The sequence below is a fragment of the Enhydra lutris genome, unplaced genomic scaffold (assembly GCF_002288905.1).
Source record: "Enhydra lutris kenyoni isolate GAN:26980312 unplaced genomic scaffold, ASM228890v2 scaffoldscaffold2, whole genome shotgun sequence".
In the NCBI taxonomy this organism is placed as follows: Eukaryota; Metazoa; Chordata; class Mammalia; order Carnivora; family Mustelidae; genus Enhydra; species Enhydra lutris.
In genome coordinates, this window is record NW_019154086.1 from 20,194,510 (window position 1) to 20,266,598 (window position 72,089).

Consider the following 72,089-nt stretch of genomic DNA (forward strand, 5'->3'; position numbering starts at 1 on the left):
TACAGAGTACATGCTCAGTAAACCTGCATAATGATTCAGAGCTCTTGCTTCCACACTCTTATGTTCTCCCAGCATTCATACAATTTGATTTGTGGAAACTACTGTATAGGAATATGTCTGTTTTTTTGAGGAAGCCGTTGTGTTTGGGAGCATTTTGTCACCTGGATTTTTTCAGATATTTCCTCACAACATTTTAAAAAGAGAGAGAGCGCTTTTGTATTAAGAACAATAGAAAACATAAAACCCATGCAACATCAATTCATTGAGAAAGCAACTGTGAAATCTGCACTCTTGTAATTCCATTAGCATTTAACATTCTAACAATAAAGATTTGACCAATCAGAATTCAACAACGTTCAGGTCACCCACAGGTCACACACACACGGATGTATTTGTAAAGCCAAATTTCAGAACTCAGACACTAAATGGTAGAAAGAGCTGTCAGGTTGTTAAGATCTTGGAATGGAACCTCCTGAATTTATATTCCATTTTTATCGCTGTGTTGTCCCTTAACCTACGTAACTCTCAGGTTCTCCATCTATAAATTGAGAATAGCAGATACCTCACAGGGTTATTGTGAAGGTCAAGTGAGAGAACTTATACAAAGTTTTGTGTATGTGTGTGTATATATATATGTATATATATGTATATATAAACACACACACATATATATTATAAATGTTAACCACTGTTAATATAGTCATAGGCAAAATGGATCAATGGAAAATATGAATTGCTTTTGATAAAGACTAAAGCTAAAATAATTAGGCCATAATTATCATTATCTATTAACAGAAGAGAAATCCTAAGATGAATGTCTAAATAATCAGATGTACAAAAGGCCACTGAAGGAAGACCAGCAAAGTGTAACCTCTTTGAATAAATTAGCCACAAATAAAGAGAGAATATGTCCCTTGGAAAGGAAATGGGGCAGCATGGAAATGCAGGAGATGGTATAGTGACGAGACTCCAAATCTCTCTGTACAGTGAAGTCCCTGAAGCTATTTTCGCTGAGGAACTTTTCCGAAAATCATCCACATTCCTTGGCTGTGGTGACTCTTCTCCCTGAGCCTTCCTTTTGATTAAAAAATGACCTTCCACATAGCATAACTTAATAAACTGATCTTCCTAGTCTACCACAAACCCAGGTACCATTTTAGTTACAAAAGTCAGTTTCTCAGAGTCCAGTCACCCCAGATAATTGTCAACAGTGGGTCCCCAGTACTGCCAGACAAGGTCTATCCAATAAATTTTCTCTCAGAAAACTTTGTCTTGCCAACTCCTCACATTTTGACTATATAGCACAGAACTAGTAACATAAAGCTGAAATCTCATTCCAGGTCTTCCAACCCTAAGTCCAATATTCTTTCCATTGCTGAAAGTGTAAGAAGGATCTTTCCTTCCTTAATCTTATTCAAAAATAGGGGTGCTCAGTCAGCTAAGCGTCTGCCTTCAGCTCAGGTCATGATCCCCGGATGGAACCCAATGTTGGGCTCCCTGCTCACTGGGGATTCTGCTTCTCCCTCTCCCTCTGTCATTCCCCCTGCCCGTGCTCTCTCTCTCTCTCTCTCTCTCTCTCTCTCTCAAATAAATAAAATCTTTTTAAAAAAATCTTATTCAAAAATATGTAAAGGAGAGCGTGAGAATGACGGTCACTGACCTAAACCCCACAAGTGTACTGAACAAAGACGACGGCCTGGTTAACTGTTCTTCTACCATTTCCACCTGAACATAGTCAGTCATATGGCCTGCGATTCAGTTAGAGCATGAATGCACATGCCTTTGGCAAGCGGGTTTGCTGACAATCCGCAAAAGCCGACACAGAAAGCAGAACTTGGGCCAAAGGAGTGAGCTTGCAGCGACTACTAGTGGTTGTCTTTTATCATTGTATGGTTGGTAAAAACATTTTCTGTGTAAAGTGGCCTATGACTTGCAGAGAAACATGACTAACAGCAACTTCCCACATTCCAATACGCAATCGTTAGCCCCAAATGCAGTATACACTTCTCTGTAAAAAGCTTTCCTCATAGGGACGCCTGGATGGCTTAGCTGGTAGAACATGCAACTCTTGATCTCGGGGTTGTAAGTTCAAGTCCCATGTTGAATGTAGAGATTACTTAAAATCTTAAAAAAAAAAAAAAAAAGTTTTCCTCACATATTAAGAAATATGCTTCTCTTTAGAAAACCAAACATGAAAACATAGGACATATACGATACCACTTAGGTGAGATTATTCATCTAAAAAGTAAATACTTCTAGTAAGACCCCCTTTAAAAGGATAATTCCTCTAGTTGTAAAACAAAATTTCAAAGACACACACGTTTTTAGAAATATTGTAGCACAAATTCATAGTGTAAACAAATGTCTCCAAACATAGACTTTAAATGAAATGCCTGCGAGTTTGGGGGTTTTGTCTATTTTGTTGATCACTGAAATCTGAGTGTGGCCCGGTACCTGGCAGACACAGAGGCACTCTGTCCATATCTCTTGAATGGAGCTGATTGAAATGTTCTCCCAAAAAAGGAGAGACTGCATTTGCAAGCCTCCAAGTTTCACTAGGATGCTGTCTTATTCTGTCCTGGCTGCCATAACGGAATACCATAGACTGGGTGGTTTATAGACAACAGAAACATTTCTCACAGTTCAGGAGGCTAGAAGTACAAGATCAAGGCACCAATCAGCAGATTCTGTCTGGTGAGAATCCTCTTCTTGGTTCATAAACGGCAGTCTTTTGACTGTGTCCTTAGATGATAGAAGGGTCAAGGGAGTTCTCTGGGGTCACTTTCATTAGGGCACTAATCCCATTTAGGCAGCCTACACTCTCATCACCTAATCACCCCTGAAAGATTAGGTTTAACCGGTGATTGCAGGAGGACACAAATATTTAGTCCATAGCAGCTGGGAATCTGAAGAAGAAGAAATCAGGAGGTAGGGATAGGAACTGGTGTGAGAGCAGGCAAGAGACAGAGTGAAGGCCCTTTGTGGTCTCAGTACCCACCTGCTGTGCTTGGTAAAGAAGAGCCTTCTCCAGTAAGGAACGTGTGCTGCTCAGGTCTCAAGCAGGACAATCTCTGATTACCTAGAGATCCTGGCTCAGTCAAGGTATCTTCATTAAGAGCAGAGCACTTTCACAAAGTACTTCCATCTAGAATTTCGACTTCAGCTACTGGGGGGGAAAAACTGCATTTTCAGGGTCCCATTTCTTGGCCCGCGTGATGCAATTAAAAGCCATTCCTGCAGAGGCCATTTTATTCCAGATTTCCCCTCCTTCCACTTAAAGATGAAGCAAAATAATGAAAGCCTGCATCTGGATTGTTAGGTTTGAGCCCTTTCCAGAATGTTTTCTCTCTTCTGCCTTCAAAGGGCTATTCATCTGCTTCTGTTTCAGAAGTTTCAGAACACACTGGACGATAGATCTCATTCAGCCTATAAGCTCATACGTCCTGAAGACCAGTAGCAGTCCATATTTTTAGTTCAAACTGGAGATCGCATTTTTCTGAAAGTAGAATTGTCATGAAGTATGTAAGTACTAAAAGGAAAATGAGACAATTGACTCGAAGTCCACACTATTAAATTCTCTTCGAGATTAAATTCTCTTCCATTTAGCCACCTAAGACATCAAAATACAGAGCAATTTGTCAAACTGTAAGTCTTGCACTGAAGAATGTATGAGTTACAGAATAATCAAAACTATCATGTATCCTCTTGTTATTCATTCAATACATGATATAAGATTATAAATTATGTTATCAACACTATACTGTTCCATAAAGAATTACTAGAAGAGAAGCCTCTGTCTCAATTGTACCAATTGTTTTCTTTCAATTTTTCATTGGTTTGTTACATAAAGTTTCTACTTTATGAATTATCCTGAATGAGAACATTCCTGGACACCAAGATCCAAGGGAGACATTAGAGCAGGTGGTTAAGAGCACTGGGTTGGAATCCTAGCTTCATCACTTACTAGTTACTTAACTAGTTGGGCAAGTTATTTAACCTTTCTGTTAAGTTATTCTGTTTAGTAACTAATATTCTATTTCTTGCTAGTAAAATGGTATTAAAAATAGTAATTATTTTACAATAACCATGATAATTACTATATGTAAAATCCTTGGATCAGTGCCTAACACATATAACCACTCAATTAATATTAGTTTTTATAAGTAGTTAATCAGTTTGTTTTAAACCTGTTTGAAACAACATAATCTTCATATAACAAAGCAGTGAAATTCAAAACATTTCATAATATGGTAGCAGATGAACAAGAATTTGAAAGGAAAGCAAACGGCATCTGTTCTCTAACTAAAGGAGAGAAGGCCTTTTTAACAGCCAAGATATTTCTAGCACTTTGCTCTTTTTGTCATTAAAATTTAACAACTAGATACAATTTCTTTTTAATTCTACCATTGGTAATATTTTTTGCAGAAATTAGCTTGGCCACTGGAGGGCTCTCATGGTCTCTCATTAATGCTATATAAAAGTGATACGATAAAAACAACACAAAGAATGAATGCTACAAAATACTAATAAAACATATGATATAGGGACACCTGGGTGGCTTCATCGTTTGAGCGTCTGCCTTTGGCCCAGGTCATGATGATCCCAGAGTCCTGGGATTGAGTCCCACATTGGGCTCCTTGCTCAGTGGGGAGCCTGCTTCTCCTTCTGCTTGCTGCTTCCCCTGCTCGTGCTCTGTCTCATTCTTTATCTCTGACAAATAAATAAATAAAATCTTTAGAAAAAATTTTTAAAATATGATACATCCTTTCACAAAAGTAATTCAGCAATATATAGCCAAAGGATTTAAATATGTATATTCTTTGTTCCAGCTTCTAAAGGTCTACCTAAGAAAATCATTAAGAAAGTATTCAATTCAATTTTTTTTAAAGATTTTATTTATTCATTTGAGAGAGAGAGAGAGAGAACATAAGCAGGTGGGGAGGATGAGAGGGCAGACAGAGAGGGACAGACAAGCACAATCCCAACAGAGCAGGGAGCCTCTTTAGGGACTGCATCCAGAAGACCCTGGGATCATTAACTGAGCCTAAGGCAGAGGCTTAACCTACTGAGCCATGCAGGCACCCCCAGTTTTTCAATTTACATTTCAATTAAGTGTTCAGTTAAGAAGCAAATATGTCGGGGTGCCTGGCTGATGCGGTCAGTAGCATGTGACTCTTGACTTGGGGGGTCATGAGTGCATGTCCTGTATTGAATGTAGAGCTTACTTTTTAAAAAAAAAAGTAAACATATTATAAAATATGAATTTCAAAATGCAAATCATTAAATTGCATTTAGAAATATCTGGAGGTTGGAGATTGGTTTTTAAATACATACAGATATATTTGGAAAATCAATGCTGAAATAACAAGCAGTTCCTTCAGGTAGTAAGATTGAGGGTTCCTTCCCTTGTGCTTGTTCTTTAGGCATTTTCCAATTTTCTGTAACGAGCATGAGTTGATTTTAAAATAAGGAAATAAATTTAATTTTTAAATTTAAAATGCTTTCAATATTTTTAAATATCCATTACCATAAGGATCTATAAAGAGTACTCATGTCCCTATACACTATGTGACCATCCTGATGATTATGTCACTACCTCGCTGACAGTCCTTTTCACTTTCGGAACACAGTCCAAACCCTTTAAGATGCAAGAGCACACACACCCTTTGTGAACAACCCTCTCAGCAACTTCTCCCTTCCTTTGTACAGCCCCCCACTCCAAGTAACAGCCATACTGGTTATAATGAACTTTCTGGCAGTTCCTCATAGAAAAATGCCACACTTTCTCATTCCCTGTGCTTTATACCTGCCCTTCACCCTGTAGGAAAGGACCTTCTCCATGCAGCTTTTTTCCAGTCACCCCACACTATTTAGCTCAAGAGCTTCCTATGACAGGACTTTATGTGCCTTTTCCTATGAAGTTCTGAGGTGTTCCCATAGCACCTTTTGTATGGTTATATCAAAACATAAATTACTAGCATTATACTGTTAAGATTCAAATTAAACTGTGTGACTTGTTCTTTCATAAAGTATAACATTGTATTCATTACTATCCGAATGTAGATCCTTCCACCTAGAAGGCTTCCCAACACAGCCACAGCTCTTCCTCCCCAAATTCCCATCTCTCAAAGTTCTGTTCAGGTATCATTTGAAACAGGAACACTCCTTACCTTTCAGGTTAGGCTAAGTGCACTCTTCATGTACCCCTAGCCCTCTGTATAGAATTTAGACATGCTGCTTTGAAATGATCCGTTCAAGTGTCTGGGAGTTCCTCCAAGGTAGAAGTTGTGCTTGACTCATGCTGATAGCTCCAGTATCTGTGTCAGGCCAGGGCAAACAGTAATCATTGCTATCTAAGCCAAACACTTCCCCTTAAAGCTTTCCAAATCAAAGTTTTAGCTATAATGTATACAACTCTGTGGTTTCAACCAAGATTATTTTGGTTATATGTATATTATATTATAGATATATTATTATATTATTGGTTATATGTATATTATATATATATTACCTATCCTGTGGTAAGAAACCTCTAAGACAACCTCCGGTGGTCCCTACCTCCCGGTATTCACTCTTGTGTAGTGCCATCCCACACTGTTCCATGGTGGGTCTGTATGAACAATAGCATAGGACAGAAGTCATATATCACTGCAAGATCAGGTTATAAAATGTCTGTGGCTAAATAGGACAGTGGTAAGCCAAACAATGAACCTGGACGCTCTAAGCTCTCATTCTCCCACAGAAACATTTAAAAAAAAAAAAAAAAAAAAAGCAACTGGCAGGATCAACTTTGTCAGTACTCTGGAAAATAGCAAAAGCTTTAAGCAACCAAGCAAGCACCCAATCAAAAAAAAAAAAAAAATCTTCTAAAATGATAAGAATGTTTGGGGATGTTTTGTTTGCCCTTTTTATCTCCTCTCCAGTGTAGAAGCAGTCTTGATCTTGAAGCACCAGCCCAGTTTCCAGATCCCTCCCTTGAACAAGAGGGAGCAGAGCAAACCTTATTTGAAAATCATCATGTACATCTGGGGTGCCTGGTGGCTCAGTTGGTTAAGTGTCTGTCTTCGACTCAGGTCATGATCCCAGGGTCCTGGGATCGAGTCCTGCATCAGGATCCCTGCTCAGCAATCTATTTCTTTCTCTCTCTCTGCCCCTCTGCCCACCTGTGCACTCTCTCTTTCTCAAAGAAATAAATAAAAATCTTTTAAAAATGAAAATCATTGTGTACATCTGCTCTGACTTGTCTGGGAATACTTGAACTACTGACGAAGTTTCTCAACTTCAATATGCCTGATTTGGAACTTAAGTGGAAAAAGCAGTGGGAATTGCTTATAAACAATGCAAAGGGGGACTACAAATTCACAGATGCCTGGCACAAGAGATAACAAGGTAGAAATGAACAACAGACTAAGTACAGAAGGAGAAGCTAGGATGAGATTCTTTGGGAAATTAGAACATTCAAAAGCAGCTGTGTGTGTGAAAGCCACACACGTGCCAGGCAAGGTACATGCCCAGAAAAGATCCAAGAAGGCCTTAAACTTTCATTTTGGGCTTACTTCTAGGATGAGAGCAATTATAGCTCTGTGTTGAAGGAGTGCTCCAACACAGAGTCAAACTGCAAAGACTGGGAGAAATGCTTATACTTCTTTGTTTGCTTTTGTTTCTCTTTTTATATTTTTTGTGAGTTTTTGTTGTTGTTTTGTCTGTTTAGCTCCTGACATTCAAGGAAATCTTTCAAAACATTAGCTGAACATGAACTAAAGGAACAGTTACTTCAGTGACCACACAGAATAAGGAATAGTCTGCAAAATAGTGTGGAAAAGTCAACCAAGAGATTTATATTTGGCAAAACTGTCCTTCCAAAATGAGGGAGAAATTAAGACATTCCCAAATAAACAAAAACAGGAAATTCATTGATACTAGACCTGTCCTACAAGAAATACTGGAAAGAATCCTTCAGATTGAAACAAAAGGACACTCAATGGCAACATGACGCTTTAAGAAATAAAGATCTCCAATAAAGGTGAATTCTTGGACAAATATAAAAGTCGGTATTATTGTAATTTTGGTTTGTGGTTACACCCTTAGTTCCACATGATTTAAAAAACAACTGCATTAAAAATAATAAATCTATGTTATTAAGCACACAATATATAAAGATGCAATTTGTAACATCAATAATAATAAAGCGGGGGGAATTTAGTGGCATAGGAGCAGAAGTTTTATATGCAATTGAAGTTCAGTTGGTATCAATTCAAAATTAGATTGTTGTAAGTTTAGGATGTTAAACATAAGCCTCATGGAAACCACAAAGAAAGTGTTTACAGAACATTTTCACAAACGAAAAGGAAAAGGGAATCCAAATATGTCATTACAAAAACCTCAACTAAAAACAAATTAAGGCAGTACTGGAGGTAATGAGGGACCAAAAAAGTAGCAAAATGGTGATAGTAAGACCTTTCTTTATCAGTAATTACTTTGAATATAAATGGATTAAACTCTAATTAAAAAACTGAGATTGGCAGAATGGATTTTTTTTTTTTAAGATCCAACTATATGCTGTGTACAACACACTTTAAAACTAAAAACACAAACAGATTGAAAGTGAAAGTTTGGGAAAAGATACAGGAATACCTCAGAGATATGTGGGCTCAATTCCAGATCACCCTGATGAAGCAAATATCACAATAAAGTGAGTCAAAAACGAATTTTTTGGTTTCCCAATGCATCTAAGACTTATGTTTACACTATACTATAGTCAATTAGGTGTGCAACTCCATTATGTCTGGAAAAAACAATGTAAATACTTTAATTAAAAACACTTCAGAGGTACCTGGGTGGCTCAGTCAGTTAAGCATCTGTCTTTGGCTCAGGTCATGATCCCAGAGTCCTAAGATTGAGCCCCTTGTTGAGCTCCCTGCTCAGCATGGAATCTACTTCTCCCTCTCCCTCTGCCCCTCCCCCTGCTAGTGCTCTCTCTCTCTCTCTCAAATAAATATATTTTTTTTAAAAACCCACTTCATTGCTAAAAATGCTAATTATAATCTGAGCTTTCAGTCATAATTACTGATCACGTCACTACAAGAAATATAATAATGAAAAAGTTTGAAATATTGCAAGAATTACCAAAATGTCACTCAGAGATGTAAAGTGATCAAATGTTAGAAAAATGGCACCAGTAGACTTGCTTGATGTAGGGTTTCCACAAACCTCCAATTTCTAAAAAACGCAGTATCTGTGAAATGCAATAAAGGTGCAGTAAAACAAGGTATGCCTGTAGTCTGTGCAAATAGTAACCAAAAGACAGCTGGGGTAAATGTGCTAATATCAGATGAAACAGACCTTAAATCAAAAACTGTTAAAAGAAACAAAGGATATTATATATTGATAAAAGGTACAGTTCATCAAGATGATATAAGAATTGTAAACATATACGCACCAAACAACAGTGTCCAAAATATATGAACCAAACATTGACAGAATTGAAGGGAGAAACAGTTCTACAATAATAGTTGGAGCCTTTAATACCCTGCTTTCAATCATGGATAGAACAACCAAACAGAAAATCAATAAGGAAATAGAGGAGTTGAACAACACAATGAATGAATTAGACCTTACAGATACATACAAAACATTCCACTCAATAACATCAAAGTACACATTCTTCTCATGTACATATGGAATTCCCCACGATAGAACATATGTTGAGCCACAAAATGAGTCTTAATAATTTTAAAAAGATGGACCTCATGCAAATTTTCTTTTCTAATCACAATGGAATGAAACCACAAATCAATAACAGAAGAAAAACAGGAAAATACACAAATTGGAAAATAACTCAACCTTAAACAACCAAGGAAGAGTGCCTGGATGGCTTATTTGGTTAAGTGACCAACTTTTGATTTTGGCTCAGGTCTGATCTCAGGGTTGTGAGATCAAGCCCCATGATGGACTCTACACTGAGCATATGGTCTGCTTAACATTCTGTCTCTCCCTCTCCCTCCCCTCCCCCTGCTCATGTTCTCTCTCTCTCTCTCTCTAAAAAAGCAAACGTACAAACAAGGAGTCAAGAAGAAATCACAAGGGAAATTAGAAAATACCTTGAAACAAATGGAAAAAAAGGAAAAAACACACAACACTACATACCAGAACTTACAGGATGCTAATTAAATTTCTATTCTAAGATAGAAATTTATAGCTGTAAAAACATCCATTAAACAGAAAGAAAGATCTAAAATCAATGACCAAACTATAAATCCTGAGGAACCAAAAAAAGAAGAGCAAATTAAATTCAAAGATAATAGAAGGAAATAACAAAGATTAGAGTGGAAATAAATAGAGAAGAGAAAATCAATAAAATCAAAGGTTGGTTCTTTGAAAAGATCAACAAATGAAAAACCTTTAGCTAGATTGACTAAGGAGAAAGACAACTCAAATTCCTAAAATCAGAAATGAAAATAGGGAACATTTCTACTTATTTTACAAAAATATAAAGGATTTTAAAAGAACACTATGAACAATTACATCCCATCAAAAAAGATAACTGGGGTGCTTGGGTGGCTCAGTCATTAAGCATCTGCCTTCAGCTCAAGTAATGATCCTGTGGTCCTGGGATTGAGTCCCATGTGGGGCTCCCTGCTCAGCAGGAAGACTGCTTTTCCCTCTCCCTCTGCCTGCTCTTCCCCCACTGCTTGTGCACTCCTCTCTCTCTCTCTCTCTCTCTCTCTCTCTCTCTGTCAAATAAATAAATCTTAAAAATCCAAAAGGAAAAGATCGTTTAAAAAAAAAAAACTAGATGAAAAGGACCAATTCCTAGAAACAAAATCTCCACAAAAAACAACTCATTTAGAAACAGTAGATTTGAATAAACTTATAACTAGTAAGGAGATTAAATCACTCATCAAAAAATTCCCAACAAAGAAAAATCCAGGGCTTCCCTGGTGAGTTCTACCAAACACTGAAAGAAGAGTTAAGACCAGTCTTTCTCAAACTCTTCCAAAAATTCAAAGCCCAGAGAACATTTCCTAACTCATTCTATGAAGCCAGGATTATCCTAACACCAGGACCAAAGACATTACAGAAAAAGAAAAAAAAAAAAAAAAAAGAAAGGAAGGAAGAAAGAAAGAAAGAACTCCAACCAATATCATTGACGAGTATTGATGCAAAAACCCACAATCTTAGCAAACTGAAAAAATACAAATGCATCAAATTAACATAGTGTACACCTTAAATTTACACATTGCATGTCAAGTATATGTCACTTACATAAATATATTCACTATGAGCAATGGGATTTATTCTTGGAATACAAAAGATAGTTCAACATACAAAAACCAAGCACTATAATACATCACAGTAATGGGTGGGAGGGAGCACATGATCATCTCTAGCACTGCAGAAAAACCATTTGACAAAATCCAACACCTTGTCATTATAAAAACACTTAATATCTTAGCTATAGAAGGAATTTCTTCAAGTACGCCATATCTGAAAAACCCACAACTAAAAAAAATAGGGAAAAAAAAATCCACAGCTGATATCACACACAATGGTGAAAGACTGAAACCTTTCCCTCTCAAATCAAGAACTAAACAAGGATTCCTGCTTTCACTACTTCTATTCAGCATAGTATTGGGGGTTCTAGTTAAAGCAGTGAGGCAAGAAAAAGAAATAAAGCCATCCAAATTAAAAAGGAAGAAGTAATTTGTAGATGATGTGATCTTACATGCAGAAAACCCTAAAAATTCCACACAGTATAGAATTGTTAGGGCTAATAAATAAATTCAGCCAAGTTCCAGGACACAAAACCCACAAAAATTAACTGCATTTTCTACACACTAGCAATGAACAATCTGAATGGAAATTAAGAAAAATCCCATTTACAATCATCAAAAGGAACCAAATATATAAGAATAAATCTGAGGGGAATTCTTGTACATGGAAAACTACAAAACATTGTTGAAATAAAGAAATATATATATATATATAATATATATATATATTATATATTATATATATATATATATATAAATGCAAAGCTATTCTATGGTCATGGACTGGAAGACCTAATATCATTAAAATGACAATACCATCCAAAGTGATCCAGACTTGGTGAAATCCCCATAAAAATTCCAATGGTGTTTTTTGTAAAAATAGAAAAACCCATCCTAAAATTCATACAGAATATCAGGGGACCCCAAATAGTCAAAACAATCCTGAGAAAGAATAAATATGGGAGACTCACACTTCCTCATTTCAAAACTTGCTACAAAACTACAGTAATCAAAACAGGGTGGTACAGGCATAAGGAGAGATACAAAGACCAATAGAATAAAACAGTCCAGAAAGAAACTTTCTTATATATGGTCAGTGATTTTGGACAAAGATGTCAAAACCATTCAACAGGAAGGACAGTTTTCAACAGATGATGCTGGGAACTGGATATTCATGCGCAAAAAAAAAAAGAAAAAGAAAAAGAAAGAACGAACTTAGAAATTGGACCTCTTACATCATGTACAAGAAAAAAAGAAAAAGAACTTAGAAATTGGACCTCTTACCTTAAATCATTTACAAAAGTAACTCAAAGTGGATCACAGGCCTAAATGTATGAGCTTTTTAAAAAATAGAAAATTCTTAGATGACAATAGAAAAGGAAAGCTTTATGACATTGGATTCGGCAATGATTTCTTGGATACCGAAAGCATTGACAACAAAAGAAAAAAAATAGGTAAATTGGACTTCGTCAAAATTTAAATGTTTTGTGCATCAAAGGACATTAAAAGTGAAAAGACCACCTACAGAATGGAAGGAAATATTTGTAAATCATTTATTTGATAAAAGATTAATATCCAGAATACATGAAGAGTTCCTCTTAGCTCAATGAAAACAAATGATCCAATTCAAAAATGGACAAAGGACCTAAGTAGACATTTCTCCGAAGATATACAAATGGCCAATAAACACATGAAAAAATGCTTAACATCTCAGCCATTAGGGAAATGCAAATCAAACCACAGTGAAATAACACTTCACAATCATTTGGATGGCTATTATTGATAAAATGGAAAATAACAAGTGTTGGTGGGGAGATGAAAAAATTAGAACCCTTGTGCATTACTGGTGGGAATGCAAAATAATGCAGCTGCTGGGAAAATGCTTGGTGGTTCCTCAAAAAGTTAAATGTAGAATTACCCAATGATCCAGCAATTCCACTTGTGGGTGTATACTCAAAAGGCTCAAAAGCAGGGACTTAATCAGATACTTGTAAGCCAATGTTCATAGCAGCATTACTCACAAGGTAAATGTGGAAATGACCCACATGTCCATCATCAGATGAATGCATAAACATGATATGCACATATATATAACACATATATATACAATAAAATATTCAGCCATAAAAGGGAATGAAATTCCAATACATGCTACAACACAGATGTATCTTGAAAATATTTCACTAAGTGAAGGAATAAAGGAAGTCAGACACAAAAGGACAAGTATTTTATGATTCCACTTATACCAGATACCTACAATAGGTAAATTCATAGAGATAGAACATAGAATAGAGGTATCAAGAGCTGGGAGTGGTGGGTAAAAGTTGTTTAACAGGTACAGAATTTCTGTCTGGGTTAACGAAAAAGTTTTGAATATAGTGGTGATGGTTGAACATTGTGAATGTAGCTAATTCCATTGAATTATTCTTAAAAATAATTTGCCTAAATTTTATGTATATTTTGCCATAAAAACATTGGGAGGATATAGTAATCAGATTCTAGGATGGCCCTCAATAATCCCTTCCTCCTGGTACTCCATAACCTTGGTAATACCCTCCAACTGCATATGGGCTGGACTTGTGACTCACTTAAGAGTCTCATTAACAGAAGAAACTGGCATCATTCTCTCTTTTGGATCATTCATTTGGGGGAAGCCATCTACCATATTGTGGGGAGCTCCATGGACAGGTCCATAGAGGAGGGAAGTGAGCAGCTGTCAACAGCCATGTCAATGAACTTGAAAGCAGATCTTCCAGCTGTCAAGCTTCCAAATGACTTCAGCCCTAAATAACATAGTAACTGCACACTTGTAAGAGCTCCTGAGCCATCACTCTCAGCTAACCTGCTTTTGGGTTTCTGACTGTCAGATACTGTTTGAGATATGTTATTTCAAGCAGCTATATTTGGAGTAATTTGTTACACTGTAATAAATAATAATACCAGACGTGGGAGTAAAGGAGTAAGGGAAAGAAGTGAAAGCAAGAGACTATATATCATGAAAGAAAATAATCACAAAATGCTGGTATGTTCTATACCTGAAATATTGCATAAAATTTCATAATTTATAATTTAAAAAAATTTCTCAAGTTAATCACTTAGTGTGTAATGACTAATAGATTTGAAGGAACAAAAGGAGAAAATGTCAATCTTAAGGGACAAGAAAGTTGAGCTCACACAGGATACTAAAAGGGCTTCAATCAGTTTTATCGGCATTAAAAGTTTTATTCTGAATTTAATCCACAATCTATACAAGTTATTTACAAGCCATGAATGGAAAACAGCACAAAATACAATTGAGGTATAAGCTGAGAGCACAGTATGTCATGTTTCAATAAATATAATTCAAAATTTGTAAACTAAGTGACCAGATAGATGAGTCTTGTTTTATAGTAAAACCATATAAAATATTTATTCCACGTGAGGTAGAGGACAGTTTTGTGTGTCATGTGATGCAACCAACCACAGCAATTTAAACCATAAAACTGTACATCATTGGCAAAATTTTAAATTGAATTGTGGTCAATGTAGTCAACAACTTGTTTCAACAGTTGCAGAACAATTTTACTTACTGCCTTCACAGGTTAGAAATTCAGAATTTAAGACTACTGTGTTGGCTTAAAATTATCAGGATAAGCAAATACTTCTAACAGGATGGTTAAAAGCAAGTATATTTTATTTCTCCCAAACTATAATTCCCCCAAAGTTGTCCTAGATTAAACAATTCTTTTAGCAGGACTTTTTTACTAGAACTACTTTAAGTATGCTGTGCTTTATTTTCAAGTGAGGTATCTATATTGAAGAAAAAAAATCTTATAAATTTCTTTTACATTCAACTAACTTAATATACTATTTTGTTTTCTGGGCTTAATTTTTAAATTTCAGTTTTTACATTTGATCACTTTCTAATTCAAAACCAGTAGCACTATATAAGACATTTAATTCTATTACTAAAGAAACAAGCTCCAGACTGCATTACAGGTTTAGAAGCCATCTAAAATGGAGATCTTCCAAAAACAAAATGAAATGAAACAAACAAACAAAAAACTGTCCTTTTAAACAAGATGTAATATAGAATACCCATATAAATTTCTTCCAGTAATGGAAATGCTTCAGTATCTTGTAATAGAAAATAATTTAAGCTGTTTATTCAATCCCACAATGTATAATACAGCAGTAATGTGTCCCTTATTGCTGACAGCTTCAGTAAAAATTAACAAGTAGTTCTAAGCACAGAAACAGATGTACAGTATGAGCACAACTTTTCATTACACTGATTTTTAATGTCCTGTCGTGCAGATTAAATGCATAGAGCAAATGAAAATGCGGATTTTCCCCAAGGCAATCAAACCTAAGTCACTGAGAAGAAAATTTTAGAAGCTGATCAAAAACCTTCAGCACCAGCTTGACAATTAATTTTAGGGAAAAACCTTGAACACATTTCATATTATTGGAGTTTCCTTATCATTCTACTTTCCTTCAAACAGAAGCCACAGATGTACAAATAAATTGGTTGTTTTGTCATGACTTCTAAAACCTACGGATGACCTGCGAATATCATTGTACTCGTCTATTTCACCTACTTTAGTAACTGGTTTTTAATTCAATATGTACAAATGATTTTATATCTCAACTGGTAATATATTAAATATGTTATAAAATTAGTTCAAGAAGCATAAAACATCCTGACTCTCATGGACACAGAAATTCAAGCAAAAGAATATGCTTTACAAAACCAAAGCGCAAGCCAAACTTGTGTTGTTGGTCAAATCCTTTCATAGTGTTACAAGCTGCAATTGTAATATCAGGCTGGTTTTAGAGCGTCTTCAAAGACAGCAGGTTTTACATTTACTACCTTTATAGATTTGGTACCTTTTACTCACAACAATTAAAGTACAGAAACTATCATCACCCATCACCCAGTAAGTAAGTTAATATTCTATCTTTTCTTCCTTCCTAAGATGCCCTAGCACTTCTGATAGGCCGTTCCTTTAATGCAGCTTTTTAAAGTAAATATTTTTATATTTTTTGTAAAAAGAATATTACAAAGTCTGAGGAAAAATCTGCTTACCTAATAAATTGGCACACAAAAACTAACACCAAAACAAACTTTAAGCTAGCAACCAACACACAAAATGAGCATGCAAAGAATAGAAGAATAAGTTTATATGGATATTTCAGCAGAGGCCACTTTTAAAGTATTACAAAATCTCTCTATTTTCAACCTATGTGGTGCAGTTTAACTTAAAATTACTTTTAACTAGAATAGGTAAAATATTTACAACTGTCTAAAAAGCTCTATTTTCAAGGAAGAAGACAGAAACCTATGGCACATCAATGTATCTTCTAGAAAATGAAGACTATACAATTTTATGTGACAAGTTTTCCTAATGCAAAGGACTAGAAAAAATATTTCTTTACTCAATTCTAACTTAAGAATTTATGATAATTTAAAGATGGTTAAGCACTGCTTAGAGTTTTAAAATAAACTATCTCAAAGATTAAGCAATGTATTTTAGAAGTTTGGGGTTGAAACTTAAGTAAGCTTGTCATTTACTAAGTAACATAAGCACAAAGATTTTTTAGTATATTAGAAAGATGAAATTATAGGGCTTGAGTTTGTCTCCCAAAAAGATTAACTGTGACACAACTAAAATGAACTTTATCATAAAATGTCTTTGTGATTTTTCTTTCTCCAGATCTAAATAAAAGGTATTAGGAGGGTTTATCATTTTTAACATTTGTTCCTCCTTGAGGAAACCAAGAATCAACAAATTAAATTGGAGGGTAATATAGTAAAATTTAAATGGAAAATAGAAAATACACATTTACATCACACTCTAGTAAAGAAACTATACTTTGAGAAGTACAAAAATTCTTTTAGGATATGTAAGTACCATTAAGCGAAATATGAAAATAATTGGCTAAATGATAACCTACTGATTTCTGAAGTTCTATACCAGTAGAGCATCTATGGTCTACACTGGGAATAGTATACAACCTTAACTCTAAGCTGATTTATTTTAAAAATAAACTTAGCTCTCAAGTAATTTCATACAGTACCCTACATGAGAACATAAACATTAAACTCCTGGAATAATAATGTCAATTAATGGTAGCTTCAGGAAACTTCCCTTAAAAAATGCATACTAAGAACTTTACCTAGTATCTTTTAAGCCAAGAATTAACGAATATGAAATTTGCCATTAAAGAATGACAGACTTTTCTGTGCAAAAAAAAAAGTGCAGAAGATTTGTCCCTCCCCCAAACTATGGAATTCCTTTGTCTTCTAAAAATTATCTAAAAACCTTTTAGTAGCAGAACTAAAAGTCCCTATATTAACCTACCATTCACTACCAGCTGACTGTAAATTCCTGATTTTGATATTAAGTAGTAACTGAAAATGGTCCATTCGTGCAAATATTGATAAGACTTAACATTTAAACATACAAAAATCCAAAATAAACTTCAAGGTGTTTAATATGTTACAATTTAAGGAAAAAAGAACCCATTAAGGAAAACAGATCCATTATATAAATTTCAGTAAGACCCATAACTACATATAAAAACTGTACAAGAGGATTATGGATTGTATACAAACTGACGTACATCAATGGTATCAGTTTTTCTCAAGAACATTGATATTTTCACACCTCTATTAACAACATAAACAAAAGTTCAAAAATCATTACATTTTATTCCCTCTTCTGAAGTTGCTACATAAAAAAAGTTCTAAATAAAACCACATGTAAACCAAAAAACAAATTACAACTGCTTCTTGTATTTAACAGCAGTGTTTAATAAAGTATGTTATCCTTCCTCATTACGCCTATGGGGTGTGCTATAACCTCATCAATGAAATTCCTCTTTTGACAAAATGTCTCTTAGGAGACATTAAAAAAAAAGAGAACTGGTGGAAATTCATTCTATAATATAAACAAAAGAAAAGCAGATTTTATGTATAATGATTATATCAATTTAGAAAGGAGACTGTGTTAATGAAAAACATGGAGATTCAATTCCTTCAGTAGCTCCATATATCTGAAATATGGAGCCACCATTATATGTAAAATTGAGTCTGAAATATGGGTAACAAAACTGACCGCAACTATCCATCACACAATGCAGCTTTTAAAAAGTATACAACTGCTAAATTTGCATTTGAAATATAGCAGATTATATAATAGTTCAAACCATATAGTACTGTTTCTAAGCTGGCTAAAAAAAAGAAGTACAAAGAAACATACATTGTCATTCATTTGGAAAATGTAAAAATTTATGTACTAATATATGATCTCTTCACTTTCTCTGATCTACAAATGGACAGGATGCCTAGTTATCTTCATGCAGACAAGTTATTCAGAATTCAATAAGCAAAGCAAATAAACAAAACTAAACCCTGTTGGGAATACATAGATGAATCTTTTTAAAGGTTTCTATTCTTTAGCAGTCTTAGATGATTTCAAAATTTGCAACTTTAGCTCTTTTATCATCATCTCTAACTTCTGTCTTGCCTCCCGTTCCTGTCGGAGTTCATCTTGGAGTTCTTGCCTATCAGCCTCAGCATGGTCCAATCTCTGTCTCAGTTCTGCCAACTGTGAGATTTAAAAGACTGTGTCAGTTTTCATTCAGTTTTGTTTTTCCATTTAATCTTCACATCATGGCAAAGACCTACTTTCAAATTACTTTTTAAAAAATGAACTACTTTTGTAAATTCATGCATATACAATCTCTTGAATATCTAATAATATTCATCCAGTTTTGACATAACATTGAATGGGGGGCGGGGAAGGGTCAAGAGAAATAACACCTAAAGCACTTTCATTATGCCCTACAGTTTAGTATACCTCTCAAACAGCCTGCTCGAGTTAAGGGTTATTTGTTCATCTTCCCCAAGTTGTGAGCTACTACTCATTTTTGCTCAAGTGCTTTTGAACATGAACAATTCATGTCTGTTAATTTATTGATTTGAAAGCCCATATACTACATTAAGGTAATTTAACATTTGACATTCAGAGAGCTAGAGATTAGCAATTTGGGCAACTAAAATACAGAAACCTAATGAAAGTTTAATAAAGCAATCAAATTCAAAAAATCATCTTGGGGGGCACCTGGGTGACTCTTAACCATCTGCCTTTGGCTCAGGTCATGATCCCAGGGTCCTGGGATTGAGCCCCACATCAGGCTCCCTGCTCAGCTGGGAACCTGCTTCTCCTCCTCCTTCTGCCTGCCACTTCCCCTGCTTGTGCTGTCAAATAAATAAATAAAATCTTCAAAAAAAAAAAAATCATGTTGGATGATACACCATAAACTTGTGTTGAACAGAATTTTATATATTTTGAAATCTTGCCCAGTGAACTGAGCTTGACAAAAAGTAATTTTAATAGAGAAGGTACAGCTTCAATCTCCACACTGAAAGGGCAACATTATACAAACTGAGTCATTCTTACCTGCGCTGCATATTCAGCCTCTTTGTCTTTTTCTAAATTTGAATCACAGGTACATTTTTGCTTCATTACCTGCTCTAATTTTTTCTCTAAGTCTTTCTGTTCAATATAAAATTCTTCCATTCTATGAGCATGTTCATTCTGCAAAGATTCAAGCTCTTTCTGCAAATTCTGCTGTTCTTCAGTGAGTTCCTTCATAGCTTTTGAACTACTCAACATTTCAACTTCCTGTAATATATAGAATCACAATACAATTTTTATTTTATTTCCATCATGCTAAAAATTTCAATACAGGAAAAAGGGGCAGAAATCATCTAAAATTCAGCTGTCACATCAGTTTTATATATAACTAATTATCTTGAAAAAACTATTTTCTCTAAAAATTTGAAAGAAAATTGCTTATGAGCATAGAACTCTAAATCTTTAACACAATTAAAACCTCTCTCTTCATTTTTCTTGAGAATATACAAAAGTATCTTTATAATAGACTATCACTTTAGTAATTTTACCATCTGAAGTTGTTGCTTCTTCTGCAAAATTGAGTTCAGTTTTTCCTGTTGTTTTACATAAGTTCTCATTACTTCTTCCATGATCTTTCCCTTATCATCCTCACAAATGATATCTTTGACAAGAAGTGGAGATGAAGCTGCAGTATCACGGTCTATTCCTGCCTTGCTTGTGTCTCTGATGAAACTGCAAGTGGTAGACTCCGGTTTCTTCTTACTTGTAGAATTATTGGAGATTGATGGATCTTTGAGAGGCAAAAATGAAGTAACAAAAAGTGAGCATCACTGTGAAAAAGTCACTAGAACCCACAAACAAAATGAAAAACAAAATTCCATTTACAAATGAAATAAAAAATAATGAAATAGTTAAAAATAAATTTAAGAAAAGTAGTATAAGACCTACTCAATAAACTACACAACACGACTGAAAAAAATTAAAGACCTAAATAAACAGAAAGGCACCCCATGTTCATGGATTGGAAGATTTAATATTGTTAAGATGGTGTCATGAATTGAATGTTAATGACCCCAAAATTCGTATGTTGAAATCCTAATGCCCCATATGATGGTGTTAGGAGGTGGGGCCTTTGGGAGATAATTAGGTCATAAGGATGGAGCCTCCATGATGGGATTTATATAACCCTTATAAAAGAGACTCCAGAGAGCTCTCCTGCCTTTTCCACCATGTGAGGACTTCCATTGTGTCTGAGGAGAACACAGACCTTTATAAACCAGGAAGCAGGACCCTACCAGACACCAGATCTGCTGGTGCCTTGATTTTGGACTTCCCAGCCTCCAGAACTGTAAAAAATAAATGTCTGTAGTATAAGCCACCCAGTCTAGGGTATTTTTGTTATAGCAGACTGAACACACTAAACCAATCTACTTTTTCAATGCAAGTCCTACTGAAATCCCAGCTGGCTTTGTGGCAGAAACTGACAAGCAGATGCAGAAATTCATAAGAAAATATAAGAAATCCAAAATAGCCAAAATAATCTTGAAAAAGAGTAATAAACTTTCAGGACTCACAATGCCCAATTTCAAAGCTTATCACAAAGCTACAGAAATCAAGGCAGTGTGTAGTACTGGCATAAACATTAAGTCCAGAAATAAACCCATATTTTTATGGGCAACCGGTATTTAACAAGGGCACCAAAACAACTCAATCAGGAGAGAATGGTCTTTTTAACAAATAGTGTTGGGACAACTGTAGTCACATACAAAGAGTGAGACTGAACCTCACACTGTATATAAAAATTAACTCAAAATGGATTGAAGAGACCTAAATGTAAGAACTACAACTGTTATATGTAAATCTATCTGACCTTGGTTTAGGCAAAGGTTTTTTAGACATAATACCTACATAAGCAACCAAAGAAAATATACTGGACTTCATCAGAATTTAAAACTTTTGTGCTCTGGGGTGCCTGGGTGGCTCAGTTGGTTAAGCATCTGGCTCTTCATTTTGACTCAGATCATGATCTCAGGGTTGTGAGACTGAGCCCCACCTCGGGCTCTGTGCTGAACATGAAGCCTACTTAAGATTCTCTCTACCCCTCCCTCTTCCCAGCCCACTCGTGCTCTCTCTGAAAAAAAAAAAAAAAAAAAAATAAGAAGAAGAAACAAATAAAGCTTTTGTGCTTCAAAAACATCAACAACAAAATGAAAATACAACTGGGTACCTGGGTAGCTCAGAGGGTTAAGCCTCTGCCTTCAGCTCAGGTCATGGTCTCAGGGTCCTGGGATGGAGCCCTCTGCTCATCAGGTTCTCTGCTCAGCAGGAAGCCTGATTTCCCCCTCCCTCTGCCTGCCTCTCTGCCTACTTGTTATCTCTGTCTCTGTGTCAAATAAATAAATAAATATCTTTTAAAAAATGAAAAGACAGCTGCTAGAATGGCAAATCATATATCTGATATGGGTCTACTATCCAGTATTAATATATAAAAAACAGTTATAACTCAATAGTAAAGAAGCAAAGGATCTACAAACAGGCAAAGGATCTGAACAGATCCAATAAAACACAGAAAGGTACTCAATATCATTAGTCATTGAAGAATTGCAAATCAAAACCATGAGATATCACTTTACAACCATTAGGATGGCTATAATCAAGAGAGACAATAACAAATGTTGACAAAGATTGCAGACTGGAACCCTCATCAGCTGCTGGTGGAAAGGAAAATGGTATAGCTGGTTTGAAAAAGTCTGACAATCCCTCAAGATATTAAACATGACCCAGTAATTTCACTCCTAAATATACATCCAAGAAAAATGAAAACAGGTCTATGTTAAAACATGTGCATAAGTGTTCATAGCAGCATTATTCATTACAGCCAAAAAGTAGACACAATTCGGGGCACTTAGCTGGCTCACTTAGTAAAGCATGTTATTCTTAATCTTGGGTTCATGAGTTCAAGCCCTACATTTGGCATGGAGCCTACTTTAAAAAAAAAAGTGAACACAATTCAATGTCCATGAGCTGATAAGTGGATAAACAAAATGTGGTATATTTATCTATAAAATAGCAGAATATTATTAAACCATATATAGAAAAAAAGTACTAAAATATGCTACAACATGGACTGAAAAAATATGCAAGTGAAAAGCCAGACAATAAAAGGTAGCATATTACATGATCTCTTTCATATGGTATGTCCACAATAGGCAAATATATAAAAACAAAAAATAAATAGAGGCTGGGGAAAGAGGAAAATAGAGTGTAACTTTTAATGGATCACAGGGGTTTGGGTGGTAGTGGGGGGGGGGGGGCGGAGGATGAAAATGTCCTGAAATTAAATAGCTGTGACTGTTGAGAATTTACTGAAAGTCACTAAATTGTACACCTTAAAAGGATACATTTTATGGTATATGAAATATGTCAACAATTTAAGTCGCTAGAATTTGGGAAATGAAATATAACACAAATATGACATAAGAGTACGTTACTAATTATTGTTTAACATATTTAAATCCAAAGAAAGCTGAACTTCAAAATTAAAGTACAAAAATCCCCCAAAGAATCTCTGTTATCTATGAAAACAGTTAAATGACTAATGGACACTTCAGCTACTCCAAGATAGCTGAAATAACTGTCACACTTGCCTAAGCTGGAAGCAAAGCTCTGCTGCTATGTAGAGGGTAAAATAGGCAGCATTTGTGCAGACATGTCTCCTTTGCTCCACAGTACTTTAAAAGGCACTGTAACTAGGCAGATTTTTTTTTTTTTTTAAGATGCCCAGCCAGCAGTCTGCTTTTTATACCATCTGCCAGGCTCCCACACCTATGAGTTTTCGATCTTTGCTTATCACATGGCTAAGTTTCCCTGAGTCCTATACCTAACTACTCTTACGTACTTCTTAGCATTATTTTTTAAGACTTTTATTCTTGGGCATCTGGGTCGCTCAGTCGTTGGGCATCTGCCTTTGGCTGGGGTCATGATCCCAGCAGCCTGGGATCAAGCCCTGTATCAGGGTCCCTGCTTAGTGGTTAGCCTGCTTCTCCCACTCCAGCTTCCCCGTGCTTGTATTCCCTCTCTCACCTATCTCTGTCATAAATAAATTAAATCTTTAAAAAAAAATTTTTTTTAAGATTTTTTTTTCTTTGAGTAATTTCTACATCAGCGTGGGGCTCAAACCCAGAGACCAAGAGTCACATGCTGTACTGACTGAGCCAGCCAGGCACCCCATTACATACTTCTTAGCATTATAAAATGGTTTCTCAGTTCAAAGCAAATTAGAAAGGGCCTTCTGAAAAAAACTAACAGCAAAAAAAGGGCAGGAAAGGGAAAAAACCAATCACGCAAAAACCACTTACAGGATGAAACCATGTAGACCACATATCTACAGCATTAGCATCTATAGCTATAACTGTTCTAAAAAAAGTATAGGAACTGAGGTTCTAAGTAGTCACTCAGAGTTTTGAAAGGTGCACTTTTTTTAAGATAAAAGCTTCAACTGTCTGGAACACTCGCTTAAATAGAAATCCTCTTTGAAAATGCTGAATGAGGGAACCTGGGTGGCTCAATTGGTTAAGGTTAAGCAGCTGACTTCCACTCAGGTCTTGATCCCAGCTCAGCTGGGAGCCTGTCCCTCCCTCTCCCACTTTGCCTGCTTGTGCTGTCTTTCTCTGTCAAATAAATAATACTGTTTTTAAAAGAAGGAAAGAGAGAGAGAAAAAAAAGAAAGAGAAACAAAGAAAGAAAAAATGCTGAATAAATGTGTTTATTAAGTATATGATTTAAAAAAAAAAAATTTCTGAATACTTACCTAAACGGCTACATAATTCTCTATTTGTTTTTAAATCCATTTTCTCCTGTTCCTCCAATGAGACATCTGGGTAAGAGGCCATTTTTTGATGTTTCCCACTACTATGAGGCTTCTCTGACTGTCTTGGTATAGATCTACTTGCCTCTGTCTTTGTGACCTCTTTAGACTGGGATACAGAAGAAGTAAGGGACACATTTGGAGCAACCACTTTATCGCACATGTATAAGTAGTAGCTACAAACAAAGAAAGGCAAAATAAGACATATATCACATTTGGGTAAAAAGCAAAATACATTAAATCTATTTCTATGGTTAAAAAATTTTATACTAAAACGGACAAAATAACTCAGAAAATAAGGATTGTAAGGGTAGGTATTGTGGGGAACACTGTGTATTGTATAAGGCTGATGAATCACAGGCCTGTACTCCCAAACAAATAATACATTATATGTTTATGATTTTAAAAAAAGAAAATTAGATCATAGAAAAGAATTCTTTAAAAATTCAGTACTTTAGACAGTAAGTGCAAAATTATGAATAATTTTTATTATATTGCAAAAATTTCTAAGCACTGAAGAGATACTCAGTGGCAACGAAAACTACAGTCTCATCTCCTTCCCTCAAAACCACCTGAGACTAAAAGCATGAAGCACTTTAGAGCTGTTTAATAGCCCTGAATAGGTAAGGCTTATGCTAAAAAGAAAACAGACCAACGCTACTTGAAAAACCATTTTCTTGCCTACCACCCGTGAAAGCAAGGAATCCTCGCTCTTTGTTATAGAGGCTAATTCAGTCCCATACTACAAGGCTATGGCCTGATTCACCATAGGCTCAATGAGAAGCTTCCGGGGCCCTTCTTATAGAGTACTGAATACCACCCAGCTACTGTTACCGGGCAGTCGGTCCTACTTGTTTCAAACCCCACACAGCAGTCTTCCCAAAATACATTAGTATTTCCTAATTTGATTAAAACAACAACAACAACAACAAAACTTCAATAGTGAGTTGCACAAAACTAAGACTAAAGGGATAACTACCAAATTTGCTCAAAGCTCACATAAATTGTTCAGCAGATTATCTGAGAGACGCAAGGAACAAATTTGAGCTAGATACTGAAGCACTATATTATTAGCTATAACCTGCATAACCTTTAGCCGAAGATGCAACCATTTAACTGATATACTACTTAATACCTTAAACTCTAAATGATCTCCTCTTATATCTTATTTTCTTTATCCAATAATCTATATTGTTCCTCTTTACTAATTATAAGAATTCTGAGGATTAAAAACTCTGTATTCTGCTAAGAACACTGACAGGTTTAATAATGCCCAAAGACTTACTTCAAACACAATAGGAATGGTAGAAACTGTGCAAATGTAAATAAGACTGAGATTCTTCATCACCATGTTTGAGGGGAATATATATCTACAGCACTAAAAATCTAAAAATCAATAAACAGTTTATCATCTAAGGTGCATTTTTATTAAAACTATGAAACTGGATTTTGAGGGATGTGGCTACTATAAAAGCTTCTAAGTTTCAAAAAATTTGAAAAACACCAAAATTGCATACCAAACTCCTGAAGAGTTGGTTTAACTCTTATAGGGAAGCAAGGAAATTAAAGGAAAACTTCCGGGGGTAGGGGGAGGGTGATTGGGTTGTGGACATTGGGGAGGGTATGCGCTATGGTGAGTGCTGTGAAGTGTGTAAAGCTGGCGATTCACAGACCTGTACCCCTGGAGCTAATAATACATTATATGTTAATTTAAAAAGATATATATATATATATATATATATATATGGAAAACTTCCAATTTTTACTTTAGGGCGAAAAGGAAATGACAAATTTCTAGAAAGAACATAAAAACATCAAGAAAAGGTTATCTCAAATATTCAATGCAATTTACAATTCATTTAACAAGCCTAAAACTAAAAAATGAATTCCCAGGAACTAGAACAGTACCTGACATATAGATGTTGAATAAATGAATGAACAAATGAATGAATGAACAAACAAATGAGCCAATACCCACTTACCTGGGGTGTAAAAATGAATGTGTCTGAGCAACATGCTCACCCTCCTGCTTTATAACAGGGTACCATGACTGTAATTCCATTCCTGATGGTGTATCTATCTGTAGAAAAATGCAGAAGGGACAAAACTCATTGAGGGAAGATGTGATGGTTAATTTTTTGTGTCAGCTTGACAGGGCCAGTACATGTCTCTGGAGAACCTTAATAAAAGGTACATTATTTGAGAGTCCTCTACTAACAAGGCAGCCTTCCCTTAAAGTACCAAATCCAGTCACTCAAAATTATGTGAATTATCCTATCACAGAAACAATTTCAGTATGCATATTAACATGGACTACCAAAAACGATTTCATAAAATTTCATACTAAGGAATCTATTTTTAAAATCCATTATAAGGGCATTTGGGTGGCTCAGTCAGTTAAGTGTCTGTGTTCAGCTCAGGTAATGATCCCAGGATGCTGGGATCAAGTCTGGCATCATCAGAGTCCAGTATCGTTGGGGCTCCCAGCTCAGCTCAGCAGGGAGTCTGCTTCTCCCTCTCCCTCTGCCCCTCCCTCCGCTTGTGCGCTTGCTCTCTCTCCCCAATTAATAAAAATCTTTTTAAAAAAAATTAAATAAATAAATAAATAAATAAATAATAAAATCCATTTTAAATAGTACCTTGCAAATGTACAGCATCGGTAAGTGCGGATTCTTCTTGCTGTGACAATCTGCTAGAATGTTCCCCTTCCCTACTGTACTTGTTAGTGGATTAGATAACATTCTATAGCAATAAATACTTTGCCAGGGGAGAGATGTCACTAAGATGGCAACACAGGTTGTTCTTGACTTCATACCCCTTCACAAGAGAAACAACATCTATTCAAGAACAAGATACCATGAAGAGAATTCTGTAACATGGGAGTGTGGAGTTGGTGAGGCTGAAGCACCCCATCGCACCTCAGAGACCAAGACAAACTGCATTACAAGGATGGATGTTAACTGAACCTACTGTGGTAATCACTTCACAATATATGTAAATCAAACTATCACGCTGTATGCCTTACACTCATACAGTGATTACGTTGATTATTTCTCAATAACACTGGAGGGGAAAACATGTGGACAGACAGATAAATAGGTAGATTTATAATAAAAGATGTATGGTGAAATGTTAAAAAAAAAAAAAAAGTAAGAAAGAAAAAACAAAAATTAGAAAGACAAGGGAACCTAGTCATAGCCTCACAGAATAACTTGAGTGGAGAAGACAGGGTACAACATCCAGAAAGACCAAGGCAAATCAAGTCTGCAGGTCAGAGAAAGCTGCCCAGAAAAAACTCTACAGATCTGAGGTGAAGGATCCACCTCAAGAATTCAGCATAGCACCTGAGCAGCACTCGCTCATGAGGAAACTCCTCAAAGCTGAGTCCTGCCTTTCTCTGGACAGCTGATATGGTCACTGATACAATGGAGGTAAAGAGCTATGGAGTCCAAAGGAGTAGCCATTTTATCCTAACATAGTAAACTCAAATGGCCATTATTCATTATTCACTCCACAGCTCTCTACCAACTTGGCTGAAACACTGATGGGACTGCATTGCACATTTTACCTTCCCTCCACACAGTCTCACCTCCACTCCCTTCCTTTAGCAGGCAAAAAACAACTCCCCAACAAACATCTTACACACCCAAAAAACCCCACAAAAAACACAAAACTTCACCAGGCTAAACTTGAAATTACTTTGCTTGCTAACACTTATTGGTAAAACACATTTCCTCATAAACTACACATGTGAATAAAGGAAAAGAAGAAAGTAACTGGCTACTTAATGAACATGTTAATGAACATCTGATAAGAACCTGTTAATAACCTGATAAGAACTTTATAAACCCTACTTACTTCTAACAATTACTCCTTCATTAAGTAGGTATCCTTAACTCCATTTTACAGATTAGTAAACTGAGGTTCAGAAACTGAAAAAGAAAAGAATAACCTGTGACTACAAACTTCTCCCTTATTTTGGTTTGTTTTATATGGCCTCTCCACTACCACCAACCACCAGCACCATTATGCACATGCACAGTATTTCAAATCACAGTAATTACCCTGTTATTTTGGGAAAAGAGTATCTTAAAGGGGGAACAAGACTCACATAGTAGAGGAGGGAGCTAAAAGGACATAAGGTTTGGGTGAGCAACAAAGACAGGAGGTTAATGGACAACCCCAATGGAGTAAGAGAGGATGGAATTGAGACTGAGATAAAGGAAAGATGAAACAAAAACGAAAGCTGGATATTCCTCTGAATGTCTCCAGTCCCTTCTGCAACTAGGTAAGATGTGAGAGAAATGACATCCTCATCCAATAATCCAAAAACACAGCACTCAGGGGACAGCCACTAAATACAAAGAGATTAGGAAAACTATTTTGTCTGATGTCCCAATATTCCAGTTCAGAACCAAGAAACTATATAAAATGGAAAAGAAACAAATCTCCAGATGCTAAGCAGTTATGATTAAAGCAAAATCAATTCATAAACTGTCCACCGTTTGACTGGGGAGATCCTTCTAATGGGGGAAAACAATTAGGATGAAGAAACTCAGGAGAAGCCTGATAACCCTTGGCCCCAATAAAATGGGTTGAAAATGAAAAGGAAACCACTTCTGGAGCAAACATTACATGTAATTTAATCAATCAGGAGATGATTTAAGACCAATGAAAAGCCAAAAATAAAAATATGATAACTTCAATTGGTGGTATATCAACATTTTGGTTAAGAATGAACAAGGAATCTGAAAAACTAACAAGACCACAAGATTAAGGAAAATGATGGTATTTTCAAAGGATTTAAACAGTTGATTATTCAGTGAGGGCCTCTAGGCTCTATACAGTTAAAAAAACAAACAAACTCAGGCGCCTGGGTGGCTCAGTTGGTTAATTGTCAGCCTTGGGCTCCGGTTGTGATGCCCCACTCCCACACCCCATACCCCCATTCCTGGGATCCTGCCCCACCCGCACTGGGCTTCCTGCTCAGTAGGGACTCTGCTTCTCCCACCTCTGCCCTTTCCCTAACCCCCCGCAACAAGCTCTCTCAAATAAATACAATCTTTAAAAAAAAAACAAAAAAAAAAAACCTCATAATCCAGATCAACTATTCTAAATAAGTTCAGAATCTGAGGCAAAATCAAATGCTTATTCAGAAAATAGGCCTATCACTTGTTCACACAGTTTCTCAACCTATAGCCCAGTTCTACAAGTAAATTAGAAAGGGTGGATGCCAGGCGACAGCTGATAGCCTAAAGAGAGGAGAATTACAAGATCCAAACACAAAACCTGATTCAAAAAGCAAGACAATCTGAGGGCTTTATCATAGGCCAGGGCAAGTAATTTAATATATCTCAATTGTCCCCTACCTTCATCACAACACAGTACAGTAACTGATGTTTAAGAAGTCTTGAGTTAACATGACATAGTTAAACTATAGTCTATATTTATATGAGATATAAATAGTACACTGTATACATGCACACCATAACTATATACCTACCACATAGACTGAAAACTAAGACATTTTAGAATGCATTAAAAAGGTTAAAGTTTGGGGTACCTGGGTGGCTCAGTGGGTTAAAACCTCTGCCTTCAGCTCAAGTCATGATCCTAGGGTCCTGGGATTGAGTCCCGCATCGGGCTCTCTGCTCAGCAGGAAGCCTGCTTCCCGTCCTGTCTCTGCCTGCCTCTCTGCCTACTAGTGGTCTCTTGTCTGACAAATAAATGAATAAAATCTTAAAAAAAAAAAAAAAAAAGGTTTAAGTTTTGTGGTTTTTTTAAGATTTTATTTATTTCGCACAGAGATACAGCACAAGTAGGCAGAGTAGCAGTCAGAGGGAGAAAGAGAAGCAGGCTCTCCACTGAGCAGGGAGCCTGAACTGAGCAAGGGGCCTGATATGGGGCTCAATCCCAAGACCTTGGGATCGTGACCTGAGCCGAAGGCAGACGCTTAACTGAGCCACCCAGGTGCCCCAAAGGTTAAAGTTTCAAAAAAACACGTCTATAAAGAGTAGCTTCCTCATCCAGAAAACTCACTTATGCAGAACATTTTTCACCACAACACTGTATAACCGGAGGTGTTTACAAGCATGGATAAGCTCACTCTAACAGATCAATGAAATAAAACATCAGCTTGAGTTAAATGAGAATTTCTTTTCTAGAAGTCATTTGTTAAACTCATTATTTAGAAAATAAAGCTCCACTTTAAATCACTTTTATATCCAAAATAATTCTAGATGTACTGCCCAAGATACCAACTGTTTCCAGAAATTTTAAATTCAAATTACTAAAATTCACTTATTTATTCAAACTTTTTTCGATTATAAGCTGGAATCCCCAATCTTCAAAATAGCAAGTTCTAAACTTCTTCACCCAAAGATCTTGACTTGAAATCTGACTCAGTATTTAAAAAAAAAAAAAAAAAAAAAAAAAAAAAACTGACTCAATTTTGATCACATTTCAAAACTCTACAGCTTGATTTGTGTAAGTTTTACTTTTATTCATGAGCCAAACTCAGCGTATCTTCTACTTCTCGGTCTTTAAACTTCAGATGTAAATAACGGCTAGCATTTTAAACATCCATCCCTCTCTAATTTCTGTCCTTTCTTTTCTAATCTCACCCTATCCTACTAACAAAATCAAAATCAAGAAATTCTAAAGAAACCTTCCTTAAAGATCACTTAGTGTAGTCCCCTAGTCAATGTCTGAATTCCCCATTCAAAATCCCTAACAAGAGGCTATCCAGCCTCTGCTTCGACTGCAGCTTGAGGTCAAGGACCAACTTCCTTACTTTTGTATTTTCAGTACCTAGCACCATGCCTGACATATAGTAGGAACTAATAAATATTTGCTGAATGAATTCTGAATGACAGCTTAGCTCATTAATTCCCAGAGTGGCCTTTTATCAGGTTACTCAGCTACCCTGAAACTGAGAAGACAGTTTCTTTCACACTCAATATCCTTCTACTCCATGAGGTACCAAAGAAGCCCAACCATCTCTGGGTTATATTTTTAGAATCAGATCTACAAATTAAATAATATAAATGATAGGGAAATGTACAACACTGACCATGATAAACTGTTGGGATTTAATTTTATCCAACATGTGGTAAGCCATAAACACATTTATAACAACTTATCCTAACTGTGTGTTAAAGACAATTAAGAAAAACACATATTATACAACAGAACATTCACAGGCATGCCAGATTTTCTCATCTATTCTGCATTTGTGTCAACATACAAATTAGGTCTTCAAAAAAAGAACAATATAATTAAATGGCACAGCAGTAATGCTAGCACTGATCAGGAATAAAAATTAGATACCAAGATACAAGCATCTATTCCCTCTTATCTTACCTTTAAATGTAGGAAAACTTTATTCACTTTGTATATTTAAACATTAAAATAGAATACATTACATTACTTGGCAAAGGAGAGAAATAGATCACTTAGTATCTTAAGTTGGAGTCTTAAACATTTTAAAATGCTTTTATTGCCCAACTTCCCCATCATTATCTATCACAAAATGAACAGATGGCATCCTTATCCAAAACACATAAGAAAATTTCCAGACACATTATTTCATTTTAAAGGTTCTTTCTCTAAGTCATAAAACAAATAATGTCTATGAAAGCAAATTTTAAACAATCCCAAAATGTATAGAAGAATTCATCTTAAATAAGTAAAAATCAGGAAATGTTTTATGAAAGTTTCTCTAAATTTCAACTGTGTTATGTACACATGAACCTTTGACAGACTTCCTAATAAAGAACAACTGTATTTTGGTAGTACAATGCTTATTAGTCTCACAATTACAAATAATTCAGAGAACTTGATTTCATTCACAAAAATAAATAAATAAATAAATATTTAGTTGCCACTTTCTAGACACAAAATAATCCCACCCACTCGGCACTATTCATATAGAAACCCAATTCATACTTAAATCAATCAATCAATCAATCAAAACCCTTTACAATTCCTAGACTTATCTCTGATAATAAGCTTTGCTTTTAGGTGGCACTCCAGTTTTTAATTACAGTATCAGATTAATACTATCTTTAATGAATGACAAATATTAATGAACTAAAGAAATCAAGGCAATACCTCAACATATTGGTGAGACTTCCAAATATCACCAAAAATCAGAATTAAATTTTTTTAAATATGTGGAAAAATTATTTTTAAATACAGAACTTAGAAAGAGCTATAAAAGATGTAGATTAATTTTTACATTGTGGTGTTCAGAAGACAGTAAGCATCCAAAGAACTAGCAGACTGGTAAATTTAACAGGGTACCTAATGATGTGCTTATATAATAAGTAATACATAATGCATATTAAATTATCATTACTTTGTACAAGCCCAACATAAATCATTAGCAACCTTACTAAACACATGACTGAATACATAGCTAAGCAACAGCTCCTTAGGTATAAAGTGAATATACCTGTCAGGGTCTTCCTACTGTGTTATTATAATACTAAGACATTCAAGTGGCCAATAAGGGATTGCAGAAGGACACAAAGACACCCTACCACACAGCTGCCAACAACTTACTCAAAGAAACTCAATCTCTCACTAAAGGATCAGCTTTCCTCAATACTTCCAACATGTTGTGAATGAGTGTTTCAACAACTGAAACAGGAATAGTGTTACAAGTAGCAAATAGCTACTTGGAGAGATTTTTAAGGCTTAGTCTTGTGCCTTGCTTCCTTGTAATTATTCAAATTTATCAACCCAATGAAAACTGAAACAATAATGGCACTAACTGCCCAAAAACAGATCTTCAGGAGTAATAGGAATGTCTGCTACTCCCCCACACTAAAAGATACCACATATCTCACAAAGCCAATTTTAAGTTTAAATTGCTGAAAAATGCTCATCGGAAAAGCAAAGGCTCACATTTTTATAATGTGCAACTATTATCTTAAATCCTTTATGGAAGCAAAACCATGTGAAGTCCATGTGAAGTAGCATGGTATCACGCCCATTACAATGTGAAGGAAAAGGAGCAAACTGATAAAAAGTCCTGTTAATAAAATCCTGGTACTTTTAAAAATAATTTAAGTTTAGCAACCTCTTCGACCTCAGCCGCAGCAACATCTTCCTAGGAACATCGCCAAAGGCAAGGGAAGCGAGGGCAAAAATGAACTATTGGGATTTTATCAAGATCAAAAGCTTTTGCACAGCAAAGGAAACAGTTAACAAAACCAAAAGACAACTGACAGAATGGGAGAAAATATTTGCAAATGACATATCAGATAAAGGGCTATTGTCCAAAATCTATAAAGAACTTAGCAAACTCAATACCCAAAGAACAAATAATCCAATCAAGAAATGGGCAGAGGACATGAACAGACATTTCTGCAAAGAAGACATCCAGATGGCCAACAGACACATGAAAAAATGCTCCACATCACTCGGCATCAGGGAAATACAAATCAAAACCACAATGAGATATCACCTCACACCAGTCAGAATGGCTAAAATTAACAAGTCAGGAAATGACAGATGCTGGCGAGGATGCGGAGAAAGGGGAACCCTCCTACACTGTTGGTGGGAATGCAAGCTGGTGCAACCACTCTGGAAAACAGCATGGAGGTTCCTCAAAATGTTGAAAATAGAACTACCCTATGACCCAGCAATTGCACTGCTGGGTATTTACCCTAAAGATACAAACGTAGTGATCCGAAGGGGTACGTGCACCCGAATGTTTATAGCAGCAATGTCTACAATAGCCAAACTATGGAAAGAACCTAGATGTCCATCAACAGACGAATGGATAAAGAAGATGTGGTATATATACACAATGGAATACTATGCAGCCATCAAAAGAAATGAAATCTTGCCATTTGCGACGACGTGGATGGAACTAGAGGGTAACATGCTTAGCGAAATAAGTCAATCGGAGAAAGACAACTATCATATGATCTCCCTGATATGAGGGAGAGGAGATGCAACATGGTGGGTTAAGGTGGTAGGAGAAGAGTAAATGAAACAAGATGGGATTGGGAGGGAGACAAACCATAAGTGACTCTTAATCTCACAAAACAAACTGAGGGTGGCCGAGAGGAGGGTAGGGAGAAGGTGGTGGGGTTGTGGACATTGGGGAGGGTATGTGCTATGGTGAGTGCTGTGAAGTGTGTAAACCTGGCGATTCACAGACCTGTACCCCTGGGGATAAAAATATATTATATGTTTATAAAAAATAAAATTAAAAAAATAATAATTTAAGTTTATTTGTTTATTTAAGTAATCTCTACACCAAATGTGGGGCCTGAGATCAAGAGTCACATGCTCCTCCAACTGAGCCAGCCAGGTACCCCTAAAAATAATATTTTTTATATTGGAATTCTACAGTGTCCAATCCATTTAATATTACAATAACTTAGCAATCTCCATGTCATATACATCTTTTCACTAAAATATCTGTATAAATCTAAGGTTTTGTTTTTCTATCCCATTTCAGCATACATGCTTTCAAAAAATGATCTCAGATTATTTTGGTCTTGAATTAATGCATATTGACAATATCAAAATGTAGATTAATTTTATTATATGCAACATAGTCCATTTTTTATTTTACTCTATTTCATTTTATTTGAATGCTGATGACCCACTAAATTGATTTCATAACCCTCCTGGCCCTTCTCAACTGGGGTTCTCAAGAGACAAGCCCAAATGCCACAAGGCATCCATTGTACGCAATGAATTAACTTCACTCCAAAGCATTTAGAAGGGTACTATATACCATCTTTGGAAGAACTGAGGAAACCATTACTCAGATAATTTTCTGTAGGTCTTAATTCTCCCCTCCTGGCAGCCCAGATGAAAAAGGCTGAATGAATGAAAAATTGCAATTTGAAAAACCTTGCTCCAAGTGAACTGTCTAAAAACAAGTCCAAAAGTATTATTTCAACAACTGGTCCTGTATTTAATAACACCTGTGTACTGTGCAGGTGCTTTTGCAGATTTACAAAGCATTACATATGTAAAGGAATTATCACTCTATGCTGCAAGTATGAAATTTTCTTTTCTTTGCACTTGTTTAGGATTTACTACAATGAGCCTATACTGTTTTAATAATCACACCAAAAAAACTTTTTAACATGGAATAAAAGCCGTAGTGTTACCAAAATAAACTGTAGTGAGTTTCCTGAACTTTTGTATTCCTTGTCCCCATAACACAAAATATGCACTTTCAGTGTTATTTGAAATCTCAAAATAAATTCAATACCATAAATAAAAACAAAATGCTACTTTGCTTTAAAACTAACCCTGGTTTTCTCCTTGAAAATCACTGGTAACTTTATAGGGCTGGTAAAACTTTTCACTCAGTTATTCAAACCTTTATTAAACATCTACCACATTCTAGATTTGGAAACTAGAAGATAAATTCCTGCCCTCAGGGGCCTGCATTTAGTCTTTACGTACATATTTCTGTGACCCACTTCTGAGTCTATAAATCAAAATGAGTTTTACAGGGCACCTGGGTGGCTCAGTCGGTTAAGCTTAAGCAGCTGCCTTCGAAGGCTCAGGTCAAGATCCCGGGGTCCTGGGGTCCTAACACCAAGCCCAAGCCCAGGAGTTGGGCTCTCTGCTCAGTGGGAAGCCTGCTTCTCCCTCCCCTTGGCCTGCCACTTCCCCTGTTTGTACTCACTCTTTGTCAAATAAATAAAATCTTAAAAAAAAAAAAGCAACTTTATATTTTTTCTAGTCATTCTTCTTTCTGCCTAGCATGGGGCTGTAATACTTTATTTAGTGATTGAGGCAAACCGCAGCTTAAAAAAAAGGTTTAGAATTTAATTATATATTTTCTTTTTTTGCTTTCTGTAGTCTAATAAAATCCTTAAGTTTTTTATGTATGAACCTTCATTAGACTAAAATTCTGCTTGTGGACAAAATACAGGTTCCTGCCATTCCTAAAGCTATTCCCAAACTAGTTCTACCTCTTTACTTGAACAAACTCGGTTCTGGCTCCATAGTTTCCTCTCCCAGAATTCTAAAGGAACTGAAATTAACCCAATCCTTGATTCCCTCCTTGTTCTTCCAATGGCATAAATTATGACATGTGCACAACTATGAGAACACTATTGGTTGCCTCCACACTGACTCAGGTGTGCCCTTTTTCTTCTTCCTTGAAGTTTCTTAATTTTTTCCCATTTCTCAGACCAAAAAGAATAAACTTCTAAGTTTTTTATCAAAGCCTTTTTAAAAATGTTAACATTTATAACTGTTTTACTATTTTTTAGTGGTAAAAACAAATATAGGCTCTGTATTTTCTAAACCATAAGGGGGCACTATTCCCAAAGCCATTCTAAAGATTTCATTTAACAGTCCTTAACATAATTCTTGTAACAGACCTGTTTCACATTTTTCTTCTTGCATAACTTTGTTTTAGTAAGTAAATATCCAATTTGTATAATTACTGTGTACAAATAACGAAGAGTGAGATACATCTGAACCCAATACTCAGTTATTTTATTTGTATTAGAAATATCTTCACATAATTCTAAATTAAGTCAAGAAGATGTATGGGGAAAGGAAAAGTCCCCAAATACGTATTAGTAAAAATTTCAATGATAGTTTGAAGCACCACCCTGCATTCCTAGACTCTTAACTTCAAAGTGCTTTCACTTCCATTCTTATTGGATCAGTTCTCTCATTCAACATTTATCTGCAAATTATATATGTGTTTATTTCCAGATCAAACCAACATTTAAAAAAAAAAAAAAACCTCCACATATTCTGAAACATAATGTTGTTTTTCAAAAATCTCTTCAGTTAAAAAAAGGAATTTGCTGAGTGCATCTGACATGCCAAGCACTAAACTATGTTCTGGGAAAATAGGAAAAAGATAGTCTCTAAAGTCATAAAGTTAGTTATTAATTTTAGAAAGTTAGACAAAAATATTCATACTGGTACCCCATATGAGCACAAGCACTTCATCTGACGCTAACCTTATCCCCACTTGATCAAAATTTATGCTAATCACAAAATGCACAATCTATCACTGATATAACAAATTACCACCAAATCTGTCCCAACTATTACTAGAACACATTTTGACTCAACACTACTGTTTGTAGTTGCCCATTCTCTCAAGTGTATTTCCTCACTTCATTTAGGTTTGGAATAAGAAACGCACTTCCTCAACAGAAGAAACAGTTTACAAGATGGGAAAATTTTTTTCTACTATTACTATTATTCCAATGAACTGAAAGTAATGATGAACTGAAAGTAAAATGCAAAACTAAAAGTAGTAAAATATTTAATGGGTTTTAAGAAACAATTTTGTTGATACCTTTAGGTCATCTATTTGCATCATAGACAATCTGTAGGGTTTTTTCCCCCTAGGCAGAGTAAAACCATATTATATGACTTAAAGAGTAGCCAAGTCTAAATGTTAGAAAGCTAAATTTTAATTTAAAAAAAATATATATATCAGGGCATGGGGCACCCGAGTGGCTCAGTCCCTTAAGCAAATGACTCCTGGTTTCCTCTCCCATCATGATCTCATGGATTGTGGGATGGAGCCAGACTCCGGCTCCACGCTCAGCAGGGAGTCTGCTTGGGATTCTCTCTCCCGGTGCCCCTCCCCACCCCTTGCACACAGGTGCACATGCCCTCACATGTGCACACACACTCTCTCCCTAAAATACATAAATCTTAAAAAAAAAAAAAAAAAGCATAAGGGCATACACCATCTTAAAGATTGTCAGCCACATTCTGTACAGTAAAGAACCACCTATGACTACAAGTGGACTTTTCTAGTGTGCTCAAAAATAATCTTAAGTAAGTATCACCCTTCAAATTTTATTTACAAATAACCAATTTGCAAGGTGTCTGTATGGCTCAGTCGGCTAAGCATCCCACTCATGATTTTGACTCAAGCCATGATCTCAGGATCAGGGAATCAATCCCTGCATCGGGCTCCAGGCTTGGCATGGAGTCTGCTTGGGATCCCTTTAGATTCCCTCTGACTCTCTCCCCACTCACACGAGCTCTCTTTCATTCTCTCAAATAAATAAAATCTTTTTTAAAAAATGGGCAATTTGCTTAGCAACCTTTTTTTCCATAGACAAAAATGTACGAACAACAAAATCAGACTTAGATCAAATAAATAATAATCACTGAAGATTTAGAAAAGAAATATGACATTCTTGCATACATTCACACACTGTAAAATACAAGAACCATATTTCTAACAAAAAGTTCTGGTGATATAAAGAAATAAATAGTTTAAGAACACCATTTTGCAAAGCCACCTAGGCAGTTCTAAAATCAAATGTGTTTCTTGTCGTGACCTGAGCAATAAAGAGTTCAAAATATACCTTTAATTTCTACATAGAGCCAGTTCCTCCTTAGAACACTGACCTTATACCACTTATTTTGCCCATCTAAATATAGCTACTATGCAAATTAAATGTAGTTACTAGTCATGCAAATAGTTTGGTGATCATTACTAATATAATTTCCATCCTTGGAAATAATTTAACAGTTGCTACATTTCAATCAACTCCCTATTGAGTTTCCTAATTTTATTTTTAATCTAAAACAATACTTTGACTACATTAACTATATAAACATTTTGATTGAATTACATTAGTATTCATACTAAACATAAGGGGTTCTTTATATGAGAGGTTAATTTATTTAGTATACTCTACTATTAAAAAAAAAAAAAAAAAAGCTTGTCTTGACTTTTCAAACACGCTTCCTCTGGGTCTATTTGGTTTGTTTGGCAACCAACTCACTGGCTCAGAGAAGATAATAAAAAATGTTCCCCAGTCAAGCAGATCTCCTAGCCCCCCTCCCAGTTAAATACCTGAGTCGATAATTCAAGTTAATACAGAGTTTATGAACCAATATACTAAGAGAAATTGATAAGAAAAGTTAATGTTTCTCAAAATTAAGTTTCTACTACTAAGTTTACTTTAGGAAAAAGCACTGAAAATTACTAGATGTCAAGTCAGAAGAAATGCATTTGACTCCTCATTCTACCACCCAGTAAGTTATACAACCAGGAACATGTGACCCATCTGGGGCTGGTTTCTCATGAGAAACCTCACTCATAGACATTCAAGCAAGAACTACCTCACAAAGTTTTAAGGAGTAAATTTTCAAAATATGAAGTGGCAAGCACAATAAACCACTTAAGTATGTATTACACGTGAACCGAAAAAGACTTCTTTCTTAAAGATTTGATTGCTAGAAATTTTAAATTCCATTAAATTGCTTAAAATTCACATAAATTGGAAGAAATACATCAAAACAATGAAGTAAATCCTGCAAAAAGGTAACACAGCCAAAAGGTGGGGGGGGGAATCTCACATCTTCCTCCCCCCAAAATTATTCAAATTAGTAATTTCTGAGACAATAAAGGACTACATCCAGATGAAGAATGGTTTCCTTTTTACCCAAACCCTAGCACATTCAGTTTCAGTTAAGTAAATTGATCATCTTCTTCTTTTTAGCCTTTATCTTGGTTCTCAGATGTTCTTTTCTCACAAACATAGAGCAGAAATATCGGGCAAAGGAGTTTATCCCAAAAATGCTTATGTCAGGGGCACCTGGGTGGCTCAGTGGGTTAAAGCCTCTGCCTTCCGGCTCAGGTCATGGGTCCTGGGATTGAGCCCCACATCGGGCTCTCTGGGCTCTCTGCTCCGCAGGGAGCCTGCTTCCCTTCCTCTCTCTCTGACTGCCTCTCTGTCTACTTGTGATCTCTGTCAGATAAATAAATAAAATCTTTTTTTAAAAAATGCTTATGTCAGAGCAATGAAGACTGGAGCAAGGACAGCTGGCAAATAATGTGGTCACCTACGGACAGGTAAGGGTAGAGCCCCTAATTAGCTTAAGGCAAGATATCATAAATATCAAAAGGGCATTCCACATTCAGAGAATTTCCAAGCACAAGCCTCAGCGTGGGACCAATCCAGCTGTAAGCAAGTCCAGCAGTTTGAGAAGTGGCTTGAAGTCAATCCTGCTTCAAAAATCAGTTAATAACTGCACATGAACAATATAAACTTATCTAGGAGCCACAGGCAAGGAACTCCAAAGCACTGACCCTTTGGAAGCAGCAAGTAGCAAACTCTCCTGAATTAGAGTCTAAAATTACCTTCTTGAGCTTCAGAAGCAAATCGCAGTTTTAAAACTAAACTAACTAAATTTCCCTCAAAACCTTAAAGGTACTATAATAAAGCACTCAACACCAAATCTAGCCCAAGCTCTAATGTTGCTGTGAATAAGCTTCAGACATTTAATACGCCTCATTCATTTCTTCTGTGAAGTAGAAAAGGCAGAGATTATTTCAAGAAATAAAACTAATAGTGGAAAATTAGATTCTTAAGATGAAACATGGCCAATCTTTTGTTGTAGGAATCAAATAAAATTATATATGTAAAGGCTCAAGAACAATGTTTGCCACGTTGTAAGTATTAAACAGTGCTAGCTAGTATACTGGTTTTAATCAAGTAGAAAAATATATATAAAAATCAGATCAACAAACTGGATATTTAATAACCCGTATCTTGTTTTACCCAGACATTCAAACTCTTAGAATGAAAATCTTAAATACCAAATAATGTGGTGGATACATAATATTTAAGATCTCTTTGCTGACAGGTTTTTACACTAATATTTAGTTAAAATAATCTTTTTATTCTAGCTGTCAGTTTTTTAAAGTTATTTCTTTCTTTAAAGAAAAAAACCTTCCTTACTAGAACCACAAATTCTTCAGATAAATCTTCCTTATCCATTTATTTCCAATACCGAATAGCCAGATATAGAAATAATGTCAGAAATCCAAGATCTGCCTTTGAAAAATGCTGTTTGAAGCCCACAACCAGAATTGTTTTGGCTAGCTATTATACCATTTGCAAATGGAAATAACACCAAAGTGTAAATTATCTTGAGTCCTAGGACAACAACAGATCTAGTCATCAAAAAGCAGGATGTGTGAAAAAGAAAGAGAACATGACTTGAGAAAGAAGCCCCAAATCCTCCACTCCCTGGCTATATAATCTTGGGAAAGCCACTTGATCTCTGAGCCTCATTCTCTTTATCTGTAGAATGGGAATAATCCTAATTCTTGCAACAGGTTGTTCGATCTTCCAAATGAGCACACACACAGGAAAGCATTTTATAGCCTAAAATGTGTAATACAAACATTACGCATTACATAGATCAGTATTTTTTATTATTGTTGCATTAGCAGCAAGTTTCTTAATGCACAGGTTATAGTCTAGATATAGAATTGATTTCAAAGTAAACCACTGCCATTATTCAAAATTACTATTTAAAAAAGCAAAAACAAAACTTGCCTTGGATTGAGTTCTCTTTCCATTTCTCATGCTAAATTTCTCCTTCATTTCTTCTAAAATTATCTTCAGTTTCTTTTCTTCAGGTGTCCCTAAGTATTTCTGGTTCACATGAAGATAGCAATGCCATTTGGCTGACTCAAAGCCCCAGTGACAAGTCCTTTTGTCAGGTGATCTGTGAGAATGCATCACAAAAGTCTGGGGCGCAAACATTCCACAGCACTCCAGACACTGAATACAGGGAGCATCGGGCTGAACATAAAACTGGGGTGCAAAAAGACCCTGACATTTGCCCAAGCATTCGTGTTCCACTTCAAAGGCACTGCCAGTTTCCTTTAACTGGGCCAATGAGTTTTTAGCAGGAAGTACACTACCATTTTGAGGAAAAGTGCGGGGCCTCAATAAAGCATTACATAGTCTTTGAGCATCAGTTAATGTGATCAGCCCACAGGATGGGGCATTGAATGGAAGTATTCCCAGGACCTTTAAGATATGAAGCTGGTCTGAAGTACACCGTGAACAATAGATGTACAATTCATCACACACTGTATTTATTTGCTGGAGTGAAAATTCTCGGAGAACCGAATTTAAGACTTGGGGCAAACAGAGTCTCTTTTCTCCTCCAACCTGAAAGCAAGAAATAGACTCTCCTTCCAACACAGTCTGGGTGAGTTCTGTGGAGCTATCAGAAGGGATGAGCAGTGGGCCAGGAAGAACCTGAGGAGATGGAAGAGGCAGAAATACAGTAGGTGACATGCTTTCTTGGGAATATCGAGCAGAAAATGCTGCTGGTCCACCCAGGGAGCTCTGACTACTTAAATGGAATTGCGCCAAAGTGTGTTTCAAACTGGGATTTAAATGTAAAGGTTCAGGCACAGAGGCACAGGTTCGCTTGACATGTTCCCCATCAGTTTCCATTGGCACTTCATAGTCATCCAAGTGTTCCTTCTTTACTGCTGGCATCTTGTTGATCATCATTTTCCCATTTGCGTGGATGTCTGTCATCATTTTTTTCACTGGAGGGCCGCCATCATCTCCCATCCCATTCAGTTTTTTATTTGTGCCCTGAACCAAGGAAAAATTTGTCTGTAGGTTTGCCATGGCTAAAAACTGTTGTGTTAAATAAATAAGTCTGAAATTTGCATTGTTCTTTAGTCACTCATTTGAAGAGAGAAAAGCAATGTATATCAATACTTATGGCAATTTACTCTCATAGAAAATTTAAATTTTCAAAGAAAAATCTCCCTAAATTACTCAATAGATTTTGCAACTTTATTTTGTTCTGCTTCTACTCTAGTATAATTTCACTGCCAGTGCTATAAACTTTCTTCTTTTGTCTCTAATAATAAGAATATAATTGTGAGGCACACCTCTGAGGAAGCCTTTTTTCGTAATTCTTCAAATATATACATTAAAATAAACTTATCAATTCTCTTTGTTCAAGAAGTCCAGAATCAATGCAATGGTTTGCTTTGGTTTTAAGCAAAACATGTGAAAAGCTTATGTGATTACTTGTGTCATAAACTCTAGACACAAACACAGATCAAAATTTCACATCCAAATTTAGGTTTTGGCACCAAAGACATCAAAAAAGGGGGAACAAAAGATATCTTCTCTAAAAGTGATGATCTTGTTGGTCTGTGTTAAGAAACTGAAGGCTTGTATAAATCCTTGCACCAGTAAGAAGAGCTTCTGACTCCACTTGAACTTCTACCGTTAAAAATGATACCTAAAGAAAAACTGCCCAGGGAATCTTCATGGATTACTGTTCATTCTTCTTTTAATTAATCTAGAAGAGAGCGGGGTGGGGAGAGTTACATTTGAATTTGCTCCAGAGGCCGAAGGGTTGATTTGAAACTAGTTTCTTAATCTTATACCCAGTTCAATTTTACCAAAGGTGACACTTGAGCAATTTCTTCAAATCTAACACCAGTTAGATAGAAGAACTTCATTTAAACAGGAAAACAATTTGGAGAATGAGTAAAGGGGGCAATAATATCCCTCAAAAGGGAAAGGGCTACCTCAACTGAGAATAGGGAGAACCTTAAGTAGATCATCTCACCCAAAATTCAGTACCAGAGGCTTTCTCAGTTATGCCATTTTAATTATAATAATCCCTTACTACATCTCTTAATATAAAAAATATATACCAGTTTCATCCCCCCAAAAAATCAGATACGAGTTAACATATCTACCATATGAAACTAAGTTACAATTTTAAGTGCATTAATTCACCTAGTCGTTGTATGCTATTTTTCTGGAATGACTGTAGGCAAAAATTAACTTTCCCTTTAAAAGGTGGGTGAAGTGGCTTAATGGAAGCCAAAAGCTAGACGCCACTCCCGGGAATCTCCATCCTTAACAAGACTAATCCCGGGAAAAAACACAAGGCAGACAGACCTCACAAAGAATGCAAATGGAGGAAGAAGGAAAAAGAAAAGATTCTTCTTCCACTTCCTTCTTTTCTGAAAGAAATTCGATAAATAGAAATTTTTGCCTCCCGAACTCCCAGCAATTTACCTTAAAATATACCCTTAGGGCTACGGACCAAGGCCACTAGCCAATGTTCTGACTTTCGCCCACCACAGGAACACCTCAGCGAACGAAGGCTGAGAAAGAGGGCAGGAGGCATGACCTACAGTGGGGGAGCCCCCAACCCTGAAATCCTCAGCCCACGCAAATCCACCCACCCATCACAAACCCGAGGGGGAGGACGGAGTGGCGGCAAGGGATATGGGACGCTTAGGCTGTGCAAGGGCGGGGGGTGTGGGAAGTGGAGGAAGAGGAGTCCCCCAACCCCCACACACAGCCTCGGGACAACCCCAAGTGCCCTCCAACACTGCCCCACTGCGGGGGCCGCGGGGAGGACTGTGGAAATCCCCAGCGTACCCTCTCCCCGGGAAGTTCTCGGGTGTTAGCCCAGCACCCCTACGGCTGCACCTCCCCCGCCTGCCCGGGGCCAGAAGGGAGAAGGGTCTGCGAACGGGTGGGGCGCCAAGTCGGGATCCCCGCGCCGCAGGCAGCCAACAGACGCCGGGGGCATCCCAGAGGAGTGCAGACGGGCGGCTGGGGGAGGGTGGGGGAGTGACGGGCGTCCGGGTCTCCGGGGTCCCGACGGCTCCGGTCAAGTGCAGCGCCCTTCCTGTGTCCGCGCCCACCGCCTGGGGTTAGCGAAGCATGATCCGCCCTGGGACACCCGCCCTGCGCCCCCTGTGGCCCCGACCCCACCCGGGACCCGCGCATCCGGACCCCCGACTCCGGCCTCCGCGCCCGGAGTAGCTCGACGAGCTTTGTTAACTCCCCACTACCCCGAGCACCGCTGTCGGGCTCCCCCGAGGCCGCGCGCCCCTTGCCTCCCGCCGCGCCCGCCGCGTCCTCACCGCGAGCCGGGGCCGCACCTGTGCCAGCCGCCGCCTCTCGCCTGCTCCCTTCAGCTGTGCCGGCGCCGCTCCGAACCCCACACACATCGCTACACACAGCCCTCTGACGTCACCGAGCCCTCGGCCCGCCCACGTCACTGCGGAGACACACGGCTTCCCGCAGACGCCGCCGCCGTCTCCGGCCGCCGGGGGGGAGAGAGAGGGCGGCGGGGAGGGGGAGGGGTGGGGAACAGAGCCAGCGGAGGCACCGCGCGCGCGGCCCCGCCGGCGTCGCCGCTGCCACCGCCTCTCGGCTCCCAGCTCCTCGGGGACGCGCGCGCCGTCTGGCCTATTGTGGCTCCTTAGGGCTCCCCCCAGCCCCGTCGCCTCGCGCGCGCGCCCCTCCCCCCAGGCGCGCTCCCGGCGCTCCTGGCCTGCGCGCCGTCTGGGCGGCTGGCGCGCGGCGCTGTCTGCGGTGCACCCGGCGCAGACAGGATGTTCCCTCCCCGCCCCACCCCCACCGCCACCCTCCCTCCTTCCTTCCTCGAGTCGCCCAGCCGGCTGTCTGGGGCCGCCACCGCCCCGCCCCCGCCCCCGCCCCACCCGCTGCTCTGTGGTGACGGGCCAGACCCGGGGGCGCCCTGGCCGCTCCGCTGCCGCGCGACAGGGAAGGAGGGGGCAGGGCGGCCGCGCGGTGCACTGTGCGCGACCCCAGCTGCCGGCAGGGCGGAGGCAGGGCCCGCCCGGCAGAGCGCCGCCGCCCGAGGTCAGGCGCGGGCGACCCTCCCCCCGCGAGGCCGCAGCTGGGCCGCCCCGCCCCGGAGGCAGCCGGGTGGCGGCCGCCCTGCAGCGCCCCCGGTGTGGGCCCTGCTCCCCGGGGCGCGCCGGGGCTGCCCCCCGCCCCCGCGGGGCCTCCAGCCCGCGAGCCGCCCTGCCAGCTGCCTACGCTCCGCCCCACCTCGGCGGCCCCCGCCTCGTTCAGGCGGCCTCCGCCCAGACGCCTTCCCCGGGCTGACCTCCATCCGCCATCCGGCCGGGCTAGAGGGCTAGCCAAAGTTCCGGCAAAACCGAGAGAGAACATTTTTGTCCCTACTTCTCAGCCTCCCTCCTACCCCCTCCCCACTAGGCTTCTCCCTCGGTTTCAAAAGGGAGCTAGAAATTACAGGTTTCTACAGTGCTTACTGAGGGCTTATTATTTGGTTTTTGTTTTAGAAGGGAACACGAAATGAGATGAGGAAAGGTACGACCTAGGAGCTTTCGGCTTTGACCATCGGGCGAGCAGAGTGGTCTTCCTAGTTAGCGTTCCCAGGATATCCAATTAGCATATTAAACTCTGCCGAGTTGCTCCGTCATATTTTGAAACACCAAGAAATCCCCTTTTCTCCACCCCACCGCAAGATCAGGAACCGAAATAGTTCACCGACTTGCACTGCACAGAATTCAAAGGACTCGAGCTTGGCCTCGGGTTGTTTTTTCTTTTTCTTTTTTTTTTTTTCCTTCTTTTTTCCCTTTTCGCCCATTTTCGTCCAGTGTCTCCTGGTTTTACTGCTTCGAGGTCACTCCTACGGGGTCCGCATTTGGAGCTAGCCGACTGGGAATAGTCCTGTGCTCATAGATTCCCCCCCCCCCCCTTTTCCTCCCAGAAGGCCTACCAGAGGCTCACAAACCTCTCATTCGCCCCACTCCCACGTTCCCTTCCTTACGCCCCCCAACGTCGTGCTCCCGGGTCGTGCCCCCTCGCCCACCCCCCACCTTCCCCTCCTTGACTGCCTCCTTTGCTGAACATGAATAATTCCGCAGCACTTCCCATCTGTTATTGCCATAGAGACAGAAGCTCGGCAAAGATAATGATGTTCTGTGCAGAGCCAGTGGGGGGAGAACAGCATCTGTGAGTCTGGGGGATAGATTTTCTAACCGCGAGAATATTTAGAAGGCCGGCTGCAGATCCAATGTGGAAGACTGGACAGTCCTGGGACTTGGCATCCGGGCAACTCGTGGCACCTGGCTCGTGTCTCGAGAAGAAACAGTTTTGGGGAGCCAAAATGACAAATTTTTTTAAAAGTGATTCCAAACTGCAATTAATGACAAATGTTTAGTAGTCGTTCGATCAGCCATAAAAATAAGTACTTGCTAGCATGACCAAAGGCCTAAGGACCAAAATAAACTGGACAGTAAATAGACTTTTGAGAAATCAAACGCATTATCCCCTCCACTGTTCTTTTGATTTGCTTTCCCCAGGAATCTGTTTTTTGAGGGAAGGATCTTTTGTGCCTGTTATTTTGTGTACAATAGTTTGAGAAATAGTGACAGGCAAATGTAGCTAGAACCAATCAAGCTTTGAGGGCATTTTTTTTTCATTATTCATCAAAGTACAAAACGTACCAAATTAAAATTCACTTTACCCTTGAATTCCCAAGGTCTCAGCCTCAAAGGTACAGGTTTGAACACAAGTGAAACTAAACAGGGTACATTTACACAGTTCTGATGCAGCTGAGGAAGCTCTTCCTAAGCCACATTTTTGCAGGCTTACTTAAAGATTTTCAGGAATTATCAGCAAAATTGTATAATATGAAAAAAAAAACCCACACAGAAGCAGATGATAATGGTTCTTTATCTCAGAATTAAGTGGACACAGAGAATACAATCCTTAGAAAAAATACGCACTGTAAGGTAATGAATATTATAATTCCCATATACTGATGGTCTTCATCAGTGTTGAAAAGTCAACACAAGTATTGGTTAGTAAATTGCTAGTAGATAGGTTTCAATCGGCCTCCTACCTCATCTTGCTCACTGCCAGTAGGAACTAAGCAAGACCACTGTGAGAATGTGTGCCTGTGTGCATGTAAGAATTCCAAATGATTGGAGGGAGGAGGAGCCTACCCATTGTCTCATCTTCCACTAAGCAGTACAGCTAGAAGATCCAAACTAATTGCTACTAGATGGACTAGAATTTCTTCTTCATTCGTTATGGCCCTCTGGTAATAAGAGAAACCAAGAATTCAAAGACTAGTTCTGACCTGTGACCTGATAAATGATTTGGGGCAAATGCTTTCCTCTTGTCTCCATGTACCCATCTATTGATAATGACCTACCAATATTAATTACGAAGAATACGAAAATGAAAAGGACAGGGTAAAGTGCAAACACTCATCGTAAATTAATTTTATTTTCATGAAGGAGGGGGAAGAAAGGTCAGATAAACGTTAATAACAGAGCACAAAAACACTGGCTTTTGTTTTTGTTTACACCCCTTTGTGCTCTTTTCCAAGGAAGAAAAACCAGTTGTAGCTTGATGGTTCTAGTGCCTCTTCTCCCGTCTCCCTCGATCTTCAACAAAAAAAAACTTGTTTGACATATTTTCTAGCAGCAAATCAGATGCTACAAGGTCCTTCAGTTTCACAAAAGAATCTCAACTATTTCCTTTCAACCTCATTTTTTTTTTCTGTAGCTTTTCATTTATTTCTACTTGTCCGAATTATGATGGTACTAATGATGCTCTTTAACTTCCTCACAGCACTCTCATCTTTTTCCTACCTATCCCCTCTCCCCTACTCTCCTGCCCCTACCCCCCCCCCCAGTGCACTTTAAGCCCCATATTAGTTTAATGCTACTGTCCCTGCTGGTGCGAAGATCCTTTCCCTCATTGACTAGGCTTTCTCTTCTTATCTGCCAAATTGATACTATACCTACAAGATCCTAATCTCCATTTTCATGTCTTAAATAAGATGAGAACCAGATGCTTAAAAATTATTAACCTCCTTTTCCTGAATAGTGTCATGCAGCACTTTTTTTTTTTTTTTCTGGATTTTAACTTGGGCTCTGAGAAACTGGAAGGGAAATATGAAGAAGAAAGCAAAAAGGAATAGCCAGAAAGGGTAAAAGAGAAAAAGATCATGTTAGAAGAGTTTGAATTTTTAGTGTATAAATTGCAAAAAACTCTAAAATCAATGTAATGGACACATGGAAAGTGTATTTCATTGTTAATTCTAGGAATTTCATGAGTGTTTAGAAAGTGTGGCAAAGTTCGACTTACTGCAAATCAGAGACCTTTTCTCTTTTTCAGGGAAAAAGAGTCATAATTAGCCCTGTGATATTGCCAAGCTAAGATTTGAAAACTGCGTAGTGCTAGGACTATAAGTAGTTCAAAATGCTTCACATTTTCCTATGAAACACAGACAAGAAATTCCCTTTTTAACAAAAGAGAAGTTGAGGCAGAGTTTAGGTTACAAGCCTAACCACTAGGCTGATAAGTGGCAGAACAGAGGTTAGTAGGACATGCATTTGACCCACATCACTGGGGTTTCCATTCTTCATTTCCTCACTCTTCTTGGTTCTCAGTCCCACAAGCTGTAAAGACTGTCAAATTGGCCAAAAAAGACCAAATATTGAAATTTACAGGTAGGTAGCATTGTACCAAGCTTTAGAGAATATTTATCATCACCCACAATAATACTTACCCTTCCTATGGAGTAATGCTCTGTGATAGTGTACTCTCTATTCTGAATCTTTGAATTTCAATTAGCTACTAATGCATGCAGCCTACCGTTTAGGAAACAATGCATTAAAGAATAATAACCAGTGTTAACATTTATATAGTATTTACTATCGCTAGGCTCTGTTCTAAGCATTTTAAGTATAACTCATTTAATCCTCAAAACAACCCAATAAAAGAGTGGCTATTATTACTCCATTCTACAGATGAAGAAACTGGCACAGAGTTGTGCTCAAAATCATACAGCTAGGTACATCCTTCCTCTTCAAATTATGAAAAATATTATCTACATGATTTTCAAATCTGAGTTCTATGTAAGACCAATCTGGAGGTAAGAAATAGGATTAAGGTTTATGTTATATGATTTGAAGCTCACAAGATTCTATCGTCCCCACTGCCTTTCTGACATAGTGTTTGAGATTTCCATAATATATTATTTTCACTAATATCCAGGTTAAACTGCAAATGTATTACATAGAAGGGAATAAACATTATTATTATTATTAGTCTATTATTATATAATTATTAATCTCACAACACTGTCTCAAGTTAGGCAATATTACCCCTACTTATCAGATGAGAAAACTGATATTCTGGGTTTAGGTTATATCTTTGCTCTGTTTTGCTGTCTGTATCAGATTCATTGGTCACATAGCAGAATCCTATTATAATGCCACATAAGATAAGGAAACTTTCATTAGAGAGGAGGACATAGAAATAGAAGGTATTCATGTATAGCTCAGGGAGGGAAAGCGCAGGTAAAGAACCAAAGCAGGGAGTTCTGGGCCACCAAATGGTAGACTGAGAATTATAATAGCTTCCCATAGTGTTGGCTGCCCAGCTATGCGTCTTTTCCTGGCTCCTGTCGCACTCCCTGAACCATGTGGCTTCTTCAACTACGAATGACCTTCCCTGCAAACCTAGCCAACTGGACCCAGAATAGACACCTGAGCCAAGCTAAGCCAATGAGCACATTCCCAGAGGTGTTTGGAATGAGCACTAAGAGAGTCTAGCCCCAGCCTGGCTGGTGTACTGAATGGAGAAAATATAACCTCCAAAACTTTTGGTGATCATGCTGCCATATCATGGAGTGGAAAAGCAGTGTAAGCCATCTGCCGGAAGAAAACAAAATGAGGCAGGTATAAAGAGGAGAGCAGATAGAGTGCTGATAAGACTCAAGGTTTAGGCTCCAGTGTGTTCCCATGCTGAGCTATACTCCTGTCCTTGGATGCTCCTGCTACCCTGAGCTGAATCCCCTCTTAAGCTTGAGCTAGTCCGAGTCCTTGCAACATAGAGTCAGAAAGAAGTGGAAGGATGGGGTAGTGACTTCAGTTTTACACAGCTCTGGACTTAGTGTTAAGTACCAAATCTCACTAGACTTAGATTCACCAAGAAAACCAAAAACCAAACAACAACGGGATGCCTGGGTGGCTCAGTTGGTTAAGCAGCTGCCTTCGGCTCAGGTCATGATCCCAGCGTTCTGGGATCGAGTCCCACAACCGGGCTCCTTGCTCATCAGGGAGCCTGCTTCTCCCTCTGCCTCTGCCTGCCATTCTGTCTGCCTGTGCTTGCTCTCTCTCCCTCTCTCTGACAAATAATTAAATAAAATCTTAAAAAAAAAAAACAACAACAACAACAACAAAATATCTATTAGAACACCCCATCTGGGACTCCTGGGTAGCTCAGTGAGTGTAAGTGTCTGCCTTGGGCTCAGGTCCTGATCTCAGGTGCCTTGAATGGATCCCCGTGCCTGGCTCCCCGCTCAGCAGGGAGACTGCTTCCCCCTCAGCCTCTGCTGCTTCCCCTGCTTGTGTGCTCTCTCTCTCTATGACAAATAACTAAATAAATAAATCTTTTTAAAGAAAGGGGGGGAATAAAAAACTTTAAAAAATGGGGAAGGAAGGGGGAAAGCAGAGAGAGGCGAAAACACTTTGAAGACATAAAATGGTTCTCTGGGGTCTCCATTGGTTAAGAGTGTGACTCTTGGGGCACTTGGGTGGCTCAGTCATTGGGCCTCTGCCTTCAGCTCAGGTCATGATCCCGGGGTCCTGGGATGGAGCCCTGCTTGGGGCTTCCTGCTCAGCTGGAAGACTATTTCTTTTCCCACTCCCCCTGCTTCCATTCCCTCTCTCGTTGTCTCTCTCTCTGTCAAATAAATAAATAAAATCTTAAAAAAAAACAAAAACAAAAAAAGCATGTGACTCTTGGTTTCAGCTTAGGTCATGATCTTCCAGTCCTGGGATGGAACCTATATTGGGCCCAGGGCAGAGTCTACTTCAGATTCTTTATCCCTCTTCTTCTCCCTCCCCCTGTGCTTCTCCCCACTCTCTCTAATAAATAAAATCTTTAAAAAAAATAAAGAACAAACATAAACATAAAAAATAAAATAAAATAAATGGTTCTCTGGTAAGAATAAAATTTACCTGATGACAGGAGCACTGGTCTGGCTCAGTCCATAAAACATGTGATTCTTGATTTTAGGGTTGTGACTTTGAGCCCCACATTAGGTGCAGAAATAACTTAAAAAATAAAATCCTCAAAAAAAAAAATAAATCTTCACCTGATTGCATTAACAAACCTACAAAATAGAGGTATCCTTCAGAAGGCATAACTGGTCAGGAAGATTAGCAAGGCTCTCTCAATTGTGGAGATGAATGAATGCATCAGCCTTGAGGTATCCAGAGAACAAATTGTGTATTTAACCTTCCTTATTCTGAAGCAAACTTCAGATTATACTTGAGCTTCCCAAACCACTGGTATGTGGAGAAGTCCATGTCAGTGTAAATGTCCAGTTCCTTTCTGACTGTAAACAAACGCCTGCTATGCTGATTGTGTGCACCAGATGTTGTGATTTTGGTTCAAGTGAACCGGCTCACAGAGCAGAGCCAATCTTATTTGTTGACAAAATCAAGCAGCTGAACCTTCGAGGCCAAAAACCAGGTTCTAATTAACCCAGATAATGCCAAAAAGGTCTATCCCTGGGAGGCAGCCGAATGGCCTCCCCACACAATCCTGACATGTCCCAGAGACTTGTCCTCAAAATATTAATTCCTAAAGTAGAATCAGGAGAAACGCCAGAGCTCCTCAGTGGATTCTGGAATGGGCCAATAAGAACAGGAGAACCAGAGAGGTTAGGAATGGAAGACTGTGAGACACATGAGTTAATTAAAAAGGTTGGATAGTGGGGCACTGGGTGGCTCAGTAGTTAAGCATCTGCTTTTGGCTCAGTTCTCTGACCCAGGGTCCTGGGGTCAAGCCCTGCATCAGGCTCCCTGATCTACAGGAAGCCTGCTTCTCCCTCTCCTGCTCCCCCAGCTTGTGTTCCCTCTCTCTCCTCTCTCTGTGTCAAATAAATACATAAGAGCTTTATTTTTTTTAAGATTTTATTTATTTATTTGACAGAGATCACAAGTAGGCAGAGAGGCAGGCAGAGAGAAAGAGGGGGGGAAGCAGGCTGAGCAGAGAGCCTGATGAGGGGCTTGATTCCAGGCCCCTGAGATCATGACATGAGACGAAGGCAGAGGCTTACCCACTGAGCCACCCATGCGCCCCTACATAAAAGTTTAAAAAAAAAAAGGATGTATATAGTAAGAGAAAGCAAGGGCCAGCAGCATTCTTGTTAGGGAGGTACTGGGTTTGAAACAGAGTTCAAGTTCTTCTTTAAGATACATTCAGATCTGGGGTGCCTGGCTGGCTCAGTGGAGTGTGCAAATCTTGATCTTGGGGTTGCAAGTTTAAGCTCCACATTTGGTGTGGAGATTACTTAACAAATGAAATCTTTAAAAAAAAAAAAAAAAAAGATATATCCAGATTTGACTTACTGAAAGGAAGAGTAGCATAGCCATTTTTTATAGGAAAATTTTGTTAAATAGAAAATTTTTACTTTTTATTTCCTCTCACCCAAAAAGTACCCATTAAGTCCCCAAAGAATTTTTCTCAAGGTGGGGTTTACCAAGCACCTGCACCAGAGTCATCTGAGGAACCCGTTAAAGATCTAGACTCTTGGGCCCCGGAACTACCAAATTAGAATCTCAGGGGTTGGAGCACGGCAATCCGCAATTTCAATAAACATCCAGGCATATCCCTGCATTCTCAATTCTGAGAAGCTCTCCACCCAGGGAAGTATAAAGGAAAAGTAGAAGGGAGAATTCTTCTACCTGAACAACTCTGGCAGCAAAATCAGTCAGAGCAGCCATAGGGGCAGGCAAGGCAGAATACCAAGGCAGCATTCCCAGAGACAACACCCAAGCCCACTTTCCAGACTCTGTCAGGGGTACGCCCACACTGAAAGCAGTTTGGCTTTTTGTGTGTGTGTTTTAATCTTTTACAAAATTTGCAAAATTAAGTGAAAAAGAGCACCTGAAATGTTATCTTTTTTTATCCCCTGGATGCTAGCCTCCCCAGTGGCAGCCAAGGGGCCCTCATCTTTTCTTGAAGAAAAAAAATTCTAGAGATGTGACTGTTTCCCAAAAAATAACATTAAAAATCTTTCATCACAGTTTCACAAAAGCATGAGAAAGAGAACAAAGTGGTAAGGCTTCACCGTTTTTGTGAGCTGATTGCAGAAGTAAAACTTTTATTTCTTTCATGTTTATACACATGGAAAGAAGGAGTATTATATTCTTTGTGTTCAGTAAGTGAAATAGTAACAGATGAACATATGGTAAAAATATGTCAGGACAGGTAGTAAAATTAAAATTTTTCAGATCCTTTGACTTAATAGTTATTCTTCCAGAAATTTATCTTAGCAGAGTTAATGGACAAGTGCAAAAAGATATAAAACGAGGATGTAGGGCGCCTGCATGGCTCAGTGGGTTGGGGCCTCTGCCTTTGGCTCAGGTCATGATCCCAGGGTCCTGAGATTGAGCCCCACATCAGGCTCTCTGCTCAGCGGGGAGCCTGCTTCTTCCTCTCTCTCTGCCTGCCTCTCTGCCTACTTGTGATCTCTTTCTGTAAAATAAATAAATAAATAAAATCTTAAAAAAAAAACACAAAACAAGGATGTATATCAAAGTGGTTTACAATAAAGAGAGATTGGAAACTTCTGATATGAAACACACCAACCATGATGCCAGCAATGCCTTCATCCTCTTAACAGAACCCATCCTACTCACGGTTTTTTGCTGTGATCTAGACTATTCCTTGAGCAAAGGGTGGTCACTGAATGGATCAGGAGTGGGGCCCTGAATCATAGGCTGGCCAATAACGTAGCTTAGCCTGACCCAAAAGTCCTGGCCCAGAGGGGTTGATACTAATTAATTAGGCCAATTAGACTTTCTCCTTTTACAATTTAAGAGAAAAATACAGAACTAGCGATTGGAATCGACATACACATTTTTCCTTATAAATAAATTATAAAGTTATATGTTAAAACATCAGGCAATAAAATGATTACTTGAAAATATGCTTACTGTAAGTATAGAAGTTATTTTCATAAGAAAATATTAACAACTCTGTTGTTTCATCCATTAATGTCTCAACAATTTATTTAGCAGTTAAATTAGTTACAGTAGGTGGTCAACATATTCTTTCAATTGACAGCATGGGAAATAAGTGTTGATAATAAAGTCTTACATTCACCAAGTTAAATATCTTAGATTTTAAAGCTTTCTAGAACTGGCCTCTGTGGGATATGAATATTGGCTCTGTTACCAAAATCAGAGACTGGATTTCTAATGAATAGGTTTTCTTTACACAGGTAATATAGATTTTAAAGAAACCACATGGGCTCATTAAAGTTTAATATAAATGTGAAATTACTACCCTGAATTTCCATTAGCCACTTTGTTGATTTTTAAATAAATCATCTTGTCAAATAAAGCTCTATATAATATTGTCCTCGTGTGCTCTAACCACTTTCTCCTGCATGGACAAGTGCCAGGCAGTCAGTATATTTTACACATTTAAAAATAGATAAAATAAACATGGCATTACCATGATTTTAGGCAAAGGGAGAACAACCTGCCAATAACTGTTACAAAATTATTCAGTTGTAAACAATCATCCATAACTTCTAAGGAACCTCTAAGGCCCTCCATGAAATACATGCTGCAGGGTGGCCCATAATAATTCCCACAGGCCTCTAGGACCCTACCAACCCCACACCTGCTCGGATGTTCTATTGAGACCTATACCTAATCTAGAAGATCTTCTGGTGTCACCTCTCCACTTTTGTCTCTTTGATGCCAACCATAACACCTGCTCCACTGATTCTCCTCATATCAAAATGTCAGAAATACACAACTGTATCCAATTTCTGCCCTTCAGGATATAACCTCTCCATTTTTTAATTCTTATCAAAGCACAGTTTTGAGGAATGCTATTCATCAAACATTTCCTGGAGGACTGGAAGGCTGTTTGCTCCACTAGGCATGTTATACTTTCCCCTCCCAGACTTTTTCCTGGGATTAAGTCAAACCATCAGTGTTCATATTTAAAACAAGGAAAGTTCCCTTCCTTACCCGAATTTGGTATTATGCTCCTCATCTGTGTAATGGATATTAGAAGAAAGAGCCACCTGTCCTTCACTGGTTAAGGATGACGTGGCATTTCCTTCATGAGGACCCATGAGAGGTATTTCCGTTGGGCCTCAGCTGCTTTACTTCTGTCTTAAAATACTAAAAAGGTTGTTATTAACCACATCCCCCCACCCCCCACAGCTAGTTACAAGCTCAGAATCAGATTTGTAGACCACATCCAGTCACAATTGTGTGTTAGCTCTACACCTGGTTTGATTATATTTCTCACCTTAAATTTCTCATTGTTCTCATTTCATCCATGAGACAAGGAAGGAGGGAGTGAGAGGGAGCAAGAAATTGGGAGTAAGAGAAAAAGAAACTGGAAGTTCTGGTTAACTCATGCCACTTCTCAGTTCCTGTCGCATGCAAATATAAGGGTAATGTCTACTCTATAATTACTAAGATGACTTTCAAGGTATTTGTACAAAGAGAGCCTCAGAGCTAAGAGAGAAGGCAAAAAAGTTACTATTTCCATTCATCTTGTCCACGTGATTTAATCAGATGATTTGTTTAAACAGATATCCATTCCATTTACTTCAAGTCACTTAGAGGTAGAGGATTTAAGGACACCCTCAACTGGAACCAGAAAATCCTCAAGCTCCCAGGTAGCCTCGTACTACCACCAAAGTTCTTCAGAACTTTGACTTACACATGACATCATTTCATTTAGCTTTTTTCATATCTCTACCTTTACATTGTCAAAAAGGAGACTCTCATGGGCTCAGAATATCTTTCTAAGCCAGGCTACTCTGGTCAGGCCACACCTGGGAGTGACATTCCTGGGTCATGAAACCAACTTTAACCTAACTTGCTGGAACAGAGGTTCTGGGCATTAAAACATGACTGCCTAGAAGAGCCTTTGGTCAAGACAACTTCTTTAGAGGGAAGGCAAACAACATCTAGTATAGCATGAAATAATTAGATAAGAAGTCTCTCTCCCCTCTTAACATCTACTAAAATTGGGGCCAGACTTTAAAGCTAGCATTATTTCCCAGATCTTTTGTGAAGATTTGCCTATCTCAGCCTTTCCTAATCTCACAGTCATTGATATTCACCATATTATGTATTAGAATGTAATTTTATGATCTTAGATCATCTTCTGTATTGAAAGATCTGACAGGGCAGGAATGGCATCTTATCAGGCCCATGTCCCCCACAGGGTTTGGTATGGTTCCTTTACATGGTAGTCTCAGTAAGTATTTGTTCTTGACAACACAGAAGTTGATATGGTCAGCCTCCCTATTAACCCACCACATGAGCCAATAATCCTATCAGCAAGATCCTGAAACACACCAAAACCCCCAATTTTTTGTAATACTTTCCTACCGCAGGTACTTCTCTAATATTTAGGAAGAATCTTAGAATTATCTTTTTTTAAGATTTTTTAATTTATTTATTTTTGAGAGAAAGAGAGAGAGAACACAATGGGGGGAAGGGCAGAGGGAGAAGCAGACTCCCTGTTGAGCAGAGACCCTGTTGCAGGACTCGATCCTAGGACCCTGGGATCATGACCTGAGCCAAAGGCAGACGCTTAACCGACTGAGCCCCTCAGAATTATTTTTTTTTTTTTTTAAAGATTTTATTTATTTATTTGACAGAGAGATCACAAGTAGGGAGAGAGGCAGGCAGAGAGAGAGGAGGAAGCAGGCTCCCTGCCGAGCAGAGAGCCCGATGCGGGGCTCGATCCCAGGACTCTGAGATCATGACCTGAGCCGAAGGCAGTGGCTTAACCCACTGAGCCACCCAGGCGCCCCCAGAATTATTTTTAAATTGAATAAAAATCAACTAATCACAGGGAGGAAAGAAGTAAGTTTCCTGCTTCTTTCCTAGGCCCTCCTCCACTGCCCTTTACTCCCTTACAGTGTCCAGCAAAATCTCTGGTGACTGCAAAGTCTAGACATGCCCTTTGCCTGTGTGTATAAAGGATGCCCTTTGGAGTCAGTCGATGTGGCCATAGCCTGTTAGTCCTGACTGGGGCACTTCTGATTCTCACCAGGATGGATTTCCTGTCTGGCTAACACCCTTGGTATACAGATTCTTATCATTAGGTCAACACAGACAGGCTCCCTACGGGACGCCTTTTTCCTGGTCCTGCATTTCCTACCCATTCTCACTTTGTCAGTTTGATAAGTGAAATTTTTTTTTAAGATTTTATTTATTTATTTGACAGAGAGAGAGAGATCACAAGTAGTTAGAGAGGCAGGCAGAGAGAGAGGAAGAAGCAGGCTCCCTGCTGAGCAGAGATCCTGATGTGGGACTCGATCACCAGGACCCTGAGATCATGACCTGAGCCGAAGACAGAGGCTTAACCCACTGAGCCACCCAGGTGCCCCAATAAGTGAAATATTTTTTAATCCACTCTGACTAGGCGCTAGCTAGTCAGAGTTCTCTATGGGCTGTCAAAGAGATGGGTATGGCCAAAAGTTATATTTCCAAGAAAAGTCTAGATTCAGCTCAAGTACGGGATAAGGTTTAGGTTTACTATAGGGATTGTGAACTTGATGAGAGGCTATAGCTTAGACCTGTGTTCTTGGGCTCCAGTGTTCGCTCTCTTTCTGTGTGTCATTGAGTTTGAATGCTTTCAGATAGAGCATGTGCTCTTCCATATACTGTGGCCCCAGTACTCCCAAGCACTGGCCCTGGCACACACTTTCACACTCAGCAATTACTGCCATTCACAGTGCTAGCTACGCTGGCTCTTCCTTGGCTCTGAAGACCCAGCCTGACTCCAAGGGCCCGCACAGAGTAGGCTCTGTGACAAGCCAGAGGAGGCCTGGGCATCTACACCAGCTTTCTGACTCCATTGTAAAGAGAGCCAATCCCGCGGAATAACGGTTGGTGGGACCAAGAAGAAAAGCAAAAGAATAAGCTTCTCTTCTCTCTGGTATGTACCTCTAAACAAGTCCTCTTAAAACACAATCACAACACCAGTGCTATACCTTAACTACTTAATAACAATTCCTTAATATCATCAAATATGTAGTCAGCATTCGCCTTTCCCTGGTTGTCTGATAAAGTCTTGCTTGGTGGCTTGTTTTAAAAGTGGGTATGACTGAATCAAGATCCACCTCCTAAACTTGGGTGTTTCTTAAATCTTTAAGCCTATAGGTACTCCTTTTTCTTTGCCATCTATTGGTGGGGAAAAAACTGTCATTTGGCCTGCGCAGGTGCCTATATTCTGATTTTGTTGACTGCATCCCAATAATGTCAATTTTTCATGTCATGTAGCCTCCATTTTCTTTGATAATGGTAGTAAAATCTAGAGACTTTATCAGATTATGTGTGATTTGTTGACAAGAAGAGTTTATTGGCCATATTGTATACTTCCTATTTATATCACCTGAGACACACAATGTCTGCTTGACTCTTTTTTTTTTTTTTTTAAGATGAAGATCAATCATGGTTTTCAGCCGATCAGGTGTTGTTAGCCTGATCCATCTATTATAATGGTCCCCAACATTTTCAACAAATGCTTTCAGAAGCCATTGATGAGCATTGCCTGGATTTATTATTTCGTTAGAGGTTGCAATATCATTTACTCCTTCCTCATTTATTAGCTAGACTCTGTCTTTGGAAGAACTCTCCCTTGTGGTCTATTGGTTACCCTGAGGTATAGGGTTATTTTTCTGCTTTTTGTTTTTCAGGATAGGCAGGCTGTTCACCTTTTATCTACCAGTTAAGCATCCTCCAAAGATGACCAGTTAAGCATCCTCCAAAGATGACCAAGAAATATTTAGCTTTTAATCTTTGTGTCCTTACGAACATGGATATTAACATATTTTCCATATCTCAATCTATTATAGAGTGTTTTTGTTCAAAGTGTTCCACTTTCAGCATAAGGAGCTGCTTTGGTTCTTAGAGGTGAATGACCCACATTTGTATAAGCATTTACTTTCCGATATGTCTAAGAGCTACTTTCCAGAACTTATAAAATGACTTGTTATGAATTACTTAAGTCCAGTATTTATAGACCAAAATGTGTGTGCTGTTGGGTGTAAGAGGACTCTGCGTTCCTCTACGAAGTCTGCCAGTGGTGATGCTGGTTGGAGTCAGCTTCAGCTGGGAGAAGGAACTTCCCTTCGGCGTGTCATTGGTATTGTACTGCTCACTGCTCATGGTTTTCAGGTGCCGCTGTTTCTGTGTGGCTGCTGTGACTTTTACTCTATAAGACTGAGGTTGGGAAATAGCACATTCCTACTACCCGACAAGCAGCCGTCCTGGAAAAATGATCTGTGCTTCTTTCCAAACCACTCATTAAAGGGGGAAAAATGAATAAACAAGAACAGCCACAACAATGATGACAAAAAGCTAGAAAAGATAAGGACACAGGACAGAAAGATGAGACTGATACGGGAGGGAAGCCCCAGGTGACAAGCGCGTTCCAGGTGAGGTGAGTGCAGAAGAATGAGAAATGACAGAAAATGACACATTTCCTAATGGTTGAACAAACAAACCATTTCCTAATGGTTGAACCCTAGTGTGTCGTGTAATGTTTGAGGATGAACGAGTGATAAATGGGTATACGGAAAACTCAGCAAAGTTGTTTTGGTTTGTGTGTTTAGGTGCTAACTCAAAAAAAAAGTCGTTCGAGAAAGGAAATCACAATATATTACCTGGCTCTGCGGTGAATAAAATTGATGTAGTCATAGTAATGTAAATCCTCTATAAATAACCAAAATTGTGAAATTGGGCTGTGAGAGAGAGAGTGTGTGTGTGTGTATGTGTGTTTGTGTAAGGGGGTTGAACTTTGTCTTCCATAGGAAACAGTCCTTAGATTAAAATATAAAACTCGGAAACTTCAGAAGTAGTATGAATTACCTTATTTAGAATTATGGAGGTAAATGTGGGAAGAAACAGCTAAAAAAGTTGAAGGTGGTTGTTCCTGGGAAGTGGGAATCTAAAGTGAGGGGGTGGGGTGAGGGACTTTTATTTTCATTTCTATTTGACGTTTCAAATTATGTAACTATGTACATTTATAAATTAAGATATTTTTCATTAAAAACTTGTCACATTTCACGGGTACCTGGGTGGCTCAGTCGGTTGAGCATCTGACTTCGGCTCAGGTCATGATCTCAGGGTCCTGGAATCGAGCCTCACATTGGCCTCCCTGTTCAGCAGAGTCAGCTTCTCCCTCTCCCTCTGCCCTTACCTGCCCCCCTCATGCTCTCTCTCTCAAATACAGAAATCAAATCTTTAAAAAGAACTTGTCACATTTCTATTTCAAATAAGTCTACTGCCAGAAAATTAATCTCTGTCATGATTTGGAATCCTCCTCTCCCTAGAGTCATTCAAGAGTCCCAGATGGTCTGGTGTATTCTTAAACACACGGGCAGGTCATCTGGTCTCTAGTGCACATAGTTTCCCATGCAATGTCCAAGCCCATAATGTCTTTGGTTCTTGGTCCAAATTTGGGCAGAAGAGTCTTTTCCTGCTGCCTTCAAATCTTAGCATCTCCCTACACTTGTCATCAGGAAAGGTCTTGTCACCTCTGGGGGACCTGTGTGGAGTGGGACTCCATTGTACCGGCTCATAGAACCTGAAAACATAGACATGGGCACTGGCTCCTTCTCCACTTTCTTCTTTCCTTTCCTTCTCTTCTTAATGAACTTTGAGAAACTCAGAGCCTGTTCCTCTTAACTATAAGGGTGGGGGTAGGAAGGGGGGTCGTGAGCGGGGAGAATTTCTGCCTTAGTCCCTCCCCCATAATCTTTGATTCCAACAATTGACAATTTTGCAATCCTATGTAAAGTTCTGTGTACAGATAGCTTCAGGGCTAGATCTCACCGCCTCTCACTTGGTCCCTCCTCCACTTGCACTCCAACCAACAAACTTCAGCTGCTAAAACTGAGAGGAGCCTATTGCTAGCAATTTTTTTTTTTTTTTAACTCAAGGTGTAACATTTGTAATACTATACTTTGGTTGTACTTGTGTAATCTGTGTATTGTTTCAATTTTTTGTAATTTTGTTTCTCTCCCATTATAAGCATCCAGTTCCTCTACTCCCCAAGGGAGTGTGATAAATGGGTCCTTTGCCTCATCAAGAGCCAGTTTTAAGGTAGCAATTTTCAAAGGGACATGTGCACATCCCAGGGATACACATGGTGATCACTGGGGTGTGGGAAGACGATACTGAGACTTTTATTCATATGTCTGCTTTCTATTTTTGTATGTTTTCTAATGTACATAAAGGAAACTTCTAACAAAAAAATTTACATTTTGGGAGGGCATTCGCAAACGTTCTTTCCTTGATGAATTGTTGTTGTTGCTGTTTTAAGATTTTATTTATTTACTTTGAGGGAAAGAGTACAGAGGGAGAGGGAGATACACACCCTCACTGAGCAGGGAGCCTAATGTAGGGCTTGATCCTAGGACTCTGGGATCATGACCTGAGTCAAAGGCAAACGCTTAACTGACTGAGCCACCCAGGCACCCCTTCATTGATGAATTGTGCGATCTAGGATATTTGAGAGTTAGGCTCTAGGCCAAAACTGTCCTACAGAAATGTAATGTGAACCACAAATGTGAGCCCCATATGTAACTAAGTATTCCATAGCCACAATTTTTTTTACATAAAAATATATTTATATATTTATATTATATTGTACTTAAATTATTATATTATATTTAAATATATATAAAATATATATTTATATAAAATATATCTTAAAATATATTTTGTTTAACACATTATGTCCAAAATATTCTCATTCCAACATGACATAAATATAAAAATTATAAATAAAAATTTTTACACTTCTTTTCTTACTAAGTCTTTGAAATCTAGTATGTAGTCTACACTGACAGCTCATCTGAATTTGAACTAGCCTAATGCTCAGTAGTACATGTGGCTCCTGGCCAGCGCATTAGACTGTGGAACTCAAGGGCATCTGACCGGACTCTAGGAACTGCTTTTAAGGTGGGGACCTCGTGTGGTTAAGACAGGAGTGAGCCTACTTCCTATCCGCAGCACACCCAAGGCAGTAAGGAGAAGAACACTAGTTCATGGAGTATCTGCTCTGCACTTCAAGCGTGTTTCCATCCATGTTTCCATGTCACGTTCTAGCATCATGTTCGAGATAGAGACTATCAAACTATATGAGGTGAAGAGACAGAGACTTGGATCATGGCACTATTTAGAATCCCAGTCTTCTTCATCCAAAGCCCTGAACGACAGATTCTTCTAAATGGCACTCTGTTCATTCCTCTACAAGCTACGAAAAGGATTTCACTCACGGTTGTGTAATGCTGTTACCTACTGAGAACACTTTCAGAGAGCGAGTGAGCAAAATACCATAGGACCCCAGGGCAGTCAGGATGCCTTCCCCCACTCCTTAAAGAACAAAAACTGAAAATTCTACTATGGGGTATTCTCCTGCCCTCTTAGACTCTCCAACTGCTCACTGTCAGATTTCCTAGCGGAGGACTTTCCTGGCTGGGGCTCCTCTATGTGAAGTCAATCTGCAGTAGATTAATTAAACACTGGATTGATTTTCTATTCTCTGGGGTATTTCTAAAAGGGTTATATTCTTGAGCCCCCCTTCTCTGAGTTAGTAGAACATTTCCCTTTTGGAGATGTGATACTTGGAACTATCTCACCGTCCTCCCACCCACCCCTCCCCCCGCATTAGCCCCTCCCCATCAGTTGGCATAAAATCTGACTTCTTGCCTTTCCCCAAAGACGGTGGTGGCAAGAAAAGGGGGAGGGAGTCCTGCTGGTTTTCAGGTCATGTTGATTTAACACTTCATGATTTATGCATCCTGTCTTGTCTTGCTTGTAGCTTTTCATTTTTGCATGTTGCTAAATACCTTGCAGGGGTGTTGTTCCTCTTAATTAGTTAATGTTTGCAAGGCACGTTACAGATGAAAGTGCAGTGTCAGTGCTAAAGATGAACACTGGGTATCCTCAAAGCTGTCCTTTGTCTGCACGGGAATTTAAATTGTTGTAAGACAAATCATGAAAGATCGGCATTGGAAAAAGGCTTGGGTGTTCTCTCCTGAACTGTAGATTCTATTAAAATATACATATTTGGGAGTCAAGAGCCACAAGAAACACAGGGCTATTTGCATTCACACATTTTTCTGACCCCGATGTAACAGTGCTCTCCCCACTTAGTCAAAGCGTTATGATGGTGGGGAATGAGTGAGAAAACAACTTTTCTTGTGAATTGTGCTGCCTTAGTGGTAGACCCTCCACCTTCCTGATATGTACCAAGCAATAAGTCATTTTTGGGTTCAGTGAGTGGGTGACTGAAACAATGTAGCTGCATCTTCAACGTGTCTGAGTAGGGAAAAAGATTCATTTAAAATTACAGCATATTAAATTAAGTGTTGAGTAATGTTTCGCTAAGAAAAATTTTTAAATACCAGTTTCATTCGCTTTTGTGAACATAGTCACTAAAACTGACTGTATCAAATTTCTAAATGTGTAAAGAATCCTCCTCGTGAAGGTATTGATTTCAATGACCCATCTTTGAATACAAATAAAAAATGTTTTCTTTTAGAAGATTGAGTGGCTTTCCATTCTTTATTATTTCTTAATCCTCAGCCTTGAAGCTAGATTACATTTTAGAATAAGAAAACTGCTTGAGGGGGGGTGCCTGGGTGGCTCAGTGGGTTAAAGCCTCTGCCTTTGGCTCAGGTCATGATCCCAGTATCCTGGGATCGAGCCCCACATTGGGCTCTCTGCTCAGCGGGAAGCCTGCTTCTCCGTCTCCCACTCCCACTACTTGTGTTCCCTCTCTCGCTGTCTCTCTCTCTCTGTCAAATAAATAAATAAAATCTTAAAAGAAAAATGAAAACTGCTTGAGAGAAAGTTGCAGGGTTCTATTTTAACAGCAATGGTTTATGAAAAAGGTGATTTGGGGGGTACCTGTCATTTTTTTTAATAAACAAAAAATCATGTGTAAACTTCCAGCCAAAAAATTTAGATTCCCCTCACATCCACAAAATGGCTGTTACCTGCAAGTAATTTACAGTTATGTGAATAAATATTATTTTTGCTGATCCAGATTTCATGTTAAGACTCTGGCAAATTATCCTTCAGTTCCACTGCTTTTCAATGTAAGAAAATCTTAGATTTATTTTTAATAACCAAAATTCCTAAATGTTCCAACAAGATCCTCAGTCAATGTAAATTTACATAATTCATCTTCTTCCACTCAACTTGTTTTTCTATAATTAGCGCAGCTGTCACCAGGGAGCCACATTCTTGTGGGCAGGTAGCTATGGGTACAGCAGGCAGGCTTCAGTCAAACATTTCCTTTTAAACCATCCATCAGTTTTTTCCTTCATTCCCCATAAACCAAGTTCTTTAAAAAAGAACTCATTTCCCACCTAGCAGATTCCCCTTTTCAAATTTTGGCTACTATTCCATAATTTATAATTCCTTCTCCAGGTTCGCTTAGCCAGAAGATACAAAGGAGTGTGTGAAGAATTTCTTGATCAGGTCAACTTCTAGCCTGCATAGATGGTATTTCTCTTTATAGCTGCCATATTTTTATCGAGACAGATCCTCATTTCCACATGTAGTTATAATGCTGTGAAAAGCACAGGCAAACCACAATATAAGTACAATGACAAAGCAAGATCTAGAATAGTACAATAAATATCTAGCTTTACATCTTTCTAGCATATATAGTCTTTAAACTGCTTTTCTTTTTAGTTTTTGATAGAATCTTCCTCAGGAGGGCTATATAGTTAGCCTATTCTGTTGTCTATTCTGTCATTGCTTCATCTGTAGTATTTATTTTAAGGGCTGAGTAGCCAATGCTTAAGTCATCTAAAGCTTTGCTATAAAAAGAATCCCCTGGAGCGCCTGGGTGGCTCAGTCAGTTAAGTGTCAGACTCTGGATTTCAGCTTCGGTCATGATCTCAGGATTGCGACATTGAGCCCCGCATCGGGCATCCGTGCTGAGTGTGGAGCCTGCTTGGGATTCTCTCTCTCCCTCTCCCTCTGCCTCCACCCCCATCCCACGCTCACTCCCTCTTTGTCTCTTTCTCTGTCTTAAAAAAATAAAAGAAATAAAATAGAGTAGCTGTGATGTTATTTAAAAAAAATTTTCCCTTAAAATAATAAATGAAGGAAGGATAAGCTAGTATTGATAGCATTTAGTGAGTGCTAAGTATGTGCTAGGTGCTGAGGAGTAAACAAAGAAGTATATATGAGCTACAACACTTAGGTCATAATAAGATACTCATTAAATCTAGATCAAGGGTTTCTAACTTAGATAGGGAGGCAGGTGGCAGATCACCTACGTTTAAAAAAACAAAAACAAAAACAAAAACAAAAAACAAAAAAACCTGGGTGCCTGGTGGCTCAGTCCATTAAGTGTCTGTCTTTGGCTCAGGTCATGATCTCCAGGTCCTGGGATCCAGCCCAGGGTCGGGCTCTCTGCTCAACAGGGAGTTTGCTCCTCCCTCTTCCTCTACCCCTCCCCTTGACGGTATTCTCTCTCTGTCAAATAAATAAACTAAATCTTAAAAAAAAAAAAAAAATCCCACCATTACAAGGCTGTTGACATATGTGAAGGGACAAATGAGGATTCTTACTGAGCGTATTTTATGTCTATGTCTTCTGAACTGCTTGGGCCACAGAAGATTTCCAGTTAGGGAGCTCTTCACAGGAAGGAAGCACGAGGCCCTCGGCCCTAGGCCCCCAACATAGACCCAATCTGCAGCTTGGGAGAGCAAAAAGCTGAGTGTGTTTGAGTGTGAAAGAGACAACTTCAAGAAGGCCAAACCAGCAACTGGCCTGGACGGAGGTCAGATGGAGGTGAGGAGAACAAAGGAGGAGACCAAAGTGCCAAGCCAATGGGCGGCCTTGAAGGGCAGCGTCCTGGGCACGGGGCATCGGCACAAGGTCTAGGGCTGTTCCCTGCATTAGGCTGTTCTCAGCTGAGCCACCTGAGCCTTCCTTGAAGAAGGAAGTCCAAGAGGGACGTAAGAGCTGCCATCCCCAGGAACCAAGAGGGGCTGTGCCGGTGACCCTCTGACTGTCAATTCAGGACTTCCCACCTAATCTGTCTCCATGTGAAACATACGCTGACGTCCCTTCGAGGGTCCTTTCCGGGCCTCTTGTCCGACATGACTCAGTCTGAAAGAAATTCTATGGTGGAAGCAGCTGGCAGGCCACCAACATCTACTTGCCTCTTCTTTCTCGGCTGGGATTCTTCAGCCTCCCTGGTTTTAGGAAAGGCCAAAGGACTGAGTTCTAGCTGAAGTAATGCGAGCCTAAGTGAGGCAGGCTCCGTCAGGGCCTGGGCCATAACACCTCCTGTGAATGTATCTGCCTGCCTTTCCCCTTCCTATGGTTGGAAGATGGCAGACCCGCCATCAGCCCGGGCCCCTGAATGTCAATGGGGAACAGAACCCCTTCCTTCCAGCTGCAGACCCAGAGCATCTGTCGTGGACTGTTAAGAGAAGAAGAAATAAACTTCCCTTACCTTACAAGTCTACTGGTTGAAGCCGTGTAGCCTACCTTCAAGAAATACTCAGGGAGGCCTCAGATTCACAAAGGCCCCAAAAGGGTAGTCCCAGAGAGGATGCCCCAGAACATTGCCTTTATATGTGTCATATGTATGACCACCCATGCATACACATAGAGACTGTTTCCACAGTAACACTAGGTCTACTAGTTTGCTTGTCTGTCTTTATTTAGAAGACAGAAGATCTTTCCCCATGTACATCGTGTTAGAAATGGCAGTTAGGTCCTCACACCTAACACTTGCTTAACCTAAAAGACCAAAAACACTAACTCAATACAGTCCACCATCATTTATAACATCTCTGTCTGATGTCGGAGGGTGAAGAAAACAGGAAATTGAGAAGGGGAAATCAGACGTGGTTTCTCTTAAGCTCACATTAATAGAAAGGGCCTTGGTAAGATTACTCCAGGTTTTATTATTTTTTTTTAAACATACAAATGGATTTATTTATTTATTTATTTATTTTTAACATTTTATTTATTTATCAGACAGAGATCATAAGCAAGCAGAGAGGCAGGCAGAGAGAGAGAGGGGGAAGCAGGCTCCCCGCTGAGCAGAGAGCCCCATGCGGGGCTCGATCCCAGGACCCTGAGATCATGACCTGAGCTGAAGGCAGAGGCTTTAACCCACTGAGTCACCCAGGCGCCCCTACTCCAGGTTTTTTTTTTTTTAAGATTTATTTATTTATTTATTTGACAGACAGAGATCACAAGTAGGCAGAAAGGCAGGCAGAGAGAGAGAGGGAAGCAGGCTCCCTGCTGAGCAGAGAACCTGATGCGGGACTCGATCCCAGGACCCTGAGATCATGACCTGAGCCGAAGGAAGCGGCTTAACCCACTGAGCCACTCAGGCGCCCCCTACTCCAGGTTTTAAAAGGAGGCAGATACTCTTTGAAGGCCCAAAGCCCAAGAATCATGCAAGCAGAGTATGAATCTTTTTTTTTTTTTAAGATTTTATTTATTTATTTGACAGAGATCACAAGAGGTAGAGCAGCAGGCAGAGAGAGAGAGGGAAGCAGGCTCCCTGCTGAGCAGGGAGCCCAATGTGGGGCTCGATCCCTGGATGTTGTGATCATGACCTGAGCTGGGCTTAACTCACTGAGCCACCCAGGCGCCCATGGAATATGAATCTTAATTGTAGACCTGGAGACGGAGCCACAGGATACTAATCCACACGAGGCAAACTCTGATTTTTTTAGTAAAAAGGAATTTAGAAGTCGCCCAAAACAAAACAAAGCAAAACAAAAAACAAAACAAAAGCAAGGTAATTGCAATTCTTTTCTGTTCCCCCCCAACCCCAAAATGCCTGTTTCCTCTATTCATCTTAGCAGCAGAGATGGGATGTGGGGTAAGAATAGTAGTTAACTTGGGGTGCCAGGTGGCTTAGTCGGTTAAGCATCTGGCTTTGGCTCAGGTCCTGATCCCGGGATCCTGGGATCGAGCCATGCATCAGGCTCTCTGCTCAGTGGGGAGTCTGCTTCTCCCTCTCCCACTCCAACTGCTTGTGTTCCTGTTCTTGCTCTCTCTCTCTCTGTCAAATAAATAAAATCTCTAAGAAAGAAAGAAAGAAAGAAAGAATAGCAGTTACTCACGTGATAATGGAGGTGGATTAAGGATGGAGGGTGGGGAATTAAGGGCGACTCTGAGTGGGACATTCTCTGCTACCAGAGAGCACCCATGAGAGAACAATTCCAGGCCTGTGGCCAAGATCCTGCAGTCTTGTAAGCTTCTAAGGATAAGAATTCTTTTTTTTTTTTTTAATTTTTTTATTTTATTTTATTTTTTTAAAGATTGTATTTATTTATTTGTCAGAGAGAGAGAGAGGGAGAGAGAGCAAGCACAGGCAGACAGAATGGCAGGCAGAGGCAGAGGGAGAAGCAGGCTCCCTGCTGAGCAAGGAGCCCGATGTGGGACTCGATCCCAGGACGCTGGGATCATGACCTGAGCCGAAGGCAGCCGCTTAACTAACTGAGCCACCCAGGCGTCCCTAAGGATAAGAATTCTAAACTAGAGGTACAAGACCTTTCTTTTCATCCCCACATCCCAACCCTGTGAAATCCTGTTACGAGTAGCCTGGAGTATAGAACGAATTAAATATTCTTCTGGGTTCCGCAAATATGGACTTAAAAGAGCTCTCCACACCTTGGTCCACGGCCAAGCACCTGGGGTACTACCAGGAGGCTGAATGAAAAGACAAAGAACGCAGCTTTGGGGAATCATTGAGCTGGAGAGAAAAAAAGATGTTCTCTCCATCATCATTTCTTCTCCCCTGAGAATTTAAGCCTTCCTCTGTGGGTCAAGAAGAAGAAGCAAAATGTCCTATTTACCTCAAAGTCATTCCAGCAGAGGTTCTTGCATCAGGGGGAAGAAAGGAGGCAGAATTAAGGTCCAAGTTTCCAGAACAATATTTCCCAGATTTGCCACCCACGTGAGACTTGACTCTAAATAGCTTTGGAGTATTTCTGAGAGTCAGATCCATCCTCAAAGTATGAAATGTGCTGCCACTGAACCTTTTCAATAGGATTCACCTGGCTAAGGCAATCGAGGCCGTCTATACAATGAAATTCTCCTCTCCTAAACTCTTCCTACAAAGTGGAAAACTCATAATCAACTAAACCGGTCTATGTTTTGCAGCCTCTGCAGTATTTCAGGAGGCCCCTTTCCCCAGATTTCCATGTATTACCTGAGAAATTAAGGGTCTTGTCTAAAAGCTTCCGTTTATCTCAGTGCTGGGGAATCCCACAAAACCCCAGAATGATTCACCTTCCCAACTGTAGCAAAAGTTTCTTTAGCCTAGGTCAGCATTCAGTGTGTGGGGGAAGGCCTTTTCCTAGCTCCACTTTCCAGTCCCTGTAAAAGCATAAAAACCATCGACGTGGTCTCTTCAAAGTCCTGGCTCCTTAGCCCCCACTCTGCTGTAGCAATGAAAGTTACTCTGACGATCTCCACTCAGAGGGAAACCATCAGCCACTGGGAGCTTCCTCTTTCCAGTAATGTTTGTTCATTCACTCGTTTATTCACTCATTTAATAAATATTTCTGGAGGGTCTGTGTACCAAGCATTGCTCCAGGTGCTGGGACTACAGTGGTCAATGAAACTGACATGGCCCCTTTCCTCGTGGAGCCCCTAGATTGGTGGAAGTGACAGATGATAATAAAACAAGCCAACGAATGGGACCGCCTGGGGGGCTCAGTAGGTTAAGTGTCTCCCTTCGGCTCAGCTCATGATTTCTGGTCCAGGAAAGGAAGTAGCCCTTAGGGTAGAGAGAGCAATGTGCCAGGGGCCAAATCCTTCTCAGGTGAAATGGAATAAACAGGAGGGCATTATCAGACAAGGAGGTCGAGCCACGGGGCATGAACCTGGAAGAAGTGGGGTTTTCCTACTTGGGTGGAGGAGTCATAGTAGGCAGTGGCATGAAGGAACCGGAATAATGCTGGCCCCTGGGCTGGGAACCATCTGGAGAACAAGCAGCTTCTACTTCAGAGTGTGGAGGGAAAACAATGACCCCAGGGGAGTCAGAAGGAGAAGGAGAGTGCCATGAATAGGTTGAGAGCTTTGATAATATTCATTGACCCAGGAAGGAGGATCCCAGTGGGCACTGGAGAAGTGGTAGGAGAGTAGGGAAGAGGGAAGGTTGAGTTTGGGAAGGGTGAAAACAGAGAAGGATGGGAAAGCAAGGATGAGGCAGGTTACCTCTCTGGAGTCACACGGTGGGCGGTCGGCACAGATCACTGGCATACGGGCACAGTGAACTCCAAGAGCGCTAAAAGAACGAACCCTCGCAGTCACCTAGAGCATTAGTGATAGGTGTGTTTCAGAGGGCACCTTGAGTTCCCAGAAATCAGCAGCATCCTGGACTTCTTGATCTGAGGGTGTCTGAGTTGGGGGAGGAGGCCAGACACAGGATTCTTTCACTGGGCAGGCTCACACCCAGTGTCAGATATGGGAACAGTTTCTTCTTTTTTTCCTTTTCTTTTTTTAAAGATTTTATTTATTTATTTGACAGAGAGAGATAGAGAGAGAAAGAGAGTACAAGCAGGGGGAGTAGTAGAGGGAGAAACAGGCTCCTTGCTAAGCAGGGAACCTGATTCAGGGCTCGATCCCAGGACCCTGGGATCATGACCTGAGGCAAAGGCAGATGCTTAACCAACTGAGCCACCCAGGAGCTCCTGGGAACAGTTTCTGATGGACTACCACACAGCTCTACCTGCTTGAAAGGAAGGGGTCCTGGCCTGTCTATAGAGTAGGAGGCTCAAAATATGGAAAGACGGAGTACAGCATCATGCAAAAGGCTGGCCGACTTGAACTGACACAGTTGCAGTAAACGGACTGAGGTGTTAAACATACCCACAGAGATGGCCTTT

At 39.2% G+C, this 72,089-nt stretch overlaps 1 protein-coding gene across 2 annotated transcripts; it reads right to left on the bottom strand.

Annotated features, from left to right (window-relative positions):
- Positions 1 to 14,474: 14,474 nt before the first annotated feature.
- Positions 14,475 to 45,316, bottom strand: LOC111150788 (SKI like proto-oncogene). 2 transcript variants are annotated; one of them, XM_022508398.1, is made up of 7 exons: positions 45,253 to 45,316; positions 41,876 to 43,661; positions 26,528 to 26,625; positions 24,489 to 24,721; positions 20,227 to 20,468; positions 19,721 to 19,945; positions 14,475 to 18,865 (listed from the first exon to the last, which is right to left on the bottom strand). In XM_022508398.1, exons 2-7 carry the CDS (start codon positions 42,971 to 42,973, stop codon positions 18,707 to 18,709), a joined length of 2,055 nt encoding a protein of 684 aa, XP_022364106.1. In that variant the 5' UTR covers positions 42,974 to 43,661; positions 45,253 to 45,316; the 3' UTR covers positions 14,475 to 18,706. The 2 variants fall into 2 exon arrangements, with proteins under 2 accessions (XP_022364106.1, XP_022364098.1); XM_022508390.1 differs by having other exon boundaries at positions 18,707 to 18,865; positions 45,271 to 45,299.
- Positions 45,317 to 72,089: the final 26,773 nt, after the last annotated feature.

Excerpts from the sequence above, each read along its gene's own strand:
- LOC111150788 (XM_022508398.1), bottom strand. The coding sequence starts at position 42,973 with ATGGCAAACCTACAGACAAATTTTTCCTTGGTTCAGGGCACAAATAAA. Across the intron at positions 26,626-41,875 it reads GAAAGAGAACTCAATCCAAG|ATAGATACACCATCAGGAAT; the intron begins GCAAGTTTTGTT and ends ATTTTTCTACAG. Across the intron at positions 18,866-19,720 it reads AGGCTGAATATGCAGCGCAG|TTGGCAGAACTGAGACAGAG; the intron begins GTAAGAATGACT and ends TAAATCTCACAG.